The sequence below is a fragment of the Cucumis melo genome, chromosome 4 (genome assembly GCF_025177605.1).
Source record: "Cucumis melo cultivar AY chromosome 4, USDA_Cmelo_AY_1.0, whole genome shotgun sequence".
NCBI classification, from domain to species: domain Eukaryota; kingdom Viridiplantae; phylum Streptophyta; class Magnoliopsida; order Cucurbitales; family Cucurbitaceae; genus Cucumis; species Cucumis melo.
In genome coordinates this window covers 15,975,497-16,047,585 of record NC_066860.1, presented here as the reverse complement: position 1 = coordinate 16,047,585, position 72,089 = coordinate 15,975,497, and the positions used below count along the sequence as shown (strand labels likewise).

At 32.5% G+C, this 72,089-nt stretch overlaps 4 protein-coding genes and 1 long non-coding RNA gene across 6 annotated transcripts; 2 read left to right on the top strand and 3 right to left on the bottom strand.

Annotated features, from left to right (window-relative positions):
• The first annotated feature begins 48,089 nt into the window (after positions 1 to 48,089).
• LOC103489973 (lysM domain receptor-like kinase 3) lies at positions 48,090 to 53,416 on the top strand. The gene is made up of 11 exons (XM_008449336.3): positions 48,090 to 49,265; positions 49,362 to 49,445; positions 49,952 to 50,251; positions 50,886 to 51,031; positions 51,117 to 51,206; positions 51,306 to 51,411; positions 51,683 to 51,834; positions 51,926 to 52,023; positions 52,106 to 52,253; positions 52,455 to 52,562; positions 52,916 to 53,416. The coding sequence occupies exons 1-11, from the start codon at positions 48,650 to 48,652 to the stop codon at positions 53,078 to 53,080; spliced, it is 2,013 nt and encodes a 670-aa protein (XP_008447558.2). The 5' UTR covers positions 48,090 to 48,649; the 3' UTR covers positions 53,081 to 53,416.
• Positions 53,417 to 55,152: 1,736 nt separating this feature from the next.
• LOC103489972 (uncharacterized) lies at positions 55,153 to 58,747 on the top strand. 2 transcript variants are annotated; one of them, XM_008449335.2, is made up of 4 exons: positions 55,153 to 55,420; positions 56,014 to 56,124; positions 56,589 to 57,555; positions 57,711 to 58,747. In XM_008449335.2, the coding sequence occupies exons 1-4, from the start codon at positions 55,223 to 55,225 to the stop codon at positions 57,926 to 57,928; spliced, it is 1,494 nt and encodes a 497-aa protein (XP_008447557.2). In that variant the 5' UTR covers positions 55,153 to 55,222; the 3' UTR covers positions 57,929 to 58,747. The 2 variants fall into 2 exon arrangements, with proteins under 2 accessions (XP_008447557.2, XP_008447555.2); XM_008449333.2 differs by having other exon boundaries at positions 57,705 to 58,614.
• Positions 58,748 to 58,990: 243 nt separating this feature from the next.
• On the bottom strand, positions 58,991 to 61,171 carry LOC103489971 (uncharacterized). Its single transcript, XR_537777.3, has 2 exons — positions 60,790 to 61,171; positions 58,991 to 60,684 (listed from the first exon to the last, which is right to left on the bottom strand). It is a non-coding gene; the product is annotated as an uncharacterized LOC103489971 (long non-coding RNA).
• Positions 61,172 to 61,587: 416 nt separating this feature from the next.
• Positions 61,588 to 63,663, bottom strand: LOC103489970 (histidine-containing phosphotransfer protein 4-like). Its single transcript, XM_008449331.3, has 6 exons — positions 63,013 to 63,663; positions 62,546 to 62,676; positions 62,396 to 62,464; positions 62,188 to 62,259; positions 61,998 to 62,070; positions 61,588 to 61,905 (listed from the first exon to the last, which is right to left on the bottom strand). Exons 1-6 carry the CDS (start codon positions 63,070 to 63,072, stop codon positions 61,858 to 61,860), a joined length of 453 nt encoding a protein of 150 aa, XP_008447553.2. The 5' UTR covers positions 63,073 to 63,663; the 3' UTR covers positions 61,588 to 61,857.
• A 2,716-nt stretch (positions 63,664 to 66,379) lies between these two features.
• On the bottom strand, positions 66,380 to 71,814 carry LOC103489969 (NADP-dependent malic enzyme). The gene is made up of 20 exons (XM_008449329.3): positions 71,490 to 71,814; positions 71,091 to 71,380; positions 70,213 to 70,333; positions 70,046 to 70,120; positions 69,633 to 69,784; positions 69,441 to 69,546; positions 69,217 to 69,282; positions 68,930 to 69,025; positions 68,740 to 68,811; positions 68,548 to 68,631; positions 68,371 to 68,469; positions 68,235 to 68,282; positions 68,079 to 68,132; positions 67,885 to 67,983; positions 67,701 to 67,790; positions 67,537 to 67,614; positions 67,328 to 67,402; positions 67,145 to 67,235; positions 66,874 to 67,002; positions 66,380 to 66,776 (listed from the first exon to the last, which is right to left on the bottom strand). Exons 1-20 carry the CDS (start codon positions 71,517 to 71,519, stop codon positions 66,688 to 66,690), a joined length of 1,944 nt encoding a protein of 647 aa, XP_008447551.1. The 5' UTR covers positions 71,520 to 71,814; the 3' UTR covers positions 66,380 to 66,687.
• Between the last annotated feature and the right edge of the window lie 275 nt (positions 71,815 to 72,089).

The window sequence follows — 72,089 nt, the reverse complement described above, 5'->3', positions numbered from 1 at the left end:
ATTTTCTTTAAGCAACACTTACCAAACAATTAAGTCTTCTATTGTCTATTTACTTCGAATCTAATCATGAGTTTAGTTTCCTTTACACTAAAATATTTATCTTATCTTTTTCTTTCTCTTATTCTTTAGTTCGATACGAATATTTTTTCTCTTGCTTATTTTAAAAATAAATACATTTCGACGAAATGTATATATTATGTATATATAGATCTAATAAGGAATAATATAGGCTTTTGTGTTTTTCTTATTCTCATTTCATAGATGGTAAATATAGCATTCTTAAGCATCTAAATACAATATTAAATAAATAAATAAAAGAAAGGTTAAAGAAAAAAGGAATGGAAATGGGTTGATGGGTTTGGCATATGATGGTATGTTGTTTTGTGTCCTTCATTCTTCTTTATGAAAAGGGAAAACTAAAAAGCCCTTATGCTCGGAATTGGAAGTGATAGGTAGCATTATTGTTTATTCTTACTTCAAATTAAATTTGTAATATAATATATATATATAGCATAATTTCATGATTTTTGTGGATCCAAAGAAGCTAAGGCAGCCCCAATCCCAACTACCAACTTTTCTTTTCTTTTTTTTTATCCAACAATAATTATATATGGGAAACATTTTCCTTTTTTCTATTTAGTTAATGGAACTCTCAATCTTTTGGAATCATTGTTTGTTTGTTTTTTTTTTATTATTATTATTATAATAAAATATTTGTATTAGATATGTTATAATCACATTAAATTTATTATGAGTGAATGAGTTTGTTGCTCGTATTGTTTATAGTCATAAGCGTGATTGATATGTTTACCAAATTTTGTTGGATACTTTTAAGAAAATGTCAAATTCAAAAAACCAAAGAAATAATATATACACGTAATGTTTATTTAATTTATATTTGAACTCTAATGAATCAAATGTAGGTTTAATTACTATTTTATCTTTAAAACTTTAATTTTGGTTCATTTGGGTCTTCGTGGTTTTTGAAAGTTAAAAAGATCAAAATGAACTAAAGTTAAAAGTATGAGAACGAAAATAAAAAAAAAATAAATTTGAAATAATAATTTTAAGATTTTACATTGAACGTTAAAAAATTATAAACGGAAAAGAATAAGTTGTTAAGATTATTATTTTAGATAGAAAATGTAAATAGGAATGATAATGAAGAAAAGTAAGTTAAAGAAAAAAAGAAAGATTGAAATTGTGAAGAATGAAGGTATTTAGTATTTAGAATAGAATAAAAATAGGATGGAAGAGGCAGAGAGGTTCTCTCATTTTGGGGACGCCTGCCATAAAGGCAAAGGGGCACATGCCTTTCAAACCAAGCATTTCACTAAACAATATTATTATAAACTTTTCAAAATTATTACATCCCTCGATTATATTATTTTTATTTCTATTTTTGCAATGATGAAATTATATATATATATATATATAATAAAAAAAAGTAGAAGTTAAAAAAAAAAAAAGAAGAAAAAAAAAAAAAAAAGGGAATGAGTTTCATTTGATATGAAGAGTAGGCCAAAATCCAAAAAGGTGTGTTATGGGTGTTTGGGTCAGGACATTGGGATTAATAATTATCATCAATGTAACGACCCAACTCTTTATACTAAGCTGAGGTCGTTACTAAAAAGAAACAATGACAAGAGACACTTTTTTTGAAACGAGGGAAGAATAAATTTTCATTAAAAATGGAATATTAAAACACTGAATCATAAACGCGGAAGCAAAACTGAGTCCCCATATGGCATGTCACGGTTCCTTCTCTGTCGCTCGCCAGCTTTCCTCTACCTTTACCTTCGCCTGAAATGTTAAACATAGAAAGAGTGAGTATAAACATATACTCAGTAAGGGACCTACTACTAGTCCCGCTAGGTGTCTGTTAACTTCCCATTAGAGTCCTGAAAATGGTACCCAATCTCTGGCACGTTCCCGAACACGTGCAACATGCGTTCCCGTAGGAACGAAAATCTGGTCTTCGGTGTCCCGGGGGAGCACCTAGGACATGCTGGTCTGTAGTGAACCCGAGGGTAACACTAAGACAATCGGGATGCGAGGACCCCGTCGAATCACTCGAATCATATCTATATCCATGCTAGACTGGCGTCCCGTCGGACCACACAGTCCTAAATAGGTGGTGATCCCGAAGGACACCCATGCAGGTACGACTCTAATAGACAAAGTTAACAGAACACCCTATCCATAGCATGTAGCATAACATAACATCATAATATGGCATGAGTATTAATCTTAACGTCCTTAATCATGTGATTAATATATCATGCATTAACAATCATCAACAGTCATCAACAACATACTACCGGTCATTAACATAACATCAGTCATCATCATCAATCATCAACATAATAATCTCAGTCATCATCATCAACATCAACTATCATCATAATCTCAGTATAATCATTATCATCAAATTATGCATTTTAGCTACCATCAATGCATAATCATAATTACATGCGGTCTCTTGAATTCAGTTCGAAGGTCTAGTAGGAGAATCTCTTACCTGGAGATTTTAGCCAAACAAAGGTAGTTCCTAGTTGACAGTAAAAATTCTCCAATTAACTTGATCCTAATCATAAAAGGAAAACTTAGTATCTTAATTAATGAAATTAGCAATTGGCTAACATCCAAAAATTCTCCCAAATTAATTAACTTTCTAAAAAAAAGGGTTGAAACCAATTCAACCTTCATTGGGAAAAATCCAAGATTTAAATCTTAAAAAGTTTAGCCAATTGAACCTTTAAAGAAACCTCAAATAGATCCAAAATTAAATTAATAAAATATTAATTTAATTTTATTTGCTTACCAAGGTTACTCAAATGGAGGTTGAAAAATCCTCTTATCCTTGATGAAAAATTCATCACTTTAAATCCTCAAGCTTCCAAAGAGACCAATCTTAACTTCAACTGAGGCGGCGACAGCAGAGGGTTATCTTAGAGAAGAAGATGAAGAACCTTTTTCTTTTTCCTTTATTTTCCAACTTAAGCATTCCAATCTATTTATAGACCCAAATAATAACAATAATAATAATAATTATTATTTCCTTTTCCTTTTCCTTTTAGGATATATATAATAACAATAACATTTATTATTATTATTTTCTTTTCCTTTTCCTTTTAGGATATATATATAATACCAAAAAATATACATATATCTTTATTCCCATTATCTTTCCTAAATCAATGCCTTAATCTTAGACATTTATAACTATTAGTAATAATAATAATACTTCTCTATTATTATTATTTTTCTCTCACCAAAATCTACAATAAATATATATTTATTTAAACCATTATTCTCTCTTGCAAATAAATATATATCTTTTTTGTCCAATCAAATCAATCTATCTCTTTCCTCATGGATTATCTTCTTTTCCAAATAAATATAATTATATTTCATCATAGAATTAACTTCACTTTTCCAAATTATTAATTAAATATATATATCCATATATATATATACTCAATTAATTACAATTCCACCAAAACTAACTTTTCCCTCCAAAATCTCAAATTAACTTAAGTCCTCAATTAATTTAACCAATCAAATCTTTTCCAATAAATCACTTATAACTTCCAACATGAATTATCTTAACCCAACCATAACAACTTCACTCCAGAATCAAGATTTATCTTTCTACATAATAATTAATTATCTTCCACAATAACTAATTATTGTTTATCTTTCTTCAAAATAATTAATTATCTTCTACAATAATTAATTATTATTTATCTTTCTCCAAAGTAATTAATTATCTTCCACAATAATTAACTATTATTTATCTTTCTCCAAAATAATTAATTATCTCCCACAATAATTAATTATTGTTTATCTTTCTCCAAAGTAATTATCCTTTTACAAATAATTGTATTTTTCCAAAATATAATTATTTTACTTTTTCTCCTTACTAAATATTCTTTCTCCAAAATAACTATCTTTTCCTTAAATAATTATATTTCAACAAATATAATTATCTTTTCCTTTAACATAATAATTATATATATATTTCCACATATACATATAATTATTAAATCTCCAACAAACTTTTCACCCCACAATTTAATTAAATAACATCCATAATTATTTAATTAAATTCAACTTCTACAACACTAAAAATCCACAACTTTACTTAATTCTCTTAACCTACCATTTAATAAAAACTCAACAAACACCACGTGTCAAAACCTCTAATTAATTAAATATTCATCCAAGAAATATTTAATTAATTTTAATTCCCACATAAATCAAATAATTTTCATTAAATGGATTCAAAATAACGCCCAATAAATTATCTTAATTAAACAAAATTAAGATAACTAACTCCAAAATTTTCTTAATTTTTGGGGCGTTACAATCTTCCCTCCTTTTTGAAACTTTCGTCCTCGAAAGTTCTAATCTTTGAACAACTTGGGATACTTGGCTCTCACGTCTTAATTAATAACAAATTCTACCGAATTCCAAAATCTTTAATTAAATATACACACCCATGTATATATATTTAATTAATCCAACACAAAACAACCGAATACATTCCTTAACTTCTAATTCCACTTAATGTAACACCCATAATAAGTTCCTTAAATTTATGGGGTGTTACAATCTTCCCTCGCTAAGAAACTTTCGTCCTCGAAAGTTTTAGTCCTTGAACAATTTCGAGTATCGAGCTCCCTTGTCATACTCTTGTTCCTAAGTAGCCTTCTCAACTTGGTAACTCTGCCATAAACTTTTTCCTAAGTGCAACTCTCATGTTGCGCAAAGCTTCGCTTCTCTTGACAAAATATTACTTTTCTCAAACACTTTTCTTTCCTTTACACTTATCCAAGTGAAACTTAATTCATAACTCTTCAAAAACTACGTTCTATTTTCCAACTTCGGACTTCCACCCTTAATAAGGCATTCTCCACCATTTAGCAATCTTTAGAACTCACTAATTTCTCTTTTCTTGTTTGATAAAGTTCAAACTCATGTCCAACTATTGGCTTTCTTTAATGACATCAACTTAGCTAGTTTATTCTAAAGAAGTTCGTTATTTCATCACTTGTACTTTAAACTAGCTATAACTTATCCTTCATGGTAAACTCAAAACAATTTCTTGAAATCTCACCAAAATAACTATGCACTAAAGTTTACTTTGTTCCTTCTCCAGCAACTCAATTCTAAACACCGTCAAATGTGTTTGATATACTTGAACTTAACCATGCCTTTAGTTTCCTTTAAAACCACCAACATAACTAATGTCTTAGATATCCAGCCACAAAGCAGTTCATCACGCTGAACACGTCCAACTCTTTTGCCTACTTAATCACCCCTTTGAGCACCTCTACGTGGCAACATTTTTCTTAAAACTTTACCACCAAAGCCATCACCATTTAAATCATAACATCCATGCAGTTCTAGTTTAATACAGGCAAGGTCACGTGCATATTCATAATCATGTATCATAAAATACATACCTGGCGAGTGACGAAGGACCGTAATAGCCATAGGGACAAAAATCAAAGACTCACATCGTAAGTTAGTCTACAGAACCTAAAAGCTGACGCTCTGATACCAACTGTAACGACCCAACTCTTTATACTAAGCTGAGGTCGTTACTAAAACGGAACGATGACAAGAGACACTTTTTTTGAAACGAGGGAAGAATAAATTTTCATTAAAAATGGAATATTAAAACACTGAATCATAAACGCGGAAGCAAAACTGAGTCCCCATATGGCATGTCACGGTTCCTTCTCTGTCGCTCGCCAGCTTTCCTCTACCTTTACCTTCGCCTGAAATGTTAAACATAGAAAGAGTGAGTATAAACATATACTCAGTAAGGGACCTACTACTAGTCCCGCTAGGTGTCTGTTAACTTCCCATTAGAGTCCTGAAAATGGTACCCAATCTCTGGCACGTTCCCGAACACGTGCAACATGCGTTCCCGTAGGAACGAAAATCTGGTCTTCGGTGTCCCGGGGGAGCACCTAGGACATGCTGGTCTGTAGTGAACCCGAGGGTAACACTAAGACAATCGGGATGCGAGGACCCCGTCGAATCACTCGAATCATATCTATATCCATGCTAGACTGGCGTCCCGTCGGACCACACAGTCCTAAATAGGTGGTGATCCCGAAGGACACCCATGCAGGTACGACTCTAATAGACAAAGTTAACAGAACACCCTATCCATAGCATGTAGCATAACATAACATCATAATATGGCATGAGTATTAATCTTAACGTCCTTAATCATGTGATTAATATATCATGCATTAACAATCATCAACAGTCATCAACAACATACTACCGGTCATTAACATAACATCAGTCATCATCATCAATCATCAACATAATAATCTCAGTCATCATCATCAACATCAACTATCATCATAATCTCAGTATAATCATTATCATCAAATTATGCATTTTAGCTACCATCAATGCATAATCATAATTACATGCGGTCTCTTGAATTCAGTTCGAAGGTCTAGTAGGAGAATCTCTTACCTGGAGATTTTAGCCAAACAAAGGTAGTTCCTAGTTGACAGTAAAAATTCTCCAATTAACTTGATCCTAATCATAAAAGGAAAACTTAGTATCTTAATTAATGAAATTAGCAATTGGCTAACATCCAAAAATTCTCCCAAATTAATTAACTTTCTAAAAAAAAGGGTTGAAACCAATTCAACCTTCATTGGGAAAAATCCAAGATTTAAATCTTAAAAAGTTTAGCCAATTGAACCTTTAAAGAAACCTCAAATAGATCCAAAATTAAATTAATAAAATATTAATTTAATTTTATTTGCTTACCAAGGTTACTCAAATGGAGGTTGAAAAATCCTCTTATCCTTGATGAAAAATTCATCACTTTAAATCCTCAAGCTTCCAAAGAGACCAATCTTAACTTCAACTGAGGCGGCGACAGCAGAGGGTTATCTTAGAGAAGAAGATGAAGAACCTTTTTCTTTTTCCTTTATTTTCCAACTTAAGCATTCCAATCTATTTATAGACCCAAATAATAACAATAATAATAATAATTATTATTTCCTTTTCCTTTTCCTTTTAGGATATATATAATAACAATAACATTTATTATTATTATTTTCTTTTCCTTTTCCTTTTAGGATATATATATAATACCAAAAAATATACATATATCTTTATTCCCATTATCTTTCCTAAATCAATGCCTTAATCTTAGACATTTATAACTATTAGTAATAATAATAATACTTCTCTATTATTATTATTTTTCTCTCACCAAAATCTACAATAAATATATATTTATTTAAACCATTATTCTCTCTTGCAAATAAATATATATCTTTTTTGTCCAATCAAATCAATCTATCTCTTTCCTCATGGATTATCTTCTTTTCCAAATAAATATAATTATATTTCATCATAGAATTAACTTCACTTTTCCAAATTATTAATTAAATATATATATCCATATATATATATACTCAATTAATTACAATTCCACCAAAACTAACTTTTCCCTCCAAAATCTCAAATTAACTTAAGTCCTCAATTAATTTAACCAATCAAATCTTTTCCAATAAATCACTTATAACTTCCAACATGAATTATCTTAACCCAACCATAACAACTTCACTCCAGAATCAAGATTTATCTTTCTACATAATAATTAATTATCTTCCACAATAACTAATTATTGTTTATCTTTCTTCAAAATAATTAATTATCTTCTACAATAATTAATTATTATTTATCTTTCTCCAAAGTAATTAATTATCTTCCACAATAATTAACTATTATTTATCTTTCTCCAAAATAATTAATTATCTCCCACAATAATTAATTATTGTTTATCTTTCTCCAAAGTAATTATCCTTTTACAAATAATTGTATTTTTCCAAAATATAATTATTTTACTTTTTCTCCTTACTAAATATTCTTTCTCCAAAATAACTATCTTTTCCTTAAATAATTATATTTCAACAAATATAATTATCTTTTCCTTTAACATAATAATTATATATATATTTCCACATATACATATAATTATTAAATCTCCAACAAACTTTTCACCCCACAATTTAATTAAATAACATCCATAATTATTTAATTAAATTCAACTTCTACAACACTAAAAATCCACAACTTTACTTAATTCTCTTAACCTACCATTTAATAAAAACTCAACAAACACCACGTGTCAAAACCTCTAATTAATTAAATATTCATCCAAGAAATATTTAATTAATTTTAATTCCCACATAAATCAAATAATTTTCATTAAATGGATTCAAAATAACGCCCAATAAATTATCTTAATTAAACAAAATTAAGATAACTAACTCCAAAATTTTCTTAATTTTTGGGGCGTTACAATCAAACACCAAACATTTTAACTTTATAGGGCCAATCAGCTCAATAATACCCATTTCCAAACAAACTCTTCTTTTTTCAAAATTAATAATTCTAACTCAAAAACTAAAAGGAAAAAAAAAACAAAAAAAAAACCTACTTTGCTTGATTGTATATATATAATTATTATATTAAAATGTTTGTACTTTCTACAAATAATGAAAGAGAGAGACTTTTATAAATATATGAAAGAAAACAAAAACAGAAGTATTTTTCCAATATAGCAAAAATAAACTAAAATATGTTTTATATTTTATTAATAATAAACGGTGATTGATTAAAGTCTATCATTTATAAAATATATAAAATTCTATAACATCTTGTAAATATTTTTAGCAATTTTATCATTTAACGTAATTTTTTAAGATTTTATTTATTTTTTTTGGGATTAAAAACTTTTATAGAAATTCTCGTGAAAATAATAAGAAAAAACATTAGCTAATATTGTTAGGTTGTAATATTAGTTAATTTAGAGTTATCCAAGGTTAGTAATTATATTTTCGATTTGAAAAATAATTTTTTAATTAAATAGTTATGGTAAAGATGTATTTTTATTTATTTTATTGTTAAATTCTTATATACACTTTTCGATTTATGTTTATATATAAATATTGAAAGAAAATTCAAAATATATATAGTTGTTTGTTTCATGTAACAATTTAATTTCATCTTTTGTTCTAATATTTAGAATTTTAAAAAAATTATAAACGACTAACCAACAACGAAACTTAATTAAATAATCATTTTGGAGTTATTGACGGGAAGTTACTATCACCTAATCCTTTCGAAATCAATTTAAAACAATTTTATATTTTTCTAAAATAAACTTTAATTCATGTCTAAACACCACCTTTTAAAAGAAAATTGATTTTAACAAGAGAAGTCTCTAAATCACTCTCAAACACACGTAAAATCTCATTTGAAAATTACTTTTTTGGAGAGCGAAAACTAATTTTAACCAAAGTTTGATGATTATTAATTAGTCTATTATTTTTTTTAAAAAAAATATATAACTGTTTAGTTTGTTGTAGGTTAAAAATGAATTAAAAACCAGCTTTTAAAACACAACTTTCTTAAGACTCTTAACTCATTATTTGTTTTATATTAAAATCTGATGTTCTTGATAAATCTATTTTTGTTTCACGTCTATTTCATCATATATCAATAAAATCTTTGCTTCATTATTCAGCATTTTTACAACAATTCTTTTATCTAAACTTTGTATCAAATAATTTCAATTGATTTTTTTTTTCTCTCTCTCATTTTTTAATAATATAAAATTGAGTACTCAACAACACTCAAAATCTGTAGAAACATATCCAAGATGAAGAGCCATGGATTATGGGCCTTATGTCATCTCCATTTATTTGGGTCTTTACATGTCTGAAATGGTCCATAATAAAATAATGAGATTGTTGCAAATGTAGAATTATATTCGAAATAATTAAGTATATAGCAACATTTTAAAAAAATTGCAAATATAGCAAAATCTGTCAAAATCTATCAATGATAGGTGTACGAATCTCGAAAAGGGGACATTTGTTGAGCAATAAATTTTGGCCAATTAAATTCCGCCACGTCATTACAAAAAACATTGTGATAATCATAATTTGATTGGGTTTGGATAATTAAGTTTTCTTGTACCCGATCTAATTAAGCCCTAAATATAAATTAGAGCAAGAAATAATGGAACAAGCCCGTCAAACAAGTGGGTCCGGACACGAACCCAACAAGCAAATGGGCCCAAGCCCAGAGTGCCAGGTGGGCTCCAAGCCCAAGCCCAACAAGCAAATGGGCCAAGCCTAAGTCCAACAGACAGATAAGCCCAAGCCCAAGCCCAACAAACAAACGGGCCCAAGCCCACAAAATTTCTCTATAAATAGAGACATTTACCATTCATTTGTGGGACCTTTGGTTGAAAAGAAGAATCGAAGCTCTGAAGAATTGAAGACAAAAACTTCTGAAGACTCTCAAGACGTGCAAGTTATCATCAGCCTCGAAACCATCATTCTGAAAGATCGAAGACTTGGAAGATCGAAGACTTGTTCTATACCATGAAATCATCATTCTGAAATCATCATTTCGAAATCATCATTGTTCTATACCATGAAATCATCATTCTGAAAGATCGAAGACTTGGAAGATCAAACTTTCCTTGAATTCCAGAAGATTGAAGCTCGAATTGACTTGTAATTACAACTTCTTGAAGATCGAAGACCACGAAGTTTTAAATTTTACTTTTTGTATTCGATTGAAAGAATCAAAGGAGTAAATATTAGAGATTGTATCCACAATACATAAATCAATACAAAGTTTGATTTCACGAATTAAATTTCTTCTGAAATCTCGTGTGAACAATTACTTCTTATTTTTGATATTCCCACTTCTTGTTTGCGATTTCTTCATCTTCTTTGCCGTAATTTCTTCTTTGTTCCTCATTTCTCATCTTCTTTTTTTCTTCTGCTTTCACTACACGATCGTGTACTAAAACCTAAACGATCAATCGGCTATTCCAGATAGACCACTATCACTGTCTATCCCAGATAGATAAGTGATAGATCTAAATGATCATTTAACGATCATTTACCAAAATTTGATCATGTACCGATATCTAAATGATATATTGTACCAAGATCATTTAGATTTGACAGAGATAGAGACCACTATTACGGTTTATTCTAGATAGATAAGTGATAAATTCAAACAATTGTTCAATTTACTAAGATATAAACGATTGTGTACCAATATATAAATGATATTTTAGACTATATCATACAATCATTTAAATTGGAAGACTTTTTCGCGTGCGTGCGTGATTGATTAATCGCGAGGTATTTTTTGTTATTTTATGTTGTGGGTTCATGAATTTTTTCCTTTTTCAAAATTGTTCTATACCGTGAAAATAGTTTTGCATTTTGTTCTATTTTTGGAAAGGAATGAAGGGAAAAAGGAATAAGGAATAAGGAAAATGAGGGATTATGAAAAGGAAAAGATTATAATAATTCTTGTTTGGGGAAAGGAATAAGTGAAAGGATTATTTATAATCCTTGTTTGGAAGAAGGAATAAGTGGAAGGATTATGAGAGATTATTTATAATTCTTGTTTGGGGGAAAAAATAAGTGGCGAAGAATATGACAATTTTTTTTGTTATTTCTTTTTTTAATTAGTACAAATATAATTTTTTAAAGATTCATATTGTAAATCATGTACACAAATATTCGTATAACCAAAATTTGAAATTTTTATCAAAAAACATGTTCCATTAGTTTTCGTAAATACGATGTCAATTTTGAACATTTTGTATGTAAGTTTTCTGTGCCAAAAAAATTAATTGATTTGTTACATGTGAAAGAAAGTACATGCATTTTCTTTAAAATTGATGTTGTAATTGCAATATCAAAAAATTGCATGTCATTAACAATCAATTTAAAAAATTTTATTATTATTTTTTAATTCGTACAAATGTATTTTTTTAAATTCGTATTATAAATCTAATATACAAATATTTATACTTTATTTACCGAAATTTGGAATTTTTATTGGAAAACATGTTTCATTAGCTTTTATAAATATGATGTTAATTTTGAACGTTTCGTTCGCAAGCTTTTCGTGTCAAAAAATTAATTGATGCATTACTTGCGAAAGAAATTACATGTATTTTCTTTAAATTGATGTTGTAAGTACAACGAAAAATTACGTATCGTTGACAATCGATTTAAAAAAATGACAACCAACGTAATAGAATTGAAGCGAAATGAAATATGAGAAACAAATGTTTTTTTCCGAATGCAGTTAAAAGATGAACATCAATTATATCATACAACTCTATTTTGAAATATAATATTAAAATAAATAATAATAATAATAATAATAATAATAATAATAATAAATTTCTTAATTTAAAATAATAAAAATAATAACTTCACATCTTTTAAGGAAGAAAGAGAAGAAATAAGAAAGAATAAGAGGGGATTGAGAGAAGAAAAAGAAGGATTAAGAAGGAATAAGGGAGATTAAATATATTCCTTTCACTCCCCTTATTCCTTGCCCCAAACATGGAAAGGATTATATAGTCCTTAGCTTTCCTTCCACCAAACATACTTAATATTTTGGTATTTTTTAAAATGTTATATTATTTAAACTTTTATATATTAAAAAAAACACTTATATCGCATGTGGTAAAAACACCAATAATAAAAGAAATGTAGTCTAGTTTTCTTTAATGCTTAAATTTAAAGAAATCATATATAAAAGTTAAAAACTATGGATCTCAACATAAACTAGTTTGTAGGTTAAATTGACACATAACATTCAACTGGTAAAAACAGGTAGAGAAAATATGATAAGTCTTTCAAGTTTATGAATTGTGCTCTTCTTTCAATACAATATAGTATCCTCCCGATCACCTTCTTCATTGTACTACGTGTACCACTCCTCCTCACTCGCTCCTGCTTATGCTAAGCAAAATCTAACAACATTGATTTGAAAAAACGTAGCCAACTGTGATGCATTCCTCAACCAATACTTATATATCATGAGTTTAGTCTATGGGGTTGAAAATGTTTGGGTTGATTTTCAATTTTTTGTCAACCCTACTATTTGGCACCCACTCTAACTTACATTCTAACTTTTTTTCATATGCTTTATATGTTTTTCAAAATTCTTGAGCCTCAGTTTGTGTGATTTGTGAGATTTTATTAGTTTGTTGGTGGGTATCGCAACTCCCAAACTTTAAATCTTCAATTTTAAATTTAAATAATCTAATTTTTCATTATTGGCTAATATTTTTAGTGATTTAAGGTGAATTTATACATGCTCTTGATCTCAAGTTGGAAGTTGTTAGATGTTAAGGAGATGAAAATAGTAGCTAAAATTTAGTTAAAACATGTGAAAAAAAAAAACACTTTAAGTCACCTCAAGCAAGTATATAATTGATTGGAGATTGAGTATTTGAAGTTTGAGAGTTGCAAGACGTTTACGAGATGATGAGAGATAAAAAAAAAAGACTATAAAACTTGTTAAAACATCTTAATAACAACTCTAAATCACAAAAAATAAGTATATAATTGATTTGAAATTAACTATTTAAAGTTGATTCAATTACAAAAACTCCCTCTAAACTTTATAGTTTGTGCAGAAAATATCTCTCAACCGTTAATTGTCCAGTAAAAAAATATATTTGTCAATAAATACATTTTTGTTTGACTAATTATTGTTTTATTATGTTTTAAGGAGAAATTTTTATTATGAAACTTTGCGACATTTTGTGTTTTAACGAAGGTCTAAAATATTGATGTTGATGAATATATTTTAGTTTTACAAAGAATTTGATTTCGATTGATATTTCTAGAAGCATTGTTAAAAAAAGTTAAAAAAAATATAAATTAGTAAATAACTATTTAATTATTTTCAAATAAGTAAACATGTATGCTATTTATATTACATTTTGATATTTATTTTTTGTGATTTGTTGATTTTTTAAGATGTAATGAAAATATTGATTCATTCCTTTTATTGACATCGAACCCATAAAAATGTGAAAATATCGACACATTGATGACAATTTAAAACTATGGTTTTAACTTAAAATTTTGTTTTGTTTTGTTTTTTTTTTGTTTTTTTTTTTCTAAGAAATTTTGTGTAAGAATTGGAATAATGAGAGTATTTTTTAATTTTTTTTTTTAAGTTTAAGATTATTTATAAAACTTTCCAATAGTTTAAAAGTATTTTTGAAATAAAACTTTAACAATTTCCGTTCAAAACTAACGAATATTTTTTTAACTCTTTTTGAAGTTTATGATTTTTTATGCAAACCACAATTTTCTTTATAATTTAGCCTTTAAACTTAACTTTTTAAAAAGAAACCCCAAAAAATCTTTATCTCTCGCTAAAAGAGCTTATTTTTGGCAATTTTTTTTTCTCCGGTTCGGAGTTTTTCCACGTTAATTTTTGTATATTTCGTTTTATTGCTTTTATCTACCGTATCTTTATGTATTGTTTAGAGAGAATTGGGAGAGAGAGAATGAGAGGAAGAAGAAAAGGAGGAGAGATTGTTTTATTTGAGTTTAGTGGTAATGTGTTAAATTTCACTCAATGTTGGTGCTAACACAACCAAAATAATATATACTCGTGTAGAAATCCTTATAAGGAAAAGCACATCCAACCTTCACATGACAACATTGGTAAATTTATTTGACGAAAGAAGAATATGACCTACAAAACAAAAATAATACTTGTGTATCTCGTTGTTCTTGCAACACACACTTTGATACTTAATTTAGAGGGCAAATCAAGTGCAACAAGTTAAGAGTTTGTGAGTGGAGAACAAACTTACTTTCCCTAGAACTTCAATGATATATTTATTGGAATGCACGACCTAAGTTATTATCCTCCAAAGTATTTCGGAAACACATTGTGATAACCTTCTATCTTCTTGGTTCAGGAAATGTGAGTGACATACCAAATTGGTCGTTTTGTCGGTCTTTGTCTTATAGCTAACTTCAAGTTTGAGAATCATCTGTTAGACCCCATTTCAGTATTAAGTTGATGTTCTTGGGTTGAAGAATGCATGAGCATACCCTGTTGGAATTTTGGTTAGACTCGGTTAGTGCCTTTCACGTCGACCATGTTGGGATCTTGTTATTTTATTGGGCCATCACTAATTTCATGTTTTTTACGTCCATTAAAATCACTACTAATTACAATATATGTTGTTAATTTGACCCCATAAGTTTGGATTTAAAAAGTTTAAAATCAAAATGAAGATGATCCAAGTTTTGAAAGGTAAATTAGAAGTTTGGCGGTCATATTACACTGCAGGCCCATGTCCATTCAAATGAGCCACTCTCACATTCCCAACCTTCTCTTATCAAACAATGCTAACGTTTTGAATTAAAATCAAATGTAACTATACAAATTTAATACATATTTTTAATATATGTGTGCTCCTGGGTGTTGCACTTTTATAGTTACACTACAGTTTGATCAAAATTTTAAAATTCATATAGTTTTATTTCCAAAATGGGTTTTCATATATTTAAAAATAAAGTCACCTTGATGCTTTTCTTCACTATAAAAATGATGTTCTTCTTTTAAATAAAGAAAACTGTAATGTATATTACTTAGAGGTGTTTTGGTTTACTAATATGAGTTGAACTCGTTGCTTGACCCACTAACTTTTGTTGATGGAGTTGAAGTTGATATATTTTACCAACTTATCCAAACTCTCCTTTTCTTCTAATGTTTTCAACGCTCTTTTCATTGGTTACCATCAATAAATATCATTGATGCACTCCAAGAACCAACTCTGATAACTACTGGCAATCAACTTTGACGACCAACTCCAGGTTCTAAAGTATTTTGTCTACTTTAATTGCAATATAATTCCTTATCAAACGAGTATTAAGAATTTGAAAAGGTATTTGTAGTAGAATGGTGAAAAAAACAATAACTCAAAACAAAAACAACAATGAAAAAATCATAAAATGAAGATTTGTCTCCTACAGAATTTTTCGATAAGAAATGATGAAAAGTGGAGATTTGTTCATCAATAATCCTCCTCTTCTCAAGGAATCGAAAGTGAAATTCTTTAAAGAAGTAGTGATATTGCATTGGCATCTGATGGGAGGAGATTCTACTTAAAAAAAGTTAATGATAAATGAAAAATACAGATCAACAACAAGAAAAAGAGAAATAAGAAAGAATATGATTGAGAAAATTCATGGAGAAAAATTGAGAATCAAAAGTTTTTATTTCTCTTTGATTCCTTACTTTATTTAACTATATTTCTGCAAAAAAAAAAAAATGTAAGTTTGGTTAATTGTTGATTTTGTTCATTCCAAAAAGAAAATAAAAAAAAAGTAAAAAAAAAAAACATTTTAAAAATTATGATCCATATTTTATTCACACAAACATAAGTTGAATTATTGAAAAAAATTTCAAAACAAAAATAGTAACATAAAAACACATATTATAAAGAGTTAAAAAAAAAAAATCATTAGTTTTTTCTCAACATTTAAACTCAATCATGCATCCCAACACACAAACATATGAATACAAACAAAACAACTTTATATTTTCGAACAAATAAAAAAACTTCAAACATTATGTATCAACTCAATACCCTAAACAATTATTTAATATGTTTAAATATAAGAGTATGAAATATATTTAAATTCTACCTTATTTTGAAATGGTTACAAACTAAAATCTAAATGGTTTAAAAGTAATTTAAACAAAATATATTTTAATAAAGATCCTAATTTATTTTTTTCTTAATCAGCTTATTTTGTATTGAACTTTAAATTCTTGGTCTTATTTTAATGAAAAAGGGAGAGAGAAAAAAGCATATCAGTAGGATTAATAATAATGTGAGGAAATTACTATTTCCATATGTATTGTTTGTTATACAAGCAGTGAAGCAGTTCTTTAAAATGATATAAAATACATGTAATAAATAAATATAAAGCATTTGGTACAAAGTTACGATTTGATTCCCATGCTTTTAAAAGTAATAATTTAGTTTTTGTACCTTTAAATTGATTATGATTTAGTTTCTATACTTAAAGTTGATGTAATATTAAATATAATCTAACATATTTACCCCTTTTTACGTTGGTTCAATTGGTTGGTTCAAAATTAAACTATTCAAATCAAGAAAATAAAAACAAATTAGGATGAAATAGGAGATAAGTTTCAAAGTGTAAACGTAGAGTTAGTAAGAAATGGATTCTCGTGAGATGACTTTCAAGTTTTTTTTCGCCAAATAGGTTTAAGTTTTCAAATCTATATCACTTGATATCTTAATTTTTTTGCTTTTAATCAATGAAATCAATTTTCATCCCATAAAAGAAGATGGTCAATGAATACTTTTACATGGGTTTGTTAACTAGAATAGCTAAAGTTGTTAATCCAAGTTTGAGGATGGGAAGCCAAAGTTACATACTGTCGATACCATTCTTAAATCAAAATGATTTATTCGTAAGAACCAACATTACTCTTAAAAATATATACGAACATGAAAAAGATGAATATAAACATAAAAATCTAACGACAATGATTTTGAGTTAAGAGTTAAGTTAAATCTCCTTCCACCTTTGATACCAATATAGGAAACAAATCCACTCTCGAAAATATTAGATCACAATATAAATTGAGAAACCTAAAAAGTATGATTTTTAATATGCCTTTTTTTCAATTAGTTTATTAATTGAAACATGTGGATAGTAGATGCTACTTCAAACTTTGGTTAAATCTTAATTACAACGGGACTAATTAAAGTATATGGCTAAAAAAGTTAACTTTCTTTTTTTTTTTTTTTTTTTGTTTACCCTAAATAAATCAGTTATTGAATTTATAAACAATAGGAATAGGGATAGGAATGAGAATGTATGGAATAGGAATGGGAATGGCACCGTCAAAGAGTGGGGAGGTGATGAGGGGAATGAAACGACCCCTTCTCTATCAATGCATCGTGAAGGAGAGACAGAGACAAGATCCCATGTCTGCGGGTCCCACGTTACGCATATTTTTCTATTTATGAACTTTTAATAATAATTCTGTGTTTAGGGTTTTCATTTATTTATTTATTCATTCATTGAGAGAGAACCAAAAGATTAAAAAAGAAAAAAATAAATAAAAAAAATGATAATGTCAGGTTGGGCATTTGGTCATTGTGTACGATAAGGAAGTGTGGTGCTTCACGCCCTCCAAAAATATATCCATAACAAATTACCTTTATTCCTTTTCACCTTTTTTTTTGTTTTTCTTTTTAATTTATTTATTTATTACTATTTGTTCTAATTTTGAAAACGAAACAACCACCTCACCATCCTCCTAACATTCATATCCATAAGTATAATATAAAAACAAAATAATCTACCAAATTAATTTGAAACTTTTCTTTTTATTTTTCACCCATATGCATACCTCTTCCACATCCGTAAATTTTGAATAAATATTGTAGTTTTATAAAATAATTATTGATATATCGTAGTTTTGAAAATATTCTAAAAAATGTAGTAGCTTTAGTTTCTCTTTCCGATGTATTGGGTTGAACCCAAGACATTCTCTCTCAAATGTTACTAATACTTTTTTAATTTAAATTCCTTGTCTCCCTTTATATTCGTTTTAATAGTTTTGTCAAACAAATTTAAGTTTTGTTATTGCTCTTCAGTATTAAAATTTATATGAATATTTCTAAATAATTAATGTTTAACATAACTAATAAAATTTAATAAAACTTAATTAATTAAATATAAATCTAAACCTTTTTAATTTAACAAAATCTAACAACAATTAAAATAGTAATAACAAAATTATCTTTAATTATTTAACAACAAAATCTAACAAAATTATGTTTAATAAAACTAATAAAATTTAACAAAATTATGTTTAATTAATTAATCATAAATCTACCCATTAGATTTAACAAAATCTAACAATAATTAAAATAATAACGATAATAAAATTAAAGAAAAACATACTCGGTCACCGATGAAGGAGATCTCATTATTCGTTGGAAAGAAAAAGAAGAATAATTTTTGTGAGAAAAGAAGAAGATAAGTAGTGGTTAATTCACTAGAAGAAAGAAAATAAAATATGTGGGAAAGAAGAAGATTGGAAATAGATGAGAAATCGTTTATACCCAATTTTGAAAAAAAAAAATCGTTTAGATCTAAATGATCGTACCAAATTTTGAATTTTTTTTAGAAATAGTCTTTCTTATTTTCATTTTTACGGAATGGTGTATAAAAAATCTTGAAAAAATTGGTTAGACATTATAATAACAAAAATTAAAATATCGTGTATAAAGAATATTGAAAAAAAATTGTTTATACCAAGTTTTGAAAAAAAAAAATCGTTTAGATTTGGCTAAACGATCGTATACCAAATTTTGAATAAATAAATAAATTTGGAACCCCAAATCTAAACGATGGTGTAGCGAAATGTGAACGATTGTATACCAAATTTTGATTTTTTTTTTAGATTTGGAACCTCAAATCTAAATCTAAATGATTATATACCAAATTTTGAAAAAAAAAAAAAGTTTAGATTTAGGGTAGACAAATTGATCGTGTAGATAAATCTAAACGACCGTGTACCAAATTGCATTATTAATCGGACATTTTTTGTATTTTACAGAGTGTTCTTTCCCTTTGAATATTGTAGATTCGGTCTTGAAAACCGGACGTGTTTTCCTTTTTTCTTTCTTTTTTTAAAATAAAGGTAGGTTTGGTCTTTAAGACCAGACCTTTGTTTGTTTTTTAGATATAGGTAGGATGTTTATTAAAAATCACAATATAATAAGAAATATTTTCAAAACAACCATATATATTTAAATAATTTTTTTATTTACTATATTTAAATAAAAGGTCCTTCCACGTCCACCAATTATCATTATTTATACGTAAATTGATAAATAGGTGGTGAGCTTAGTAAACAGTTGGACAATAATATTTTGTAAGAACCAAACAATAGGTATAGCATGTAAAGTGACACATGGGGCTTAAGGAGATTCATATTTTTTTTTGTAGGACACTAAACTTGGACATCTATCTTATAGTATTTGACATATATTATAATATTTTTAAACATTATGAATGTAACGTTGTATGTTAAAATTTATTAATAGAAGTCTATCACTAATAAAAGTCTTTTCATCACTAATAGATCATATTGTAAATATAGGTCTATCATTGATAAATCCTTAGTTATTTGTAATTTATTTAAAATATTGCTATACACTAAATTATTATATCCATAACATTGCTACCGGTAGTTATAAATATAACAATTAGATTAGAAATATTTGTATATATTTTAACATTATTAAAAAATTGTAAATAGAGCAGCATCTATCAAAGTTTATCAATGATAGAACTTTATCATTAATAGAAATGTTGAAAATATTGGTCTATCACTGATACACCATAAGAGTCTATCATTAATAGAAGTCTATCACCGATAGATTTTACCATATTTGTAAAATTTTTAAATGTTACTATATATTTAATTATTATTCATAAAATTGCTATCTATTAAAATTGTCGTTATAACCATCCTTTAGAATATTACCATTGTTAGATAAAATAGTTATAATATTGTTATTATTATATCATCAGTGCACATATATTTTCAATGACTTCTTGCATGTATGGTAAAATAAGTTTAAAAAATTACGTCCAAAGTACAAACTTATTTACTTTTGAAAAACTGGTATATAAAAAAAAAAAAAAGACAAGCACAATCCACGTGATACACCTGATATTTACTCGATACATATTAGATATACTTGATAACACCTAATACACTACTAATATACACTTGATACGCTATTGATTATTGATGTCTAGTTTAATACACGATACATTTGAGGTATACATTTGATTCACTTGATACCCTTCTAATAGGTACTTGATATACACTGCAAACACTTGATATACTACATATTTGGATTTTTGTGTTAAAAGATTTTGAATTTTTGTTAAATTATTGAAAAAATAAAAGTATATATCTATTGTAAAAATATAATCCACAAATACATACTATTATAATCAAAAGTAAAATAATTTACATTCAAAACACAAACTTTTATAACCCAAATATAATATGTAGAAATATAACAACTTATTCATTGTCCCAAATGCTCCATAAAAAGTTTTCAATATTTTTTAGTTTTAAAGTTGATAAAGATCAACTTATATTACAAAAATGTCAAATTGTTTTATTTACTCAAATGTCATTGTTGAGCAATAAATTTTGGCCAATTAAATTCTGCCACGTCATCACAATAAATATTGTGATAATCATAATTTGATTGGGTTTGGATAATTAAGCTTTCTTGTACCTGATCTAATTAAGCCCTAAATATAAATTAGTCCAAGAAATAATGGACCAAGCCCATCAAACAATTGGGCCCGGACACGAACCCAACAAGCAAATGGGCCCAAGCCCAGAGTGTCAGGTGGGCTCAAGCCCAAGCCCATAAGCAAATGGGCCAAGCCTAAGTCCAACAGACAGATAGGCCCAAGCCTAACAAACAAACAGGCCCAAGCCCACTTAAAGCCCATAAAATTTCTCTATAAATAAAGACATCTACCATTCATTTGGGGGACCTTTGGTTGAAAAGAAGAATCGAAGCTCTGAGGAATTGAAGACAAAAACTTCTAAACACTCTCAAGACGTGCAAGTTATCATCAACCTCGAAATCATCCTTCTGAAAGATCGAAGACTTGGAAGATCAAACTTTCCTTGAATTCCAAAAGATTGAAGCTCGAATTGACTTGTAATTACAACATCTTGAAGATCGAAGACCACGAAGTTCTAAATTTTATTTTTTTGTATTCGCGAGAAAGAATCAAAGGAGTAAATATTAGAGATTGTATCCACAATACATAAATTAATACAAAGTTCGATTCCACGAATTAAATTTCTCCTGAAATCTCGTGTGAACAATTTGGCACGCCCAGTGGGACCATCTCTACCTTTCATCTCTTTCTCTTTTCGAAGAACATTCAAAGAAAATCATGACATCTCAAGGCAACACTTCCAAAGCTCTTAGTGACATCGGCAAACGGCCAAACACCCGTAGCCGCTCAAGGGAGATTCAGTCATCTGAAGATATGCCTCCTTTTGAAGTTGCAAAGAATATTTGGGAGCAAATCTCTAAGCCACCAAAAGGTGGAATTGTAATCAAAGAGAATCCTGCGATTGATGAACACAACTCGTTGTCTGAGTGCTCAAACAAGGAGGTTCCACAGCCAAATATAATGTCAGTTATGGTAACTGATGTGGATACAAGCGAAGACAGAATGGCAGAGCTCGAAAAAAAGGTTAATATGCTCATGAAGGCTGTTGAAGAAAGGGATTTTGAGATCGCATTGTTGAAGAATCACATTGAAAGTCGTGACGCTGCTGAATCAAGTCACACACACACTATAAAAAATGCTAACAAAGGGAAAGCGATTATGCAAGAAAGTCAACCACAAAATTCCACCTCGATCGCATCATTGTCTGTCCAACAGCTGCAAGAGATGATTGCAAACTCCATCAAAACTCAATACGGTGGACCTGCTCAAACATTCTCTTTATATTCTAAGCCATATACAAAAAGGATTGACAATATGAGAATGCCACATGGATACCAGCCACCCAAGTTTCAACAGTTCGATGGAAAGGGCAATCCAAAACAACATGTTGCTCATTTCATCGAAACTTGTGAAACTGCTGGTACACGAGGAGATTTGTTAGTCAAGCAGTTTGTTCGAACCCTCAAAGGAAACGCCTTCGACTGGTACACCGACTTGGAGCCTGAATCCATTGATAGTTGGGAGAAGCTTGAAAGAGACTTTCTCAACCGTTTCTACAGTACCCGACGTATTGTTAGCATGATAGAGTTAACTGCAACCAAGCAGCGAAAAGGTGAGCCAGTCATTGACTATATTAATCGCTGGAGAGCATTAAGCCTCGACTGCAAAGATAGATTAACCGAACTATCAGCTGTTGAAATGTGCACTCAAGGAATGCATTGGGGACTCCTGTACATCTTGCAGGGAATAAAACCCCGTACCTTTGAAGAGTTAGCAACCAGAGCTCATGATATGGAGCTAAGTATTGCTAATAGAGGAAACAATGATCTTTTAGTCCCAGAAGTTAGAAAAGAAAAGAAAGAAGTGAAGAGCACCCAGAAGGTATTGAAGGGTGCTACCAAGGAGGCTATGGTCGTCAGTACGACCCCTTTGAAGCTTGTCTCAAAGGAAAACAAAATGGAAAAACGCCAAGACGAAGGTGAAAAAAGACGTCCAACATTAAAAGAAAGGCAAGAAAAAGTTTATCCTTTTCCAGACTCTGACTTACCTGACATGTTAGACCAACTACTGGAAAAACAACTCATTCAACTCCCCGAATGTAAACGACCTGCAGAAATGGGGAGAGTAAACGATCTCAATTACTGCAGATATCATCGGGTCATCGGCCATCCCGTTGAAAAATGTTTTGTGTTGAAGGAGTTGATTCTAAAGTTAGCTCTAGACAAAAAGATCGAGCTAGAACTTGATGATGTGGCACAAACAAATCACGCCGCAGTAATCATACAGTCAGATAGTAGATTGTCTGCTATAGGGAGTCTAATCCAATTTGGATCGTTGGAGCCTGTTGTTATATATTCTTCACCGGAGGATTTACAAAATAATAACTTCCGGGCTGATGGTCCTAAGGAAGAAGAAAAACAAGTAGATAATATTGAGGAGGGATGGACGCTGGTAACGCGTCGAAAGAAGCGCAAGCAAAGTTTTTTCCAAAAAGAATCTAGCTCGTACCGAACATACAGGAGCAAGGATAAGTCTCAGAGAAGAAACACAAGAAAGAACCTGAGAAAGTTTCTACCGATTATTGAAGAAAGTGAGGGGCTTTCTCGACCACGACGACCGATAATTCTAAAGGACTTCTTCCCTAAAAACTTTTCGATGGAAATAGTCTCGTGTCATACTACCAGCACGACGGAGGAGGACGCTTTCCCCTTAAATGCAATGAAGGAGACACCCAGACCAGAGGATGTGCTTCCTTTAGGCATAAATGATTTGTTGTCACTATCACGAGAAGTTAAGGATACAATCATCGAGATATTAACAAATGATGATGTCTCGACTACTGTTACATCACCAACGAAGGCGTGTGATTTCTGTTGTATGTCGATATCATTCAGTGATGAAGATTTGCTACTTGGGTCAAAGCTCCATAATAGACCTTTATATGTGTCAGGGTACGTTCGGGAGCAAAAGCTCAATCAAATTCTCATAGATAACGGTTCCGCCGTCAACATTCTACCCAAGTCAACAATGAATCAATTAGGTATCTCAGTAGAAGAGTTATCAAATAGTAAACTGGTGATTCAAGGCTTTAATCAAGGAGCACAACGGGCAATAGGCACTGTTCGTTTGGAGGTCGTCATAGGGGATTTGCAGGCAAGCACAAGATTCCATGTGATCGATTCGAGGACTACTTATAAAATGTTATTAGGACGTCCATGGATACATGAAAATGGAATAGTAACCTCCACGCTTCATCAATGCTTCAAATTTTATAAATAGGAAATTAAGAAGGTTGATGCTGACTCTAGGCCATTTACAAAAGCTGAGTCTCACTTTGCTGACGCAAAATTTTACACAAAAAGTGAAGACGTGAGTGAAATCATATCAACTGAAGTTCCAGTGACTAAGGGCACTTTTAAGAACGAGCAAGAAATGATCACAAGCAAGAAATCAAGTAAAGGGGATGCACTTAATAGTCAACAAAATGGTGAATTGACTACCGAAACTAAGTTAAGGGCCCCAGAGGCTGAAAAGATAGCAACCTTACAAAAGGAAGTCTCAAATCCCCCTGTTTTACGTTATATTCCTTTGTCCCGACGTAAGAAGGGAGAATCACCATTTACAGAATGTTCGAAAAACCTGACGGTCAAAAATACCGAGATATTAAAGGAAAATTTCACCGCGCCGCTTACCAAGATAGAGAAAGGAGAAGCGAAAAAAATTGAAAAAATGGACTTAGAAGCATACCTTCCAGAAAGACGAACAGTTGAGGGATTCGACCCAAAGGCATATAAGTTGATGGCAAAGGCGGGTTATGACTTTACAACTCGTACTGAGCTTAAAAGCGTGAAAATACTTGATGAAAGGCCTGAGCTTTCCCCTACTCAAAAGAAGCTTCAGAAACAAGGATATTCTATACCTAATTCCAGAGCTGGAATTGGATATCAGTCTTCTGAACCAGTCCGAATAACTGGTAAAGGAAAAGCAAAATTTGCTAATACATGCCCCATTACGGTTGAAGAAAGCAAAGATTCTGAAGAGGGTAAAAAAGATAGAAGTCAAAGAAGTTCAGTTTTCGATCGCATTGCTTTTTCTGCTATACGTCCTTCAGTCTTCCAGAGGGTGAGTACATCGATAGCGAAAGACAGTAATCAAGTTTCAACCTGTAGCTCCACTCGACTTTCTGCCTTTCAAAGGCTAAACACAAGTGCAAAGAAAGTACGATCTATCAGCCCAACTCCGACCACAAGAAAATCTGCCTTCAAAAGGTTAAGCGTATCAGTAACAAGAGACCAAAAGAAAGCCTCCATGTCCGTCTCAAACAAATCTAGCCTAGTGACAGGAGACGAGGAAATTCGTAGTGCATTTCCATCAAGAATGAAAAGAAAGATGTTCGTCTCAGTAAATACAGAGGGTTCATTGAAAGTAAAGCGACATGATGTTGTTTTTACTCGACCTGAAGATAATGAACCAGAAGATGAAGTAGATGTGGCAGGTTGTTACCATGTTACAATAGAAGAGACATCTGATCATGATATATTTGAAGAGGATGCCGAAGCAGCTCCGTTATCACTTGAGGATGGGGGTCAATCAACGATTGACGAGTTAAAAGAAGTCAATCTTGGTACGAAAGAAGAACCTCGTCCAACCTTCATAAGCACCCAACTTTCTGACAATGATGAAAATGAGTATGTAAACTTACTCAAAGCATATAAAGATGTCTTTGCATGGTCATACAAGGAAATGCCTGGGCTCGATCCAAAGGTGGCCGTTCATCGCTTAGCGATCAAACCAGAGCATCGGCCAGTCAAGCAAGCCCGACGACGATTTCGACCAGAACTCATTTCTCAAATCGAGGAAGAGGTAAATAAGCTCATTGAGGCTGGATTTATTCGTGAAGTCAAGTACCCAACATGGATAGCTAATATTGTTCCCGTAAGGAAGAAGAATGGCCAACTACGTGTTTGTGTCGATTTTCGCGACCTAAATAACGCATGCCCAAAAGATGACTTTCCTTTGCCTATCATGGAAATCATGATAGATGCAACTGCAGGGCATGAAGCTTTATCTTTCATGGATGGATCGTCAGGATATAATCAGATTAGAATGACTCTAGAGGACGAGGAGAAAACAACATTTCGAACTCCAAAAGGTATATACTGTTATAAGGTAATGCCTTTCGGATTGAAAAATGCAGGTGCTACATACCAGCGCGCTATGCAAAGGATCTTTGATGATATGCTGCATAAACACATTGAATGTTATGTTGACGATCTCGTAGTCAAGTCCAAGAAGAAATGCGATCACTTGAAAGACCTAAAGCTGGTACTTGATCGCCTCAGAAAATATCAACTAAGAATGAACCCTCTCAAGTGTGCATTTGGTGTAACTTCAGGGAAGTTTTTGGGATTTATAGTGAGACATCGCGGCATCGAAGTTGATCACTCAAAAATTGATGCTATCCAGAAGATGCCAAGTCCGAAGAACCTGCACGAATTGAGACGATTGCAAGGTCGCTTGGCTTACATTAGAAGGTTTATATCTAATCTTGCAGGTCGATGTCAACCATTCCAGAGACTAATGAGGAAGGATGCAGTCTTTGATTGGGACCAGTCATGCCAAAATGCATTTGATAGCATAAAGAAGTATCTGCTCAACCCTCCGGTCTTAAGTGCGCCTGCAACTGGAAAACCATTAATATTGTATATTGCGGCTCAAGAGACTTCGCTCGGGGCATTACTTGCACAAGAAAATGATAAGGGTAAGGAATGTGCACTCTACTATCTAAGTAGAACTCTGACAGGAGCTGAATTAAATTATTCTCCAATTGAAAAAACGTGTCTCGCCCTCTTCTTTGCAATAGATAAACTGAGACATTATATGCATGCCTTCACTATACACTTGGTGGCAAAAGCTGATCTTGTCAAATATATATTATCAAGGCCAGTCATCTCGGGACGCCTCGCGAAGTGGGCTATTATACTCCAACAATATGACATTGTATATATCCCCCAAAAAGCAGTAAAGGACCAAGCATTGGCAGATTTCCTGGCTGATCATCCAGTTCCATCAAATTGGAAGTTATGTGACGACTTACCTGATGAGGAAGTATTGTTTGTTGAAAGCATGGATCCTTGGATCATGTTCTTTGATGGTGCGGCACGAAGAAGTGGAGCTGGTGTTGGCATTGTCTTCATTTCTCCTGAGAAACATATGTTGCCATATAGCTTCACACTCGGTGAATTGTGTTCAAATAATGTTGCTGAGTACCAAGCCTTCATTATCGGCCTCCAAATGGCTTCAGAATTTGGGATAAAGTGCATAGAAATATTCGGCGATTCGAAGTTAATCATAAATCAGCTCTCTTATCAGTATGAGGTAAAGCATCAAGACTTGAAGCCTTACTTTAGTTATGCTAGAAGATTGATGGACAAATTCGACAGCATAATATTGGAGCATATACCGAGATCAGAAAACAAGAAAGCTGATGCACTTGCAAATTTGGCCACTGCTTTAACAGTCTCGGAAGATATACCAATAAACATTTCCCTTTGCCAAAAATGGATTGTGCCGTCAATTGAAAGTCAATACGAAGAAGCTGATGTGATATCTGTATATGCAATTGATGAAGAAGATTGGCGCCAACCCATTATAGACTATTTGGAGCATGGAAAACTTCCCACCGATCCTCGACATAGAGCTGAAATACGTAGAAGAGCTGCGCGATTTATTTATTACAAAGACACACTTTACAGACGCTCATATGAGGGACTTCTACTGCGATGCCTAGGAAAAGAGGAATCGACAAAGGCCTTAGAGGAAGCTCATTCAGGTATTTGTGGTGCCCACCAGTCTGGTCCAAAGCTCCAATATCAGTTGAAAAGAATGGGTTACTATTGGCCTACCATGATCCACGATTCGATGCATTTTGCGAAGCATTGTGAGGCTTGTCAATTCCATGCAAATTTTATACATCAGCCACCAGAGCCGCTCCATCCCACAATAGCTTCATGGCCTTTTGAAGCTTGGGGACTCGACCTGGTTGGACCTATCACGCCTAAATCAACGGCTGGTCATTCTTACATCCTTGCAGGAACTGATTATTTTTCTAAATGGGCTGAAGCTGTGCCATTAAGAGAAACAAAGAAGGAAAACATTGTAAATTTCGTTCAGACACACATCATTTATAGATATGGTATTCCTCATCGCATCGTAACTGATAATGGAAGACAATTCGCTAACACTTTGATGGACAAGCTATGCGAAAAATTTAACTTCAAACAGTTCAAGTCTTCTATGTACAATGCTGCAGCAAATGGATTGGCAGAAGCATTCAACAAAACTTTGTGCAGTCTGCTTAAAAAGGTGGTCTCTAAGACAAAAAGAGATTGACAAGAAAAGATTGGGGAAGCATTGTGGGCCTACAGAACTACCCATCGTACTCCTACGGGTGTTACACCTTATTCCTTAGTTTATGGCGTTGAAGCAGTACTCCCACTAGAAAGAGAAATTCCTTCCTTAAGAATGGCTATTCAAGAAGGGCTAACTACTGAAGACAATGCTAGATTACGCCTTCAAGAGTTGGAAGCACTTGACGAAAAAAGACTGGAAGCTCAACAAGCACTCGAACGTTATCAAGCACGAATGTCAAAAGCCTTTGACAAACAGGTAAGGCCCCGATCATTTCAAGTTGGTGACTTAGTGCTCGCGGTAAGAAGACCTATTATCACGACAAGGCATACGGGAAATAAGTTCACACCTAAATGGGACAGACCCTACATTGTCAAAGAAGTTTTCACGAATGGAGCATACAAAATCATTGATCAAGACGGATTACGAATTGGCCCAATCAATGTCAGATTTCTCAAGAAGTTTTATGCCTAATCCAGTTATGTAAACAAAAAAAAATTATAATAATAAGTAAATAAATAAATTTTGAACTACGTCATGACTTGATCCCTATAAAAAGGGTACGTAGGCAGCTTAAAGTTCACTTTAAGTTCAGTCACATGTATTAAAAAAAAAAAGAATCATGTTTCATTGTCTGCTCATATGAAAACATGGCAAAACAAATGTAAATGTATATATATAAAAATTCCTTCTGCATTATAATTCAAAAAAAAATCACATCTACAAGGTTTGCAGCAAAAGAAAAAGGGGGCAAAGGGGGCATAAATCAAAGCCTCCACTTGAAGTTCTTGAATTCTTCTCGTGCAGCTTCCATGCTCTGGCGAACAGTAGCTAGTGCCTCAATCGCTTCCTCAGTAATAGCAAGGGTGCTTTCAAGCGTATTAACTTCATCCTGGAGCTTGGAAACTTCTAGTTCTTGTTGGCCTATGGCCTCATTTTTTTCACAAGATAAGATCGACAGTTGTTCAGACTCAGCATTTATGCTCTGAAGTCTCTTCTCCAGTTCCTTCCTTTCTAAAGATAACTCTACGGTTCTTTTTTGAATAACTTTGGCATCTCCTCGTAATTATTTCACCAAAGTCAAAGCTTCCTTGATGGCAGATGTCTTCTCATTTAATTGACGAGCTTTGTCCGTCGACGACAACTGTGCAGAATATGAAGATTGCACATCGTTAAAATTGTCTACCCTCTTAAGGTAACTATTTAGATACTCTTCAAGAGAAGTCAGGCCATCCGCATGAATCTTCTCAATCCCGGAGAGAACCGTCGCTATTTCTGGTCTAAGTCTAGGGATATATTCAAAAGGAGTTCGCATGATCTTATCTTGGATATCCTCCCACATACATAAGGCTGTTTTCTGAAAGAAATTTGAAACCACCTTTTCACCAACCCACTGAGAAGGTTCAGGGTTTCTCATAGTCTGTTTATTAGAAACGCCTAATGGTAATTCAGAAAACTTAAGGGGAGCATGTGCTGAGCTAACTTTTTGTAAAGATGCTTTAGGACAGGCACCTTCTTTGGATGAAGGGCTCTCAAGGTCTTTTCCCCCCACTGTCATCTTGCCTCGACGAATCTCCTCGAGAAGAGCAGATGGGCGTAAGGATTGTTCAGCCGGTTTATTGACGGGAGTTCTCGAGGTACCAACTTCCTCAAAGGCTGAATCAACTGCGTGAGGTCCCGTCAAAGATTCATCACTGTCTGGCTCTATAAGTCCTTCAAGATGATCGTTTAATGGTGACTGCAAAAGTAAACAATTAATAAGTCACTTAGGAAGAATATGAACAAAACGAAAAAAAACTTTAGAAGGGAAAACGTGCAAACCAGTGGTGGAACATCAGGAACTTCCAAAGCACTTAAACCCCTTCCGTCGGGATGATCACCTGATACCTTCGCTTTCTTCAAAGGCCTCTTCCAATGACGATCACTTTTATTGCTATCGCTCTCATGCTCGTTTACCTCATCCTCAAGATTAGGAGCCATTGCCTCAACCAATCGAATTTCTTTACCACCCAGGTTGCTCCCTCGGTTCTTCGGTAGTCTAGGCTGTGAAGGGGGAGGAATGGCACTACTCACCAAATGGTGTCTGCTATCCTCAAAATAGGTCCCGTGCTTCGTGGTCCACCAGTCTGTAAATCGCTGATTCACATGCTTGCAAGGCTCTAACGAACGGGCGGGCAAGTATAGCTCGGATAAAGTTGTACGTCTCATACATATTCTCCAGTGATATAATATATTATCCAGCGTGATCGCAGGTGGCATGCCCCCTATATCATTAGGGAGGTCCTGGTAAAAGCCAAATTGTCGTCCAAATCGATATGGACTGTATGATATTATGATCCAGGTATTTTCGCAACGAGAGGACAAGTAGCAAGAACGCATGCTTACGAAATATGACATTTGCAGAAACGATGAATCATGGGTATCAACCATGCGTTCATGTTTATTCCTGTTATGGAGATTAGCGTGCCACTGAATTCTCGCACCATTATGGATCAATTCGCGTGCCTCATATTCGCCAAAATAAATAGACCCGCCTTCGCCTGAAAAGTTAGTCATCTTGGGCCCTCGAACTTCCGTGGGAAGTGGATAATGTGTGCCAAAATAATGAGCTAACCAGCCATGGACGTAATGCATTGGAAAGTGAAAGTCCATGCGTCCTATCGGATTGGAGGCTTTGGTTATCAAACCTAGCCCATGGTATATGTTCGCCAAAACTGGAACTGCAAGACTATAAATAGTGCCAGCGGCCATTAGGCTTGCAACTCTAAACACTTCAGGACGAAGAAACGATCCTTTCTGAGGAAATACGAAAAGGCACAACCAGCAAGATAAGAAGGCAGGTAAATACGTTTCATCCTTCAAATCATCCCTGATTCCAAGTTCTGCAAATAACATGCTCTCCCTAGAAGACCACTCACGAGCTTGGATCTTCGTTAATAATAAACAAAAAAAATGGAACCAACCTTTGATAGAGCTTCTGGTTGGTGCAAACCTGAAAAAAAATATAGGTAAGTTAGGGATAAAAAAAAAGAAAAAGAAAAAGAAGGGATTAACAAACAAATAAATAAATAAATTAAAAAGTCTTTCTTTTAGAAAAGGGTAAATATATATATATATATATATATATATATATATATATATATATATATATATATATATATATATATATATATAGAAAACAAAGAAAAAAAAGAAAGAAAAGAAAAGAAAAAGAATTATAAATAAATAAATAATAGACTACAAAAAAAATGGCGAACAAAGTGGAAAGTTAACAAAAAGGGAAGAAACTAATTTTAAGACAATAATGATAATAATAGCAATAAACATTTATGAAAAAAAATAAAAAGTAAAAAAAAAAAAAGAGAGAAGAAAGAGATTAAAAAAAAAGGTTGAAAAAAATAAGGGGAAAAAATTTCTTTTAGAAATTATAAAAAAAAATACGTAAAAAAAAAAGAAAAAAAATTATAAATAGATATTTATTAAAAAAAAAAAAAAAACTAAAGTGTGCCGCCGCCCCCCTCTTCTCTCTTTCTTTTCTCCCTTCTCTTTTCTCTGCTTCTTCTTCCTTTTTCTTCTTTTTTTTTTCTCTTTTTTTCTTTCTTTCTTTCTCCTTTTCCATTTTCTTTTTTTCTTCCTTCTCCTCTACATCTCTGCACCTCTTCTTCTTCTTCTTTTTTCTCTCTTTTTTTTTCTTCTTTCCTTCGCCGCGGACTAACAGAGGCGTGCAGCCGGCGGAATAAAAAAAAACCAAAAAAAAAACAAAAAAAAATCAACAATAAAAAAAAAAGAAACAAAGAAAAACCTTTTTCTTCTTCCTCCCTCTTTGACAATAATGTGAATGTTGTGCCTCTTTGCACCATAGCCTCACGTATTTATAGGGACTAAAAATAAATCATATCTAGGATTGTTGAGATTTAACATTTAAATTTTTGAGATTTAACATTTAAATTGGTGAGATTTAACATTTAATTGGTTGAGATCTTCATCTAAAACATTTAAATTGTTGAGATCTTTATCTAAATCTTAAAAAAAAAGTTTATTTATTTATTTATTTATTTATCTTTTTCTTTTTTTTTCTTCCGTTTTCTGGAAAATATGTATCTATATATTCTATACAAATAATAATAATTCGAAAGAGGAAGATATATACATATATATATTAAATTAAAAAAAAAAAAAGAATGATCGTCATTCATATACACATTTTTATCTTTCTTATTTTTATTTTTATTATTATTATTATTTTTATTTTTCTTTCTTCTCTTTTCTTCTAAATATGTAGAAAATATAATAAAATAAATAAATAAATAAGTACTAATTTTACCATCCCATTTCTCTTTTACACAAAAAAAAATAACATTAGAGTCAATAATAATAATAAACAACTTACATCCATGAATGGGCAATATTCCAATTTTATTACTTTTAAGCGTCAATCTTCCAATTACTATTTAAAAATAATAATAATAAATTAATTAATTAAATTTCACGTAGTGTTTTAATCACTCATATCCAAATGCATAGTGATTAATTTGACATTTTTTATGGGAGCCAAAATCAAGAACAAATCGCTTGTATTTTTTATCTCAGATTATTGTTTTCGAAATTCATCCACTCATGCAGGTGTACGAATCTCGAAAAGGGGGCATTTGTTGAGCAATAAATTTTGGCCAATTAAATTCTGCCACGTCATCACAATAAATATTGTGATAATCATAATTTGATTGGGTTTGGATAATTAAGCTTTCTTGTACCTGATCTAATTAAGCCCTAAATATAAATTAGGGCAAGAAATAATGGACCAAGCCCGTCAAACAATTGGGCCCGGACATGAACCCAACAAGCAAATGGGCCCAAGTCCGTCAAACAATTGGGCCCGGACATGAACCCAACAAGCAAATGGGCCCAAGCCCAGAGTGTCAGGTGGGCTCAAGCCCAAGCCCATAAGCAAATGGGCCAAGCCTAAGTCCAACAGACAGATAGGCCCAAGCCTAACAGACAAACAGGCCCAAGTCCACTTAAAGCCCATAAAATTTCTCTATAAATAAAGACATCTACCATTCATTTGGGGGACCTTTGGTTGAAAAGAAGAATCGAAGCTCTGAAGAATTGAAGACAAAAACTTCTAAACACTCTCGAGACGTGCAAGTTATCATCAACCTCGAAATCATCCTTCTGAAAGATCGAAGACTTGGAAGATCAAACTTTCCTTGAATTCCAGAAGATTGAAGCTCGAATTGACTTGTAATTACAACATCTTGAAGATCGAAGACCACGAAGTTCTAAATTTTATTTTTTTGTATTCGAGAGAAAGAATCAAAGGAGTAAATATTAGAGATTGTATCCACAATACATAAATCAATACAAAGTTCGATTCCACGAATTAAATTTCTCCTGAAATCTCGTGTGAACAGTCATTGACACTACAAGAAATCGGGCTTTTTCCGACGCCGAAAAAGACGTCAGCATAAAAGACGTCAGAAATAAGAGGTTCTCCCGACGCATAAAGTAAGACGTCCGGAATAAGAGATTTTCTTGACGCACAATTCGGTTGGGCACAAGATGTCGGGTAATAAGGGATATTCCCGACACCGACCTAACGCGTCGGGAAAGACCGTCGGAAAATAAAAGGTATTCCCGACGCATTAGGCCGACATCGAAAAAAGCAAGTAGTGCGTCGGGAAAGGTCTAGGTTTTCCTGACGCCGTAAGTAGTGCGTCGAAAGATCCCCTGAATATTTATTTCATATAGTATATTATGATATTTCTAAATTTATTATTCATTTTTCACTCATTCCTGTGTAAATATAAAAAGTATATAAATATGAAAATATTGAAATGATTATTCTAATTTTATAAAATTAAGTTAAAATTATAATTTTTTTTGTTATTGATTATCACGTGCATGTCACAAGTTGTTTACTAGTGTATATAAATGTGTGTATTAAGTGTATTAAGTGTATCAAGCGTATTAGGTGTATCAAATGTATATCGGGTTGAATTTATTGTTTTTCTTTATATATTTGCAAAATAGAAAAAGTATAGGACTAGTTTGCAAATTACTAAACTGAAATGTTGACCCACTAAAATTTCCCTTTTTTTTTCAAAGCTTCTCGCTAAATCATCACAACAGTCAGTTTATTGTTGATTTATTGTTTTTTTTTTCAAAAAAAAAATTAGTATATATTAGCATTTACTTAATTTATAGAAATTGTACGGTAACTAAGATCTGAAGATTAAAATGATTTTATTCTCAAATAGCACAAAATTGCATAGACAAAAAACTTGGATTTGATATACATTTGGTTTTATTTTTCTTCTCACACCTGTTAATTGTGTTTCCCCTACTTCACATCGTGGTTACAATTGTTGTCGTTCACTACTATATATTGTCCCATTGGTTTTTCTTTTTTCTCATTTCAGAAAGGATGTTTTGAATGAATGAATGAAGTGTTGGCATTTGTAATATGCATTTGTGTGTAAATATTAGCTGTCTCAATAGTTACTCCTTGGTCGTCTTTATTGGATTTCCTTAAGTTGTTTGTGATCTTTCTCCTATAATAACACAAGAAGCCCTATTATATCTACTTCCTCTATAGTAGTTTTGTTTAAAGAGGAAAAGTCCAGTACTACTCAACTAATGAGAGTTAAATTAATATGTAATAAGAAGGTTGAGTGGCCGTAATATCATCTGTTGGTATAGGACATTAAATTTTGTTGTGACTTTGTTCATGAAAATTGTTGACCTACTGTCTCAAACTCTTATCATTAATATTTAAAAACAACTTCCACTCCCTCAGTTAGTTGACATGCCTACAAAATATTTTCTCTACTTTGTTTTACAATCTATTCTAATCAATCTAACCAAACTTCAAACTTAAAAATCTGTTTGCTAGTTGAAGTTAATCAACTTTGACAAACATAGTTGTTTCGAGGGATGCTTTCTATTCCGAGCTACATTCATCTATCCTTGAACAATGTTAATTTCTTTTTCTTATTCATGAGTTATTATTTTTTATCTATCCTTGAACAATGTTTTTCCTCAATTTGTGTTTTTCCTCAATTTGTGTCTTCTTTTCTTAGACATTTAAGTGTTGATACTTCAATATAACTTGAAAGCAAAGAGCTAATTAAGACCATATATTCCATGGTTTTAATTAGATCTAGTTTAACTACGAAATCAAACAAACAAATTCGTTTAAGGTTAAATGATGAATTATATCGAATAATTTAATGGATACATTAATGTTAACATTTATATAATTTAAGATTTAGAATTATTTGTACATGAATTAAAAACCTCAAATATAAATTTAATATTTGTTGGAAATATATGAAATTAAAGACGAAGATCATATGAACACCGAAAATTGTTTAACGTTGAACTAGAAAACAAGAGTGTAAATTTTAAATGTTTGGAAACCAACATTAATTTGTAGAAAAGAAAGGGAGGGTAAAAGTGTGACATTAATGATTGAAATAATTAATGTTGAACATTGGAATATTTTCTTATGATTCTTAAATGCAAGACATTGAAGAGGGGCTTCAATTAAGTGGTGTTAGTTAGTTGAAACAATTAATTATAAAAATAAATGGTGTGTTTGGTCTAATTTATACATACACACACACACACACACATATATATATAATTAATGATTAGGATTTTGGTTTTTGATGTGGCAAAAGAAAAAGGAAAGAAAAAGGAAAACAAAAGTTAAATGTAGAGAGGTGAATCCAGGTTTTGTGTCTCCCTCTCTTAGGTTGGCTGAGTAAGTATGTGCATGGGCTTGTCCCTTATTTTATAGGCAATTTCATTGGTTGGTGTACCAAATCAACTATATTATATTCAAATGAAATCTATATCATAAAAATATGTTAAATCTTTTCTTTTCTTTTTTTTTTTTAAAAAAAAGATTATGTTTGAACTTTGCAACCAAAAGGTATACCATTGTCTAAGGCATTTAAATAACACATTTAGTTAAAATGATTACCTATGGAAATTAAACGAATCTTTTACAAATCTTTCATTATACTTGTCTAAGGCATATACACTAAAAAAAATGCATCAAATGTCTTTTTCTACACATCACTCCTCTGTGTCTCTGTTAAGTACTTCTCCTTTTGATGTTCTTTATCTCCATCTTGATGATCTACAACTCTATCTTTATGACATTAAGACTATTAGTGGAAAAGTGTGTTTGTGGAGAGATTGATTGTTTGGTGGTGGTACCAATTAATCAATTGTATTGGAGTGAATTTTATTGTGAATGAGATTTTAATAACTTTGAGAAGGTCTCTTCATTCTTTTCCATTGAAATCGAAATGTCTTCGTTCACTTCTTACCTTGAATGATTTCAAATTTTGGAGGACAACAACTTTATTTCATAGTTATGTTTTTGTTATGTTCCTAAAAGAATATTATTCAAAGTATTACAACAAATCTAAGTGATATATGAAAATAAAAATCCGAATCATACAGTTATCTTATGATTAAATGCAACTAAAATATTGAAGCCAACTTTATGTTTAAAAACTATATTGCATGCATTGTCAAGTAAATCTAAGTGATATTTGAAAAAAATCATAATGTTATTAATTATTATCTCAGGAATATAAAGATATTCTATGTTTGTGTATATTATAAAGTTGTTTTTTCATAATTTCCATAAGGTTAGGTTTAAGTTGGTTGGGTTTATGTCTAGTCCAAAAAATTGTTTTAATTTGCTTCAACTCATCAACCTAACCGCTCATACTTCATTGGAAAAAGACAAACAAAACAAATAAAAATAATATTTATGTTAAATTTTGAAACTATAATATGTATTGTATTTTCAAATTTTAAGAAACATAAATATTTTGTAAGAATACAAAATCAAAGAGGTAATTATCAAAGTGAATTTGGATGCTCGGTAGGAGGAGGTTTGAACTTTCAATTATCGTACTAAAAAATATCAAACAAAACCGACGACAAGCTTCACTAAATCTTTAAAGAAAATCCTTTGACAACTAATTTGTCCAAACAAACAAGAAAAGACAACTTTCCCTTGTCTACATTATCTCAGTGTGATTACAAATCTTTTTACCCTTTTACATCTTTTACACTATTTTGGTTACTATATTTTTATTTGGTTTGTTTGGTTTTATACTTTTATAATGTCTGCTTTCCTCTGTATTTTCAATTATAATTCATTTAGTCTATTAATTTTATTAAAATCTCATTCTCAATTTCTTTCTGTTTTTTCAAAGTATTCATTTTGATAACTTAAAAATGAAAACGTGGAAACCAAAATGTTTTGTTTATTAGTATATAGATCAAAATGAATTATTTTAAAGTACAAGTATCAAAATGAAATAAAAGTTAAAAGTAAAAATTAAGTATGGCAAGAATTATAATAATATTTAAACTCCATTTTTCATATAGATATAGCAATGGATTCTTTTTCTTATTAAAAAAGTGCTGTATGAATAAATAATGTGTTTAAATTTGGTTGTGTTCAAAACTTTCATATATATTTCAATTGTGTGTTTAGTTGTTTGTTTACTAATAAATTAGAAATATGAAGCTCAAACCAAAAGTAAATTTAGTGTGGAAGTTTAATGTGAATTCCCAAAGTGAAACTAATAGTGTGGAAAGTTAATGTTAGTATCCTCCCCACTCTAAATAACATTATTCAGAAAGGAATTTCTTCTCTATAAGATCATTCAGTTGCACACTCAATAGTTTAGTTTTTGAATCCTAGTGAGGCGGCCCCTCGTTTAGGTTAGAGAGTCATTTGGGTCGAGGTTCGTGAATTTGATCTGAGGCCAAACTTCTAGAAATTAAATATTGATGCTTCGTGGTTTGTTTATGAGTGTGTAAGAGATAAGATTAGTTGGTTGCTTTTATTTCATTCCCATTTGTAATTCTAATATATTTTTTAAAAAATTATGTAATAAGTTCTTCAAACATGGAATTCTTTAAACACAACAGTTGCAACATCATGCTTTGACAGTAAGCGTATACCTTTACTTGTGTAAATGTCCAAAATCTTGAAAAAAATATGGAAAATGGCAAAGATGTGGAAATTTGATTTTGGATTTTTGGATTTTAAGATAAATTTAATTTCAACATTTTCCAAATTAAGAACGAGCTTTGATTCTATGTATATAACATACAGCTTTGGCCTTTGCTTCTATGGAGAATTTTGCAAAAAACATGGTTTTACAGAGAGAGAGAGAGAGTAGGAGAGAAAAGGAAAGAGAAAAGAAATAGAAAATTTCACCTCATTGAAAGAAAAAAAAAACAGTAAAAATATTACCTCATTCAAAACGTGTCAACTCAATGTCTCTGGTCATTTTTTCTCTTATAAACTTTGGATCAAATTAAGTCAATGACCATTTAGAAACATTCTTTTGGTTTCAGAAACTAAAATATTTATTTTAAAACTTTGAAGAACCAAATAGAGACACTGACCCCAAAACTTTGGGATCAAAAATGCATTTTTCGAAAACAAAATTGACTTTGTTTTCTAAAATTGAATATCTGAAAAGAAAACAATTGAAAATTGAGACTTTATGTCATTTGGAAATGGAAATGCTTTTTTAAACTATTGACAAACAAGTAGATAACAAATTAAGAAATTTGAAGGTAAAAATAATGTCTATACGGCTAAATATAAAAAACAAAATCGTTACAGAATTGGAGTCTTAGTTGTTGAACAATGAAAACTTAGGACATGTTTGTAGGTAATTCAAAATTTGTTTTGTGTTTTCTTTGGATCCACAGAGTTCGGTGAATATGTGTTTGACAAACAATAAGAATTTCGTTTTTGAAAAACTATTTTCAGATTGAGTAATCAAAATAATTTTTTAGAACAACATTTTTATGTTTTCCTTGTATTCATAGTCTGAACCTTAAAATTTAAAATAAAAAATTATTTTAAATAAAGATAAAAAGATTTAAAATTATGGTATGTCAATTTCAATTTATCTTATAAATTTATATTATATCAAGATATAACCTCTATATACTTTTTAAACATAAATTACATGGATGATATTTAGTGGATAACTACAACTAATTTACATTTGGTTAAATTATAATATAATCTCTAAATTTTGCTACCTAACATACAGTGAACAAGCAAACGATTGAACTCTGTTTTCATCAAATCTTTTGTTTTTCAAATTTTAGTTTTCAAATTGAATATCGAATAATTCCTAACAATTTTATTACATATAAAATTCAAATTTAGCACTAATAAGTTAATTAATTGTTAAAACTTTTGAATTAGTTAAACATGTAAAAAAACACAGATTTGAAAGTGGACATAATAGTTAAAAACATTTTAAAAATTAAATAACCAAAGAACACAAACATTAAAATTACTAACATAACATGTAGTAATTATTAATTGTTATATGAAAAAAGAAAAATGGGAATTAATATATTATAAGGTTTGGAGTATTAACAAAAAGGTGATTAGCGATTAGTGATTAGTGATTAGATTAGATTAGAAAGAAGTCAACCACATCCGCATGGAGAACGTAATTTTACCGTTGTGTGTAGGTCACGTGCGGGGCAGCAAGTCAATTCTCCCAATGCGCTTTTTACTTTTATTTTTCTTCTTCTATTAATTATTTATTTGCTTTTGTCAGACTCTCTCTATCTTTCTCTCTCTCTCTTTTTTTTTTTTTTCCTTTTTGGGGAATATAATTTTGGTACTACTTGGCCACGTATATACCAAACCCTTTTTTTCCCTTTTTTTTTTTTTTTTTTTTTTTTTTTTTTTTTTTTTTTTTTGCTTTTAATATTTGAAGTTAGTTTTATTTAAATAAACTACAATGCTAATTCCTTGATAATTAGTCAACCTTGGAGGACAATAAATAAAATCCAATTTACTTTTAATATTTGAAGTTAATTTTCCCTTGGTATATATATATACAGTAGGATAGAAACCAATAAGTCAATGGTTCGTATATATTATTTTATTTTCTAAATATTTGTTTTGATTTTTATGTTCTTCTCGTTTTCATTCTATTTTAAAATGATCAAAATTAGTATTTGTTAGAAGTTCAACGATCAAAATAATTATAGTTAAACGTGCAAAGAGTAAAATGAAGATTTTTGACCCTTTCTAACTTTGTCGTTTATTTTTAAAATGTCGTATATACATTTAGAACTTTATAATATATATTTTTTTTATCGTCATATATATATCAAACCTATTATTGGAGTTTTTTCTCCTAAAACAAAAGTTAAAATTGGAATGGAAACAATGTGTTGGTATAATTTAAAATGAGTACATCCGCATTTTCCCAAGTCTCAACTTTCATTCAAAATTTTAAGAATTTTTAATCAAACAATAATTTAAAACTAACTTAAACAAAATCGTAAGAATTTTTATTCAAATAATAGTTTTGAAATATTTATAAAATGTATATATATATATATATATATATATATATATATATATATATATATAAAAGATAACAATGTCATTCTCTCATGAAGAATATAAATATTTTTTTTAACAAGTGACAAATTTCTAAGGGCTTTTTTTGTGTTTATTATTATTTTTTTGTTGTATAATACAATTAACCTTTCTTGAATAATGTTCGATTTGATCTCTTAACTGTAAAAGATGTTTGGAATAAGTTTTTGAATTTTCAATTTTGTCTCGATAAACCATTGAACTTTAAAAGTATTTAATAACTTCTTATACTTATATTAAACTAAGAGTAATAATTGCTATGACCTATCGTCAACTCTTAATTTTTATTCTAAAAAATATTGTTATTTTAAATAACATGTTGAATTAAGTTACTAATTTCTTTTTCTACTTTAACACATACAATTTTTTAACCTATTCACAACTTTTGTATATAATTTCTTTTTTAAATAGTCCTACTAAATGTAAACTTGAAAGTTGATGTTTTTTATAAACATAAAATTGTAACTTTTTTATCTAATATTTTGATATATGTTTTCTTTAAAATAATCAAATATATCATAGTCCCTTCACCACGGATGGAGAGTGCCCAAAAATTCATTAAACGTTGGGCATATCTTAAAAGAAAAAAACAGAAATAATTAAAAGATAAAATTTATTATCTATCTTTTTATTTATAAAAGACAATATTTTATCAAATTTTCTATTTATGTATTTAAAGTTAGGTATAAATTAACATACTTAGAAGATTATTTTCCTTTTTTTTTTTTTTAATTTCTTTTTGCAAAAAGAATTTGTGGCAATCTAAAATTCTTTAGTATTTAATTTTCTATAAATTATGGTTTAATTAATCTATTGCGTGTGTATGGATATTAATTAAGATTATAAATAGCTTATCTTAAAGAAAAGGAAAAATTTAATTGAATTCTTACTTAAAGTTTTTAAATCTTTCCTGTCGGGAGTTTATTTAAGGCATGCATTTTCTTTCAAAACGTCAATTTATTAAATTCGATCAAACAAATCAGCAACTGAAAATGAAGATTTTAAGAAGGTATTGATTTAAAATAAAAGGATTGTTATTCTTATTCTTTACAGAAGAGTATATATCTATTTATAATTGGCTTGTACAATTAGCCGTTAATCTATTCCTATAATTACGCTGGATGTTAAATATGGTATAATTGCAGCCTAATGCTTAATTGTAGCTAAATCCTATATATGTATACTGTATTAGCCGTTGACATGTTTCCATGTACAGCCTATGATGATTCTATGAATCTGAGGCCATTAATTCTGATCTTAATCCTTCAATACTCCCCCTCAAGTTTGGTTCGAACAGGTTGTGAGCGCCTAACTTGCTGAGAATTTGTTGAGAGGTTTTCTTGTCCAAAGCTTTAGTGAAGATATCCGCTAGTTGTTCTTGGCTTCGGATGAAAGGAATCTCAATTTCCTTTGACTGCACTTTATCTCGTATAAAATGACAATCTACTTCTATGTGCTTTGTTCTCTCATGGAATACGGGGTTTGAAGCAATATGACGTGCCGCTTGGTTGTCACAGAACATTTGTATAGGTTCTGAACATTCAATTTGCATGTCGTGTAGCAGATGCTTGATCCAAATGAGTTCGCTTGCCGTTGATGCCATCGCTCTGTACTCAGCTTCTGCACTTGAACGAGCCACCACGTTCTGTTTCTTGCTCTTCCATGTTACTAGATTGCCACCTACGAAAGTGCAAAAACCAGTGGTTGATTTTCTGTCACAACTTCCGGCCCAATCTGCATCAGAAAATCCAACCACAGTGTTAGTCGAGTTTTGTTTCATTAATATTCCTTGTCCAGGAGTGCCTTTGAGATATCTTAATATTCGGTTAATGGCTTCCATGTGACAAGTTCGAGGTGCGTGCATGAATTGGCTTACTATGCTAACTGCAAATGTAATATCAGGTCTAGTAACGGTTAGGTAGATTAATTTTCCAACTATCCTTTGATATTGGCTTATGCCTGATAGTGGTTTACCATCCTCAGTGTTTAATTTGATGTTGGTTTCCATTGGACTAGTGGCTGGTTTGGTACCTAATTTACCAGTTTCTTTTAGTAGATCTAGTGTATACTTTCTTTGGGATAAAAACAGTCCTTTTGTCGAGTGTGCTATTTCTATTCCTAGAAAGTATGAGAGTTTACCTAGATCTTTTATGTCAAATTTTCTTTTTAACATTTCTTTGACTTCTTTTAATTTTTGGTTGTTATTACCGGAAATGATAATATCATCCACATAAACTAAAATAATAGTAATTGAGTCACCATTCTTTCTTATGAACACAGAGCAGTCTGCAGTGCTTTTCTTGAAATTATTTTCTGTGAGAAAAGTACTAAGTTTGGCATACCAAGCTCTTGGTGACTGTTTAAGGCCATAAATAGCCTTTCGAAGTTTGCATACCTTGGAGGTTTCGAAATACCCTGGTGGGGGTGTCATGTAAACTTCCTCCTCTAGATCTCCTTGTAAGAAAGCATTTTTTACATCCATTTGGAACAGATCCCACCCATGATTGGTTGCTACTGACATTAATATCCTAAAAGTGTTCATTTTTGCTACAGGGGCAAATGTTTCTTGATAGTCAATGCCGTATGTTTGGGTGAAACCTTTGGCAACTAATCTGGCTTTATACCTTTCAACTGTGCCATCACTGTTATATTTTATTTTATAGACCCATTTGCATCCTACTGGTTTCTTACCTTTGGGTAGTTCTACCATATCCCACGTGTTGTTTTGTTCTAAGGCTTTTAATTCTTCATTCATGGCTTGAATCCATATGGTCTGTTGTTTGGCCTCGTCATACGTGTTTGGTTCATTGTTACCGTCAAGTTTGCTTAAATAAATCTGGTAGGTTGGTGATACCTTGTTGTAATTAATAAAATTTTGGATAGGATACAAAACCTGATGGGATACAAAATCCCTTAACCTTGTTGAAGGTTGCCTTGTTCGTGTTGATCGTCGTCTGATTGTATCTTCTCCTTCTTCTTCTTGTCTGTCTTCTGTATTGTTCCGTTCATCCTCATAATCTCCCCCTGAAGAAGATGCGGAAGGATTTTCTTCATCGTCAAGGGAAGGAAAGAGGAATTGCAGAGTGCTTGGTGTTGCAGCGGTGGTGTCTTGTGTAGGCGTGAAGAATGGTTCATGCTCTCTGAAAACTACATCCCTGGAAATATACAGTTTATTTTGTTCGGGATCAAAGCACTTGTATCCCTTTTGGGTTGAGGAGTAGCCAAGAAAAATAGTTTTCACAGAGTTTTTATCTAGTTTGTCCTTTCGTTTTATATATACAAAGCAGGTGCATCCAAATACTCTAATATGATCTAAGTCGATTTTTCTTCCTTTGAGAATTTCAAGAGGACTTAAATTATTGAGATTTGGGCTTGGTAATCTATTTATGATATAAGTAGCAGTTAGAATTGCATCTGACCAGAATTTTTTTGGAACATTATTCTGAAGTAGTAAAGCTCTTGTTTTTTCAAGAAGATGTCTGTTTTTTCTTTCAGAAACTCCATTTTGTTGTGGTGTATGAGTACATGTTGTTTGATGAAGAATACCATGTTGTTTGAAAAAATTGGTGAATTCCTTATTCACATACTCAGTACCATTGTCAGATCGAAAAATTTTGACTTGAGCATTGTATTGGTTGGTAATAAAATTAAAAAATTCTTGAAAGCATGAGAAGACTTCATTTTTGGTTTTTAAAAGATATACCCAAGTAGTTTTTGAAAAATCATCAATGAATGTAACATAGTATTTATAATGATTGTATGATTCTTCGGGAGAAGGTCCCCAAACATCAGAATGAATTAAATCAAAACATTTTTCTACTTTAGTTATGGAAGTAGGAAAAGGTAAACGAGTTTGTTTTGCAAATCTACAAGTATCACAACTAAAGGAATCATAATTATAATGAAAAAGTCTATTCAAAACCTGATCAGATGGATGGCCAAATCTTAAATGCAATAAATGTCCACGATCAGTGTTTTTACTTGATACAAAGCATTTATTATTTTGTTGAAGATAATATAGCCCGTTCCTAAGAATTCCTTCACCAATCATCTCCCCTGAGACTATGTCCTGAAAAATCACTTTTTCTGGTAAGAATATTACAGCACAATTAAGATCTTTGACAATCTTATTAACAGATAATAAATTAGAGTGAAAATCAGGTAGATACAAAACCTCATTGACTGGTTTGTTAAAAACAGAAATGGTTCCGGTACCGAAAATTTTGGTCTGACCACCATTAGCAGTTGTGACAAATTGTGGTTCATTGGAGGTTATCAAGTTTAAAAAATTGTTTGGACTACATGACATGTGATGCGTTGCTCCCGAATCAATAATCCAATTTGAGTCATGCTTATTCAAGTATATTGAATTATTTGAAAGTTTGAGTTCAGATAAACCTGAGTTCTGTTGCCTCGGCTGAAGTAGTTGATTTAATTGGTTAACCAGCTGCATGAGTTGATCCGAATTAGGTCCGGAAGGCCCAGCAGGCGTGACAAAGGAGATTGGGTCTTGCACTGGCCCAGCAGCAGTCGTTCCATAGAAGCCTGGTGGCCCGTGATCAGCTGGCCCTTGAGAGGGATTAGGGTTCATCCCATTCATCCCGAAGTCAGCCTTCGTATTTGTCCCGCTGTTGAGTTCTCCTATGGCGGAATGTGCCTCTCGGCGCCACCCGCCGTTGTTGGTACTTCCGCCACCTTTGCGTTGGGGCTTGAGATGCGGATGAAGAACCCAGCAACTCTCCTTGTTGTGACTCGATCGTTTGCAATGATCACACCACAAGTTCCCCTTTCCTCTGTCCTTGTTGTAGGTTGCGCGAAATGCTTGGTTGTCTGTTGATGGAGCTGGCGACGGATTCATGAGCCGTCTTCTTGATTCCTCCTGCTCAATCTTGAGAACTACATCATCAAACTGTGGCATTTCTGCCGATGAGAGAATTTGAGCCCGAATGGGTTCAAAACTGGAATCTAAAGCCCCGAGATAAGTATAAATTAATTCATGTTCGTTTCTTTTGTAAATTTCCTCTGGATTTATTGTTTCTGGGAGATACATCTGTAACTCTTCCCATTTGGTCAGTATTTCGGCCACTAGGTCTGAGTTATTGAGGTTGCCTTGTTTGATGTTGGAAAGTTCTTGTTTTAATGAAAAAATATGTGCGAAGTTTTTTCCTTGACCATATCGGGTTTTGGCTTTTGTCCAGATTTCCTTTGAGGTTTTACAGTACATAAGAGCACTAGAGATTTTAGTGTCCATTGTGCTTAAGAGCCACGACATGATCATCTGATCTGTGGTCTCCCAATTTTCTATGGCTGTTAGTTCATCATCAGTAGGGTTGGCTTGGTCTTTTGGTTTTGGTTTTCCTTTGGATCCATTAATGAATGACCTTTTACCCTTACCCCCTAAGCCTATTTCCACAGATCTGGCCCATGGTACGTAGTTATTGTTACCAGTGAGGATATATGTGGTGATTTTGTTGTTTTCGATCATGTTAAGTTGCTGGTAGCAGAAATGTAATCCAGAGAGAAAAATAACAAAGAAAAGAACAGTTTTAAATTGATACTGATTTTGCTGATTTTTGCTGAGAAGAACAGATGCTTTCCTTGTTCCTTTCCACTGGTTGTCTCCCTCGGTTATGTTTTGCTCGATGAGGACAAATTTGAATTGATGCAGCAGAAGTTTCGTCACCTTTGTGGCGTTGAGTACTGCTTGCTAATGGCACCTTTGTGCTTGGTCTGAGAGCTTGAAATTGGGATCAAATTGCTCTGATACCATGAAGATTTTAAGAAGGTATTGATTTAAAATAAAAGGATTGTTATTCTTATTCTTTACAGAAGAGTATATATCTATTTATAATTGGCTTGTACAATTAGCCGTTAATCTATTCCTATAATTACGCTGGATGTTAAATATGGTATAATTGCAGCCTAATGCTTAATTGTAGCTAAATCCTATATATGTATACTGTATTAGCCGTTGACATGTTTCCATGTACAGCCTATGATGATTCTATGAATCTGAGGCCATTAATTCTGATCTTAATCCTTCAATAGAAAACTATTTCATATTGAGAAGGAGAGATAAAACTTAAGAACAAATTACAACTTTCATAAATTTAGAAATCCTGGCAAAAACAAGTTAATCATTAGCCTAAAGTAAAAATTAAATGTAAGTAGCTCAGATTTTAATAATGACTCCAATACCGCAAAGACTTAGGATTAATGGTCCCGAAAAAAAGAAGAAAATAAAGGAGGGGAAGTAAAGAATTGCAATAATTATAGGTCTCAAATTTATTTGAGTGATTCTCAAGCAACCTACCATCTTCTTCTCTTACTATACCTGAGAACCTATTTTTACAAATTTCCCAACCCAACATCCATGAATATTTAGAAATATGGTCTTTTAAAACTTGTTAAAAATGACAAATTTTATTTGGTGTACATGCATCATATATATTATTTGAGATTTAAAATCTCATAAACTTTTGTAAAATGAAAAAAATAATAAAATAAATTATATATGTATAGATTTTAATGGTTGATCAAAAGAAAGGAGAAAACAATAAATTTAATTCATTTACTTGAAAAAATTTAAAAAATAAAAGAGAAAATAATAAATATGTATCTAATAAATGTACAAATCTATATCATGAACACAAATCAATTATTGAAAACACACCTTTTTAGAAGTTGCAAGTTTAATCTTAATACTTGGGTTAACGATTCATAATGTATATTGCTATCTATATTCAATGGTATATTACTGACATGATACTATTTTGAGATTAATGGAGATATTTTAAAAGATAGTATTAAAATATAACCACAAAAATGCATTGTAAAATGGATTTATTGATATTTTTGTGAAACATGAACAAAGATATTTGATTAAAAGCAAAAAAAGAAAAAGAGGAAGGAAGGGTATTTTAGGGATAGAAGAAAAAAGGGGGGAGTTGGTTGTCAAAAATCTCCATGTGTATGGATGTGGAAAACCCTTGTCATCACTTTCTTTTGCCTTTACTCCCAACAGTGTAATAAGGTTGAGGGGAAGAGAGGGTTTTACCAGAGACTCTCACTATTATGATCACTCATCACTTTTACCCAAAAACAGATGCCTCTGTTTACACTTTTTTCACTTCTCTCCTTCAACCCACCTTAAGCTCTTCTCTGTTTCCAGCTCATTTTCTTCTTCTTCCTTCCCCCATTATTCTTTTCCCAATTTTAGCATACTCTTCATTTTCCTTCGTTTTCTGCTCTAAATCTTCCTCTTTCCTACAAATCTTCACTTTATTCATTCATTCATCTTCTGGGTCTTTGCCTTTTTTCATATACTACTTCCCCATCTCTCTAGTTTTTAGTCTTTTTGTATACAGATTATGATCTTCTTGTTTGGTTTCTTATTGGGTTTTATTTTCTGACTTACCCACATAGACTTCTTCTATTTTTTTTTTTTTTTTCTCTTTTTGATTTCTGTATGTTGAATTTTGATCGAGTTTTGTCTGCCACTAGTTTCTGTTACTGACTGTTTGAACTCACTATCTTTATCCGGTAACTTTGGAGCTTGAGTTCTATGTTTTGGTCAATGAATCCTGTACGAATTCCTACTTTGTTCTTCCTTCTATACTTTGCTGTTCTTCTTCAAGATCATTCCCTCTGTTCTTCTTACCCCACGCCCTTGAATTGTACGGACACAACTCGTTTATGCACTTCGTTTTTGGCCTTTAAGGCTCAGCCAAATCAGACCCTTTCTGTGATCCAGAGTATGTTCGACGTATTGCCTGAAGATGTAACCGTTGAAGGGAATGGTCAGGACTATGTGTTCATCAGGAAGAACTGCTCCTGTGCCTCTGGGTTGAAGAAATACATAACCAACACCACTTTTACTATCAAATCCAATCACGGCCGTGTATATGACATAGTCATGGAAGCGTATGATGGGCTTGCGTTGTTACCCAACACAACTCGAATGGCAAGGAACGGCGCTGTCGTGTCTTTGAGATTGTTTTGTGCTTGTTCAAGCGGGTTGTGGAACTATTTGATGAGCTATGTGATGAGAGATGGTGATACCATAGAGTCTTTGGCTAGCCGATTTGGGGTTAGTATGGATAGCATTGAGTCGGTGAATGGAATTGAAAATCCCGGTAATGTTACTGTGGGCGCTTTGTATTACATTCCCTTGAATTCGGGTTAGTGTTTCTACTCCGTTGAGCAAATTTGTTGAGTTATGATTCTGCAGATGTTCGCCTTTGTTCTTTTAATCATTCAACTTGTGGACTTTGTAGTTCCTGGAGATCCTTATCCGTTGAAAACAGACATTTCTCCTGCTCCTACTCCAGCTCCTTCTTATACTCTGAGCAATTTCTCAGGTGGGTATCAATATCTTTGACATTTCTCATTCAGACAATATGTACTTTCTTGTTGCACACTCTTAGGAAGACATTCATAAAGTCAACAAGTAGTTGATGTAATTGTGTCTGGTAACAATATTGAAATAGGTGGTTGTTTGTTTTTGAGTCAAGTCAAATCTACTGACATGTATGGCAACCAATATTAAAAACTGAAGATCGTATCTAGTGATCCTTCAGAAGTGAATTTGTACTTGGGAAATTTAAATAAAAGAGCATTGACAATGACTCTCGTTTTAAACTTCACAATATTTGGTAGGAGGATTTGCAGTTCTTCTAGATCCTTTAAGTTGTCTGTTTCCAGCTTTACTTTGTTTGCTGCTGCTTATTTTTATTTTTCATCACTACTGTGGAAGACTTCCTCTCCGGGATTAACCTTACGGTTCTTACATTCTGAGTTCTAATTAGTGCCTACTTCTGTTATGAACTTGAGAAAAATCGTAACTCTAATGGGTTATGAATTGCAGATAATGCTGAGAGCCCCAAACGTCATCCTCCATATATATGGATCGTTGGAAGTTTGGGAATTATTCTTGTTCTGATTTTGGTAGGCATAGTAGGTTATGCTTGCTTCAGGTGGTTGAAATGCTTTTCTAGATCAAGGAGTAGCCACTCCAAAGATCCCAGTGGAAAGGTTTCCCACAAGTTCCATATTCTTGGGAAGTCGAGTTTCTGCTGTGCTTCAGGAAGGTATATTTGCTGCAGTTCTGCAGATTGGAAGCAAGCCAACAGGGAATCCAGCGACAACCAGAGTGCAATTCCAAAAGGTAGTTTCAGTTCTTGGTCTTATTTTTCCTGGCCTCAGTTGCAAAAAATTGATGAGCATTATTGGCTTGGTTTATCCACCTGGGTTCATTGGAGGAGCCCATTGACTTCTACTGGGACAATAATGTTTAACTTAATTTCAGAGAACATCGTGATAGTTGCCAATTTCTTCCTCTGGCTCATCTCCTTTCATTATGTGATTTTGGATGCCATTTACCCCTCCGAAATTCATGTTCTACCTAGGTTGTAGAATTTTCTATTGAGTTATTGCTCCCAGATTCATGCTATACTAATTGCTCCCTAGTCCCTACAAACTTTGATGCTAGAGCAGATGACTTATGAATCGTAGACTATGGTACAAATGGGGCTAACTAAGATCCGAACAGAATAAAATCATTATTTTTGTTAGTTTTGAGCTTCCAACTCTTAGTGTTGACTTGCTCACATACTTTTGGGTTATCTTCCTGCTTATTCAACTAAAGCAGCACACTAGCTCTTTTGAAGATTGAAATTCTTCAATATCTAGCGCATTTGATTGCATAAGCAGCAATTCCTTATAATTTAGATGTCATCAACTTCAGTTTGCTAAATTATTTGAGACATGTCTAATTGCTATTTGGATTTTCTTTCATGTAGCTATTGAGAACAATGTATTTGATGTGGACAAACCTGTGGTTTTTTCATGCGAAGAAATTGTTTCCTCAACCGATAGTTTCTCTGATTCAAGTCTACTTGGCCATGGAACTTATGGTTCAGTGTACTATGGCGTCCTGCGTGATCAGGTTTTTGATCATCTACCTCATGTCATACTGAATTAAGGATATTAGTTTTGTTGACTGCCCTAACTCAATGAATCTAATGTTTTAGGAAGTTGCCATAAAAAGAATGACTGCAACAAAAACTAAAGAGTTTATGGCAGAGATGAAAGTCCTCTGCAAGGTTCATCATGCTAACCTGGTAATCCACTATTTTTTCATATGTACTGATGTATTTATTTCCACAAGCAAAAGCATACAACTTGAAAGCTTTACTTCTGTTTGGTTTACTTTTTTCAAGGTAGAATTGATTGGTTATGCCGCCAGTGAGGATGAGTTGTTTCTTATTTATGAATATGCTCAAAAAGGTCCCCTCAAAAGCCATTTACATGATCCTCTGAACAAGGGTAAGATCACATTCATACCCATTAATCAAATCATTTTCCGAAGCTTGTATTTTATTTTATTCTTTGTTAACTTTGCTAATTCTTAAAATCCTGCAAGACAATCTGTCTACTTAAAGTGAAAAGTTTGGAAGTTTGTCTTGTATAAACTACCTGGCTATCTAAGATTATAGATTAACACTGTAAGCTTAGGAAGTCAGATATTTAGCTTTAGATAAAAAAAAATGTTGCTTATTGAACTACGCTGCTTTCTATTCATGCCTCCTGATTACAGGTCATACGCCACTATCTTGGATTATGAGACTCCAAATTGCTTTGGATGCTGCGAGAGGTCTTGAGTACATTCATGAGCATACTAAAACTCATTACGTCCATAGAGATATTAAGACGAGCAACATCTTACTTGATGGTTCTTTTAGAGCAAAGGTGATATTTAAGCATCCTACGAGTTCTGTCTGTCTCTGTTTAATCAGGCAAAGTACTTTCAACTGAAATCCTCCTCCCCTTCCATGTTTAGATTTCTGACTTTGGGTTGGCCAAGCTTGTTGGAAAAACAAATGAGGGTGAAGCTACAGTAACCAAAGTTGTTGGTACATACGGTTATTTGGCTCCCGAGTAAGTAATCAGAATTTGATGGCTGAATATTTCTCGATAATTTCTTTTAAACTGATTTTTCTTTAACCCTCACTCATTCTAGATATTTGAGTAATGGTCTTGCCACAACCAAAAGTGATGTGTATGCTTATGGTGTCGTTCTTTTTGAGCTTATAACTGGAAAGGAGGCAATTATACGAACTGAGGGGACAACTATGAAGAATCCTGAAAGACGGTCACTAGCATCTATTGTAAGTTATATCATGCTGGATATGTACTACTTTGGAGAATTTATGTTATTTCTCTAATAAAAATACACATTTCTTGCCTTAAGTTGAGCTTTTTGAGCTAATTATTGTTATGGGTTATTCTTGTATATCTAAGTTTTCACAAGAACTATGGCCATTTGATGCTAACTTTTTGAAGCTTAAAATGTATCTGGCATAATGCAGATGTTAACTGTTCTTCGGAATGCACCTGATCCCATGAATATGGCAAGTCTGAAAGATCAAGTTGATCCGAGTATGATGGATTTGTATCCTCATGACTGTCTATTTAAGGTACATACTTTACCTTTTCCATTTCATTCTAGGTTTAGGATGGCTTCTTGAAAAGCTTTTCAGAAAGTGTTTCGACACCTTCAAGTAGGATGCGTAAGTACATTCAAGGGAGTATAGCATATGATGGTTACTGAGTGCTACTGTTAGTGGGAGTCGATGAAATTTTAACATTTGGAAATGTTTCTCAACATTTGTCCTAGGAAATGTTTTTGAAAATGGTCTACAATACATATTCAAAAGTATAACAATCATGTCCAGTCTCTTTTCTTGTAGCAATGTCAGATTTACACAAGATCTTTCATGACTGCTGTTGATTTTAAATTTTGTGATGTTTTGTACTTGTTTCCCGATAGGTGGCCATGTTGGCAAAGCAATGTGTAGATGAAGATTCAATTCTACGTCCCGACATGAAGCAAGTTGTGATATCCTTGTCACAAATCCTACTCTCTTCGATCGAGTGGGAAGCCACTCTAGCTGGTAACAGCCAAGTTTTTAGTGGTCTTGTCCAAGGAAGATAGTTGTGAAACTCCATCACCTCAACCCATCAATCTGCCATATGGCCATCTACTCTTTTGCCCATTGAACCTCTCCTGATTCATCTTCTCTAATTGTATAGCATCAGCAGCCACCCTTCGTATGCCTTCAGAAAGTCGATGTCTATTAATCAGTAACCATTTCATATTCTTGCATTGTCAATTTTTGCCTACAATCTTCGCATCCTCCCTTGGCTGCCTAAGTAAAGCTTTTTGAGGTTTCCTAGTACAAGTAAAGAGCACACTTATGTTGAATAATCTCCTTCTGGCTTTGTGAAGGGCCACAAATGCACCCCATGCACATAATTGCATTTATTATCATTGCGATTATTTATTTATTTGAATGTTTGTCATGAGGAGTCAATGCAGAAAGGCTGCAATATAATTTGAAGTGGTAGAGAAAATATTCAATGTACATTACTTCTCATATTTTGGATGAACACTAAATAAAAAAGAAAAAGCCAGGTTGGAAGGTAAGGAAAGAATAATGTATTAACATGGTTTCCAACTCATATATAAAGGCCAAGGAATTATTCTTCATCTCCATGCCCCACTTTCGACATGTCTTTTTCTACTCACGTTGTCCTTTTATGAGAGAAAGAGTGGAAGTGATGGCAAAATTTTTAAGATTATGTTAATGGAATCTGTTGATAATTCAATTTAGAATTGTAGTTAATTATGTTTGTAGATTGCAATCAAATAGTTTTCTGTTCTTATATTTCAATTTTTGTTATATTAAGGAGAAAAGATGGGAGTAAATTGAAACTAAATGGGTATTTAAATGAAAAAAAAAAATTATATAATATAAAATTTAAAAGTAAAATAGAAAAAAAATTTATTGCATGTGTAGCACAATTCATATAAAATAAGTTATCAACAAAGTAATTAAAGTAAAAGGCAAGGATTGACCAAATTAATATTCAGGATTCTTAAGACAATCACCAGACAACAAAGCTATACAATCTGTTCGTTAGTCAACACTTTTTTGTATTACACCTAATCAACGAAGCTCTGACTTGTTTATAGTTGATTATCATAAACAAATTGTTTATTCAAGAATGAGGAGATAAAAGGTTAATGTGGGAGTAAAATGGACTTTTGGACGTTCCGGTATTTACGAACAATCTGTGAAAAATCAACTTACTTGTAATGATTATATCTATAGGCACAAATTGTCCTGTATTTATATTTGTATATTTGTAAGTTATTGATAGAAGATTAACGAATTAAAAGGTTAAGGTTTAGTTAATTAATTTTATATTATTGGAGTTTATAATTTTATGTCTAAAAGTATGAAATAAATTTTTAAACGTTCAAAGGAAAAATGTATTTATGGTATTTGATATAATTAATATTAGTGTATTACAATACATTATTATAAAATTAATTTGGATGAGATTCAAATTTAAAACTTTATTATATGAAAATTAATGTATTTAAATACGATTCAAATAAATAATCAAAACTATATAATATAGGATAATTAAATTAAAGAAATTGTTCAAACTGGAAAAGGTGTTGAAAATATTTACAAACATAATAAAATTTTACTTTCTATCAAAGCTAGACCCTACCGATGTCTATCCATAAAGTGATCAATGTCTATTTAAGTCTACTGTCATCTATCATTGATAAAAAGAAACTTTTAGTTACATTTATAGATAATTTAGCTTATTTTTCTATTTTTAAAAATATAAAATAAAATTATATGAATATACTAAAACGAACTTTTTGAATATTTTTATAGGTTATTATATTATATTATATTATATTATATTATGTTTGTTATGCACTGAAAATTGTTTGAATTTAGTTGCGAAATTGATTAAATAATAATAAAGAGAAGGATTATTGAAACTATAGTAATTAAAATGAGAGAATTAAAAGTAAATAAAGTTTAAACAAATGAAACCAAGAGTATAGTATATAAATGGAAATAGTTAAAATTTGGTTTAGTTGATGGGCCAATAGGGTGAGTGTGTTGGCCCATTCCATTGTCTGATTTGTAGAACATTTGATTTTACAACAAAAAGCCACTTCAAAATCCCGCCAACGGACACAATTTCAAAAAGTAATCAGGCCATCCTTTGCAGGTTGAACAAGGGCATCATACCGGCGCCGATCGACATGCCGGTCATGGGAAAATCATCTGTGAAGAAGCCATTGAGGGACGTATCCAACCACAGATACCCTCGAACTTCCTCTAAATCTCTCACTACAGCCACCAGAAGGGAAGATTTCAACCCGTCTAAGGTTGAAGACCTAGACGATTCTCTCGATCGCCTCCTTCTAGTTCAGTCCGATCTCTCCGCCCTCACTCACCAGGTTCACCTCTCCATTTCCCCTCCGTTTCGAATCTTCTAGAATTAGTGTTCGTATACGTACAATCGATCTTGATTTTCATTTTTAAAATTGGTGAGAGCGGAAGGGAATTACAAGGACGGTTCATACAGAGCAACTCTCGTTTCACTCTTTGCTTGGTTCTTAACAAATGTAGTTAGTTGTATTCCATAGTGTGTTTTTGAGAATAAAAAATTTTGTTTTCTTTGTTTCTTCAAGTGCTTTGAATGCATACAGCTTGAGATGAAAATTTGTTATCAAAACCTTGCACTGTTAATTCCTTGTAGTGTAGAAATCATTGTTTGTAAGTGTTATCTCCATTTATTTCTAAACAGAAAAACACTTAATCTGCCCAAACCAAGAAGTTGTTTCTTTAAAATGTTTAACATATATTAGTTGCCCTTGTCCATTAAGAAGGGTAGATTATGTACATATGAATTCTAATATGAGTTCTTGAACCAGGTGGTACACATCTCTTCACCAATGTTAAGTTCTCTATCATTTGTATAGTAGTTGGTTGGCTATCTTTTTGTTTTTTGTTATGTTGCATAGCTCACATCAGCCTACTGGATTGGCAGATCGATGAACTCGTTGTGAAAGCACTGGAATTGAAGGAAATAGACAAACAGGGGAGGAAAGAGATCGAATCTTTCACTCATGTCTTATCCGATATGCAATCTTCTTTGAAGGTAATTTTTTTGGGTAGAAAGAAACATTTCATTGATGCAATAGAATGAGGGTTACTCCAAACTCCAAAGCCCCAGGATACAATAGAAGGAGCACCACTCATTAAAGTCCCAAAACCTATTTAGTAATCATTTCGTTGTTTGTTTTTGCTTTTTGAAAATTGCTTTTATTTTTTCGTCGTTTTTCACAATGATTTACATCTTTCTCAAGTCTAATGGTTAGACTGAATTTTTAATTATCGATAATGAAAGAAATTTGATAGTAACAGTAGTATTAATAGGCTTAATTATCAAAATAAAAAACAGAAAACAAAAGGTACTAACCGTATTTTAAATGAAAAAAAAATGCTAAAATGAGCAAAAGGTGCTTTGTTTTACCCTCAGGAAAAGCAGTCTTTTGTAAATTTTCAGTAATTTATCAAGTTGCAAACCATTTATTCTGATAACTCGTGTGGGATAATTTGCAGCCCTGGGTTCCTAGGTTTCAGAAGATGTTCTCTCACCCATCAAAAGATTCTGATGATGGTATAGGACAATCATTGGCTAATGAAGGCAATGCATTGGTTAACGTTAAGGAAAATAACGTTGCTGACAGCCCAGACCATACTGAAGCTCAAGATTTGGTCTCTCCTTCACCTCTCGTATCATGGCGTGCTGGTTGCAATATTGAGAGAGGAAGACAATTGTTTTTACTCACTCCTCTTCCTATTTCTAAATCACTTTCATCGAAACATGTGGCTAAATCTGTTCTCAACGGAATGAAGTCGGGTATACTTAAGAGTACACAACCATGTTTTATTGCATGTGGAGATTTAAATGAAAATCCACTTGAATGTAATGTAATTGAGCCTAGTGTTGGCAAGCCTTCTGGGTCTGATTTATCAACACTTGGTGAGAATCTGCTTGAATGCAATGGAACGGAGGGTAGTGTTGTAGAGAATAGTTTGCTAGAAGGTAATGCACTTGAGCCTAGCGGTGCTGAGCCTTCTGGGTCTGATTTAACACAGGCAGAGATAATTCATCAGCGTGGATTTGCTTCCCCGCCATTGTTATCAAAGAAGAATTGCTCTATGTTAGTTATGACACCGTGCTTTAAAATGTCTCCTCCAAAATCTTGTGTGCTGCTTGAACCCATTTCAGAGTCATCACATAAAGATAAAAAAAGGTTTTACAAGGCCACGCCTTTTCCTGTTGGAGTTCATGATTGCTCTTCTGGAAGTGACGCTTCTGATGGGTTGGCTTTAAAGTATCCAGAACTCTTAGGTATTCAACAAGCTCACAAAACAGGAATCAGAAAGAAAGTTGAAGCCTCACCAGACTGGTATATGTCACCTCCAAAAACATGCGTTTTACTGGAACCATCTGATTCTCATTCCATTGAAAGTGCTACTTCCAGTGGATGTCACGAAGCCACTAAATCTTTCAGCCACCAAGGTATTTATTGTTTTCCAATTACCACACATTTCTGACCCTGTTCATGAATTAGTTTAGATTCTGTTTAACATAGATAATTTGATATAATCATTATAGTGTTTAGCTTTATGATTTCTGTGGCGCTTCTGACTAAAAAAATTTACGTAAAGATCCAGTTGGGTTGAGCTTGCCGCACATAGATAACACTCCCATGTTGAAGGAATGTGAAAGTGTATTCCGGGTTGGGAAATGTGCTGGGGAGGAGACTCTTAAGAAAGAACTATGGATGAAATTTGAAGCAGCCTCAACCAATCCATTTCCTTGTGATCAAGCTCTTCAAAAGACATCGAAGAAAGGCTTCTTGGATTTGTTGGATGAGGTTTCATGTGATTAGATGTGGAACTGATACACCTTTGAAATGCATACCCCGAAAGGCATTGCAGCATATGTTGTGGTAGTGCAGAAAGAATCTATGAAGCTGTACTTCTCATAATGATGGTGGAAGCAGATTTGATGTAAAGAATGCCTGTGTTGTACTATTAGGCTACATTTTGTCCTGTAAGCTTGCAAAAGTTGTATATTCTCAATGATGCATACAACTTTCCACAGATATTTTGAGCCTTCAGTGATAAATTGGTTATCCAATTTAATTAAATTTTCTTTGAAGGATATTCATGAGTGAACTCCAGCAAGCCAAAGTCCATTGTACATCTGATCATCTGGCCGATGAAGGCGAAGCACAACATTTGCCGGCATGAATCCGTTGGTGCCATTCATTAAATATTTCGACTTCTTCAATACAGTAACATGGATAAGCAGAGATGGTGTAATTGATTTGTTTCGAAGAGTTTTATTGTTGAATTTAGACGTCTGTAGTATGAATTGAAAATTTTATAAGTTTTGAAGGAAAAAAAGGAAGAGTAGGTTGCTTCTAAAACACCTTAGCCTCTTGTTTAAGTTAGCAATTGTGAAGAAATTAGAGATAAATCACTCATCTAATGTACAAAATGCAACTCAAGGACCAAAAGTTGTTGAAACCTTCAATCTATCAAATACAATTGGGTAGTATTAGTAACAAAACTGAGTCAATCCACAGCGAGCTATGTGTTTTCTTCTAATCAATGTTCAAATTTCTTACCATGACCAAAGGGAGTTTTGTGATTGCTTGTTTGTGTAAATTGCAGAAAAGTAAATAATATGACTTGAGCCAGATGAATCAAATGAGAAAAGCACAGCTTAGGTTTTTGAGGTATCTCAATTGTTACTTGATACATGCAAACATAATTGTAATATTACCCATGCTTAGCCAACATATTAAGTAATGGTTTAGTTGTAGTGCTACTAAACATGTCAATCACCCGCATTAAGTTCTAATTAAGGATATCCTAAAACATATGACAAGCAAGTAATGCCTCAATCAAATAGACTTGTCTCATCAAAGTTAAATAATCAATGGTAATCAAACACTTTACGAGTCTATCTAACCATTCATTCAAATTTGTTTAGGTTGTGAGCCATTCAGAACAAAACTCTTACACCTTACAAATTTTCTGATAGAACACTGATATAATATTTCTACTTTATTGATATTTAAAAAGAAACTACAATATGAAATAATAACTAGAACAAAAGCACTTGGCCTTCTGCTTCCCCTCTCTCTCTCTCAAGGAATATAATAGTCCCTTGCCTTCACTAAAATCTTCATGTCCTCTCTTCTCTCCCCAACTTCCTATTTATAATCATCTAACTGCCACATATCTAATTACCTTTATATCCTTGTCCTATAATCTAGGTATCTAACATTACCCAACCCTTCAAAAACACCTTGTCCTCGAGATGTGCTTACAAAAATAATCACAAAATTAACTCTCTTTTTTTTGCCTTTTTTTTTTATAAAAAATTTATTTACACAACCATTCCCAATGATTTGTTCTGAAATTTTCCTTTCAACTTAAAAAAAAAATTATTGACTCCAATTAGACCCAATGACTTCAGCCCCCAGAATAATCTTCCTTCGACCCACAACAAAGCTCAATATTTCTGAATCTTCCTTTTTCCATACACGTTATTATACTTAACCGGTGTTTAGTTTTCAAACTTTTCTTCTCCAATAGGTTGGGCCCATAATCAATTAAGCCCATAATGAAGATCAGAATCATTCCATCGCTTCGTTTCAATTTTGGAACCTCCTTCTCTGCACGTTTTTCTTCTCTTCCATTTTTGGGACTCACCACCCACTTCATTTACATAACAATAGGCATCCACTCTTTTATTTAAAATGAATTGAAACCCTTTAAAATACATTGAAGCCCACTTGAACAAGATTTTAGGGTTTAGTTTTTTTCCTCTAACCTCCTTTTCTACCACTTTCCGCACGTTTGCTGCCATCCTCTTTTTCCATCTGAACCAGTCAACTTCCGGCATCTTCCTTCTCCGTCGCAACCAATCAATTTCAACTTCTTCGAACAACAACTTTTTCTTCACTTAGATCTTCGTTTCGGGTCTTGCTGGTAATTCTCATCGATCTTCCACGATTTCCGGCTTGCTTGCTAAGAATTGTTCGTAGTTAAGTTCTTCCTTACTCGTCAGAAACTAAATATCAGCCTCTGTTTTAATTCATTCCAACCAGTTCTTGGTGGATCGATAACAACCTAAAGTGGTTCCAACAGAAATACTTACGATAAACACTGACCATTCGAACTTGTTTCGATCGACCACCTTCTCTTCAATTTCTATTTTCTCCAATCGTCCTTCATTCTTGATTCTTTTCATTGATGTCCTTCCTCCAGTCACCTTCTCTTCAATTTCTATTTCCTCCTTTCATTCTTCATTCTCGGTTCTTTTCGTCGATGTACTTTCTCCTTCAATTATACTTTTCATCACTGGTATTTGATTCGTCGATGTTGTGATTCTTCCACTCACTGTGGATTTTTCCTTCACTAGGGTTTCAATGCAGTTTAAAAACAGTTGTTTTCCTCGCTTGAATTCTTAACCGCTCAATGCTCTTTGTTAAGGATCTCAGATTTTCTTCAATTTTCGGAATTTTGCTTAATTCTTTCTTCATCCCGATCACTTCTTTTACAAAGGCTTCCAGTTTTTCTTCAATCCATGTTTGCACCATTGTTGATTTCCTTTCCAAGATTTATGGGTCTGATACCAATTTGATAGAACACTGGTATAATATTTCTACTTTATAGAGGATATCTAAACAGAAACTACAATAAGAAATAACTAGAACAAAAGCAATAAAAGCACCTGGCCTTTTGTTGCTTCCCCTCTTCCTTCAGGAGTATAGCAGACCCTTGCCTTCCTTAAAATCTTCATGCCCTCTCTTCTCTTTCCAACTTCCTATTTATAACCATGCCACATATGTAATTACCTTTATACCCCTACCCCGTATTATCTAACATCTTATCTTAAATGGATACAAAATTATGGGGCAAAGATTCATCATAAAGATGGAAAATTATAGAGAAAAGAGAGGAAGGAATGTGGAAGTCGGTCCCGAGGCTGGAGGGATTAGTGGATCTCTAAACTAAGACACAAAGGTGGTATTTATAGAGTGGTGAGGGCGTTGTAACTGCCGCTGTGGTTTGATGGTCAGGTTTCCAAATCTGTCTGGGGCTGCGATGCTACAGAATGATATACAGAATAATGTACAAAATCGGAAAAGAAAGTGTCATTCTCATTCCAATTTTGAGACAACGCCCTCACCACTCTATTCCAATTTTGATATTTTGAGACAAAAATATCATATTATGCTACAGAATAAGACAAATATTCTCATTCCAATTTTGATATTTTTGTCCTTTTGCAACATATTTCTCATTAAATTTTGAATGATTAAAAATATTTTCTGAGTGGTTTTGAAAATGACAAAAGTGATTTCAACCATTTTAGAATCACTCCCAAACATAATTTTAAATTCAGTTATTCAAAATGACAGAAATTATTTTGAACATTTCAGAATCAATCTTAAACATTTCGACGTTTAAGAAGTTTACTTTTGGCCAGACGTAATTTCATAGAACTACTCTACTATACTACACAGGATTACACTATAATCAAAATTAAACACTTCGATTCTATGCAATTGATCACATCAAGGACCATTTTTCAGTCTATTGGACAGCCATTTACAAGAAGGCAAACACCTGCTTACTTCCCATTTGACCAAGAAAGTTAAGACAGCTTTGAAATTGAGATGTATATACATCCCAAGGTCTCAATTCCCACTGAATCTGCTTGATTTTCATAAACATTCTACCCAACTTAATTAACAGCTAAACTTTGAAGTCTCAGCCTTTGATTCTCTATCATTTCTTACTTGGGACGACTCGCAATTTGACTTGGACCAGCTTGCCTTTTGATCTGTTCACAAAATAACACAAACATTATCATACTAAAGATCCAAACTTTGCTTTAACCCACAAGAGAAATAGAACTTTTAGTGAGATATGAACCTGAAAATAAGCTTCAAACTTCTTTTCCAGAGTTGTATGTTCTTTCTTCAGTTGATGAAAAGTCCTCAAGCATCTTTACATGTTTACAAAAGACATCAGAATTTAAAAACTAGAGCATATATACGCTTGTAGGTTAATTAATTTTAATAATAATATAGTGATCTCATTTAAGAAAAAATATTAATTATACCCTTCTCCACTTCCAGCCTTAATGTATTCCCTAAAAAGTGTACATTGAGCGTTCACCTTTTTTGCTCCAATGCTGCCATTCATTCATAATGAGATTATTGAGGACAAAAACATGTTTTAGTAAAGCTTGACAAAGAATATTTCTACACTTTATGAAACTTTATTATTATTATTATTATTATTGTTCCAATTCTTTCTAGTGATTTTACCTTGAACTACTTCCCATGAACTGCTGCATATAGCGATCTAATTGATTAAAGTCAAGAGGGCTCTTCTGTCTGCATTGAAATTAATTTGTTTCAACACTAACAGATAAGAAGGGAAAGAATAATTTGTTTTCTGGTTTGAAATTTACTTACAATGCTTGTTCTAAGTTGAGGATTAATCTATATGAATCACGGTAGCATAGAGTTACAACTTCCTCGACAAAATTTGGGTTAGCTTCATCTTGCAGCTCTTCCAACTGGACAAATTGTTCATCAAGGAACCCCTATAGAAACTAATAATGTCTAAACATTAGCTCAGGAAGATGAAAATCTTGCAACTCTTTTACTTCAAGCTAGAACTCTTCTGATGAATTTTGACTGAAGTGCATGGAATAGGAATCCATACACTTTGTTTTCAATGATAGATATCATAAGAGACGGTGCAAAAGGTTCAATAATATCAGTTAAACCGGTGCCAACCTGAGTGTAACTAGACTCTCGTGAATCTTCCAACCACTTAGAGCTAGTTTTGGTAAAGTTGTTATGAAGCCTTTCAAATCAAGAAACAAAAACAGGACAAGTTTTTAAGGAAAATGGATAATTAAGTAAGATAAAAAGACCTGATCAAAGAATGATTGTCTCATGCTGTTCATCTGCCTCAACAATTGATTTCTTTCCATCTTAAAGAACACAAGAGGGTAGGAAGATTATTATAGAGTAGTGATGAGTTTTACATATTGGTTAGGATCCAGAGGTTTATATAGAAGCGCAAGAAATTGAAAGCAATGCATATAGACTAGATTTTGAGCTTAAGAATCTGAGGCTTGAAGATAGAAGCATCCCGAGGTTTAGTGAAATTTTCATAAAAAATGGCCAGATTTCATTTCACAATCATTTGTAGTAATATTCCATGCACATACCATACATAGGTTGTAATAAGAATATAGCTCTCCATTTAGAGTCTTTGGGTTCTTTAGCACTTACCTTACAATTCTGTGCAAACACTAATGGAGAGTACAAGAATTTTAATGTTGAAAGGAAACAGAAGTGCTAACTACAGACGCAGTAAAATTGCATACCACAAGCAACAGTTGTTAAATTAGTCAGAAGTTAAAACAAAATCACTCAAGACAGGAAGCATCTTCTCAAGGATGGTGAAATATGTATAGCAAACATTCTCCTCTTTGTCATATATCTCTCATTTGAAGCTCTGAACACTGAACATGTAATTTCGGCCATGTTTGGAATGACTTTTGAACGAGTTTTTAAGCACTTGAAAAGTCATTCTAAATCTATCGTATTCCAATTCTGCCACCATTCCTATGGGAGAGAGATGAGCACAAAACAGAAAGAGATGTTTACAGTCACCATCTGCTGCCTTTTCTTGTTGAAGTGCTAAATTTTTAAAAGAGCAGAATATGAATTCTGTCGGGTACTCCATAAAATTGAAATTCCCCTTTCACATCATTTTCTCCTGTAGTTATTAGCTTAGAATCTCGCCCTTGACATTGATTGACATAACCATTAGAGAATTTGTTTTGCCCATATCCATACAAAAGTTGGCAATGACATATTATTTTGGTATCAGAATCTCTCATCGAAGTGGAGATTCAGATTCTTCTTTAGCTTATGCAGGCTAATCAATGAAAACAGTGTTAGAATGAGATTGGAATGCAAATAAATGCAAAAAACTAGTCAAGTTTAGTGATGAGAGGAAGATAAGCCTCCCTCATTCTTCTTACTTTGCTCACCGATTATCTAGAGTAAGTTATTTTAGTCGTAAGTTATTATAGTTTAATTATAATAGTTTATATTTATAGTGTAAACTATTTTAGCTTGAGTTATAATAATGCGTATTTGTGATGTAGGTTATTTTAGTTTGAGAAAGAAATAATAAACACTGTACTAAAGAATAAAAAAAATGACGAATGTTAAATAGTAAAAAATGTGGCAAATAGTAAATATGTAGTAATTGAGGATTTTAAAATAGTGTTTACAGTAGCTAGTTGTGTATTTTTAAATAGTACTTAATGTAGCTAAAAGTGGTTATTATAGTGTTTGCATTTTTATATGGGTTAGTAGTCTTTTACTTTTAATTTATTGCTTTTTTTGTTTGTCATTAATTTGAATCGGTGGTTTAGGTTAACATACCATGTTTAGCCTAATAATCATCGAAAGAGTCAGATAATATACGGTTGTCATAAAAGCAATATAAGGAGAAAAGGCCTAAACATAAGATTTCGTTTGAGCTCTAGAAATAGGATAATGCCAATAGAATTGCATGTTCTTTTTGTATTAACTAACTCTTGAAATATGTGTTTAATTGCAGAGTCTCCAAAAGGTGTTTGAACAAGAGATAAATAGGTATTGAATTATATTTATCTTGCCAAGGTGTTGTTTATGGTAGATTCTTGGCAAAATTTGATATCGTACAACTTAATCCCTCTAGGCTTGAAAGAGAAAAGATGGGAGTGCATCTGCATCTGGGTGTGTCTTAGCCTAAGATAAGCAGCAAAGTAAGTAATTTCCCCGGAGGTTGTAATAATTTGAATCCCTTTTCTCTTCATATCTATTTACGATATTTATTTCTCATACTAGTTCCCTAATTTTCTAGGATATTTTACTTAAAAACTACCAAAGCACCCATCAAAGGAGATCATTTCATCTATTACTTCATGGTCACAACCTTTGGTCTTCATTTGCTTAGTTGAATTATTGTTCTTCAATCCCTTGAGATTTGATACTTGGTCTTAATCTATTATAGTGCCATTGTACATTGTTACACCCTATGGTTGTTTGGTCTCACCACTCATAAAAGGTCGTATAAATTGCAAAGTCTATGATGTCTTATTAAGTGTATACTTTTTCTTATGAGCAACATTCTTGATGTTGAATACACGTTGAAGGTTCTTCAGCATCTTGTTGAATATTATTATGCTCCAATCATAGGTGTATAACACATCTCAATTGTCTATTATATCCAATGAAAAAAATTTCTAGTACTATGGTAGTATGAAAGTTTATATAACTCCGTTCATTTCTTGCAACGTAATAGAATATTTAAGAATTATGTAGAGTCCACGCAATAATTAATTAACAGTAAATGAAAGTAGTACGAAGTCCTCAAATGGCTTACATAAAAAAAAAAAAAATAGAATGTTAAAATCAAACCAACTTTTATATCACTTCTATCATTCAAATCTAGGTGCCCAAGTCTAAATTAGTTCAACAAGTCCAGCATATCATCATTGACCACATCTCCAAGCATGCCTTCATTACTAAATTAGGTCAAACACTTGGTAGCCAAATGCCACTTTCTACCTTAATAGATTAAACTCATTACACCAAATTACTCTCGTAGGTGGGGTGAGTAAGTTCATTACATCCAAATTACTCTTATAAGTGGTGAGCAATTGAATGGACAAAATGGTTACAAAACAAGTCTTAAGTTATCATATTGTTTTGGTTTTAGCATATTTTTGGATGAATCATGTAAAAATGAAAAGAAATTGTGTAAGCGTACTAAATGATCTTGATTATCCCAAAAAAAAAAGTTGCTCGACAATAAATAATAGTAACACCATTTGATGCAAGTCAAGAAGGCGATTGGAGATATGTTGTTTTCTTATCAAATTTGATACATTGCCAATTAAAACATGATTCTAAGCATATAGTACATGTTCTTGCTTAACATTATTCCTAAATTAAATTGCACAATTTTTATTATTGTAACTGTAAGTATGCTCTTTTAACTTAACAAATTCCAATAAAATCTGATTATTGCAACAATAATTCTCAATATAAACATTATTACATTAGATGCACACGTATAAGATATTAGTAACATTGAATAAAACAATTTGAATAAATTGCAAAACTTTTACCTAATTACCACTCCTAACCTCGACGATTTGATCCCACCATAGCGATTATTTGATTCAAGGAAAAAGGAATTTCGTAGTCCTTTAGTTATATTCAACAGAAAAATCCAACAATAATTCTTTTTTTTTTTTCTTTTTTTACAAGAAACCTGTGAATATACTTCAACAACAAGTCATGAATCCTTCAGATTTTGAGCACAAGTTTCCATTCAATTTCATGAAAAACTTGTATGAGTTCTTTTTTCTACTTTTTTTTTTTCTTTTCTCATTTTTTTCACACCTACTGCAAACTATAGCTCATTTCTAAATCACCAAATAACTTACATAACATAAAGAAAATAATACAATAGAAAAAACATTATTGGAAAATAAACGAACAATGCGATGTAGCTACAGCAGAGTAACAACACTAATCTACCGGTAATTTTGATAGCTAGGACTGTACATACAGCTCTCAGCATATTTCACCAGATCTTTAGGTTGAGGGAGGCGAGTGGCCAAACCTACAAGACAGAATTTGAAATGGGAGAATGATTAGCAAATTGGAACTGTTTAAAAGGGTTTGGGAATAGGGAAAGGGAAATAGAGTTGAAGGATCACCAAGTTCATAAGCTTTTGCAGCCACACTGGCAGCAATATGTGCTGAAATCTTTCTGATGTTGGTAAATGGAGGATAGATGAGTCCTTTGTCGAAATCTTCTTGGGACACTTGTGACGCCAAAGCTTCCGCTGATAGTAATAAACAAGTACATCAATATGATGGAAGGTTCAAAACCCAACACAATAAAGTCCATCTGAGCTTTGATAAGTATACTGTCTCTGATATGCTATACCCTCATGCATCAATCTTAATAGGCTTTTGAGTACTTACAGGCTGCTAGAAGCATGTCATCGTGAACGCGGATTGTGCCTGACATAATTAACCCCAAACCAAATCCAGGAAAGATGTATGCATTGTTTGCCTGAATTGTTAGTAAAATATCAAAGAATACTATTAGCACCCAAATCATGATTTTTGCTAAGCTTAAACTATATTGAATTGAAGTGTGCGGACCTGGCCAGGCACAAACATTTTCCCCTTGAATTTAACGGGGTCAAATGGGCTGCCGCTCGCGAAAATGGCACGACCCTGAATGCAACAAACAAACATTGTCATACAAAATGAGTGCATTTTCTACCCTTTTCATATTCAGATTTTTTTTTTTTTTTTTGGGGGGGGGGGGGGGGGGGGGGGGGTTGTTGGAATATGAACTATTGTATTACCTGACTCCATTTATACGCTTCTTCAGCAGTACATTCAGATTGGGAAGTAGGATTTGAAAGAGAGAGGATGATAGGTTGCTGCAACAAGTTACCCAAATCATGATCAGCCTACAATCTTCTAAAACTGAACAATATAGGAATAATCAGTCAGAATGATTAAATACCTCATTGATTGAAGCCATAGTCTCCACAACTTCTTTAGTGAACGTTCTTCCAACGCCTGATGTTCCAATCAAGACGGTTGGCTTGATTTCCTGATATGAAGGTGAAACAGGAAATAGAACAACTTAAAAACTTGGTTCAAATTATGAATATGCAATTGCAGAGATGCATAGAAAGATTTGACACCTTAACGGCATCAATGAGTTTCTTGATAGGTTTGTGTTCATGAGCCCAAGGTTTCTTGAAATGTTGGAGAGTATCCTTCCTAGAACTTACAATCAGCCCCTGAGGAAAGAAACAAAAAAATGAATTTGAAATAAACAATAAAAAAAAATATACGTGAATGATAAACTTCTCCTCAAGCTTGATGAATAAGTTACCTTGGAATCCACGAGCCAGACCTTTTTGCGTGTCTCTTCCAACGGAGCATTGGTCTACGGTAAACAAAGGACTGGCTTGTTAATTAAGATGAAGATTAAATAAATGAATTCAGAACAAATAAAATCTATAGTCTAAAAATGATTATTCATTTTAACCTGTTTTGATATCTCAAGGGCTATGAGCTCCGCAATTCCGGTACCGGCCTGTAACAACCAAGGCAACACCAAATGTTAATATACTAAATCAACATCAAAAGGAGTATTTTTAAGATGTTAGACAGTATCGACTTACTTCGCCAGCACCAAGGAATAAAAACCTATGGTCAGCTAAGGATCCGCCAACAACCTTTAAAGCTGAAATGAGCCCAGCAAGTACCACCGAAGCTGTCCCCTGAAATTCAACGATGATGATTATAGTAGAGTTGTTGAGATTACACAAGTAGTAAAACAAAAAGTCCAGGGTTCTAACCTGAATGTCATCATTAAAGACTAGATGTGTTGGGCCGTATTTTGCTAGCAAGTCAAATGCATTATGGTTTGCAAAGTCTTCGAACTTCAAAATGTGGAAATTGAATTAGAAACATATCAGAACGAGTAAGAAAGAAAAAAGGAATGCATTTGCTCAACTACACAGTAAGTATGCATAGTTATAGCAAAATACCTGAATGAGGAGCTTCTCACCATAACATTGTTTGACCGCAGTCATGAATTCATCCATAAGTTCAGCATATTCCTGTATTGAAGAAAATCATTCCACATAAGCTCGAATGCAATATGAGACATGAATTTTCACATTGAACTACAAATGATATGTCGAGTCGTCGACCAGAGAGAAGGAATGGGTCACAAACCTGCCCAGTAGCCCTCTTCTGCCTGAGCCCAATGTAAAACTCATCATTCAACAGCTCCTCATTGTTTGTACCAACATCAATGGTCACGGGCAAGCACTGAAAAAACGAAAAGTTTAACACTGAATCAACAAGAAAAAGAAATGAAGCAACAAGGTTAATTTTGGAAATCAAGAATGGAATAGGAAAAGATCATGTACGAACTCATTATCAGTAGTACTATTATTATTTTCTATAACAAGATAAATGGAGATTATATAGGAATAGGAAAAGATCATGTAAGAACTCACTGCAGAAGGACGAACACCCCCAAGTGCAGTATATAAAGAGAGTTTTCCAACCGGTATGCCCATCCCCTGAAATATTTACGTGGATTTTGCTATGTTAGAATCATTAGGTATAATAACAGATACGAAGAAAAAGTTTACTGCCTAATCTCAAGCTTCAGATAACGATCATCATTTGAAATACTTCTAAACAAGATCCCTTAAGGAAGAATTGCAAAGGGAATAACCTGACATCCAAGATCCCCTAGCCCCAAAATTCTCTCCCCATCAGTAACTACAATGACTTGAATGTTCTTCTCAGGCCAATTCCGCAAGACCTCAAGGATCCTCCCCCTGCAAAAGAAAACTCAAACTTTTCAACATAAAAAACCAAGAAGATGCATCACCAGCCGAGAAACCTCAATTGCAATGAGCCGTACTTTTCTCTCAAACTGATATATAAACCCTGTGGTTGCCTGAAGATGCTTCCATATTTCTGGCAAGCTTCACCTACGGTTGGTGTATAGACAACCGGGAGCAATTCTTCTACATGATCGATAAGGAGCTTGTAAAACAATTTCTCATTCCTCTCCTGAAAAAGGGTACAGCAAAATTCAATTGTAAGACACAATTCACTGAATCCCGTCATCAAAGTATTAATATTGAGATAGACTTGTAGAATTTATCGTAAAACAATTTTCACTCTGTATTTGCAAGGATGAAGCACAAATTATGAACACATGTTAGTTGAACAATGTTCACAATCTTGTATTCAAGATCATGAAATCCAAAACCCATAACCAAGAGTCATTCAGACGTTCTAGAACTTAAAGATGAGATCAACAGTGGCTACCTGAAGATCCATCATTGCCATGTACTTCTGCAATGGTACTTGATATTGACGGATATTGTGCAACATCTTCTTTACCTGGAAAGTAGATTCAAATAGTTTCCATAATAAAAAAACGGGGACAGTAAAACTTACACTCGGACTGAAGAGTATCTCAAGTGAAGGCAAACCTGAAGATTTTGAGCAACAATTGTTGGGGGTAGAAGACCGCGCAAGTAATGAGCGTCTCTTTCTTTTTCAGTAAATGCAAGGCCTTTGTTGTGCCGTGGGTCTCGCAATAAATTATATCCACTGAGGTTTCAGCAAAAACCAACAAAAAACTAAAATTAGCTATGACAGGTTAAGATGTAAGACAGCAGAAACGAGAAAGTAGTGACATGTTAACTGGACAAGAAATTTCTCAAAGTTTTACAGAGCTCAAATAAGTCAGAGCAGTCGATCACAAATCGGCAACTTTATGAAATGTAAATTCAACAAATAACACATCACTCTAGAAAATTACCAATAACAAAGGACTATGATCATGGAAAAGACATTATTCAATTCAGAAGTTAATAATCGATCGATCTAGATTGGAAAAGAGATAAAGGGAGGAAGTCATGCATCAAAGGAAACAACTCCAAAGCCGAACTAATGCCAATTCTTTTCCACAAAAGAATAGATTAAAATCGTTAGGTTGAACATAAAAAATGAAGAATGAACATATTACTCTAGAAGATTATGAAGAACAATGGACTATGATCATCAATACTCAGGTTGAAGCACACGAGATATAAAACTAAGATAAATATTTAAAAAGAGGATAATAAAATAAACCCCCCATAAGGAAAAAACCAATATATTAAGCATAGCACTCAAATATAATAATATGATGGAATTTGCAATCAGTTAATCTCCATAACGTTTAAACATAAATAAAGGCCACGATTAAGATGCCACAAGGTTATAAAAACATGAGGTCAACAAACAAACCACACAATCAAATCTAAAAAGAAAAAGAAAAAGAAAAATCCTTATGAATAGGAAAGATGGGGATCGTGATCTTCACCTCGCAACAGACACGCTCCAAGGTGTCATGATTTGTTCATCCATGGCAGCGGCAGAATCTTCAACATAGGCATCCTGAGCCCAAGAGCCGGCGGTGGATTTGGGTTCCACTTCAACCACCGGCGAGGGAGGTTTAGCAATTTCTTTCACAGTGCTGTTCTCCACCAGAACACTCCCGCTTCGCTCACCGGCTCGACCATTGGAATCCATGGACACCACCTTGAGAGCCATCGGGCGCCGGTTCCCAGTGCCGGAGGGAGTGGAGCAAGCTCCAGAAACACCCATCTGGGTCTGAGAAGAAAAAGTAAAAGAACAATGAAGAAATCAGAGATGAAAAAAAAAAAGAAAAAATGGAAGAAACCCAGATAGAAAAAGAGGAAATGGATTAGAATTGGAATACCAGGAAAGTGGTTCTGTTCAAAGAGATCATGGTGAAAAGTGATTGTTGTGAAAGAGGAGGAAACAGAGGGGTTGGGTTAAGTAAGGGGTAGGAAGAGAGAGGGAGAGAGAGGGAGAGAGAGAGAGAGAGAGAGAGAGAGAGAGAGAAACAGGAGGAGGAAGAACAATGGAATAAGAATGAGAATCTTAAGGAAGAGAGGTGTGCTCCGGTTTGTGCTGATAAATCAGTTCTCTCCGCTTCTCACTCTCCCCCCTGATCTGCCTCTCTCTCTACCTGGTGGTTTTTTTAAGTCTAAGCTGGAAAGAGGACCATGACTTCGGAATTTCGGAAACTTATGGGAAGGGAAGGGAAGGAAAGGAAGGCTCAAAAAATGTGTTCTTTTTTTTTATTATTATTTTTATTATTATTTATATTTTAATATTAAAAAAATTAAATTGGTCTTTAATTGAATTAAAAAAAAAAAAAAAAGAATGAGAGTGGTTGGTCGCCAACTGATTTTTTCAAATTAACAGATCAAATCTGTAATGAAAAGTAATATTAAAATATTGGTAAGAAAATGCTTGGAAACTTAATTCAACAATGTTTTCATTCTTTTCTTTT

Excerpts from the sequence above, each read along its gene's own strand:
- LOC103489972 (XM_008449333.2), top strand. The coding sequence starts at position 55,223 with ATGCCGGTCATGGGAAAATCATCTGTGAAGAAGCCATTGAGGGACGTA. Across the intron at positions 56,125-56,588 it reads ATATGCAATCTTCTTTGAAG|CCCTGGGTTCCTAGGTTTCA; the intron begins GTAATTTTTTTG and ends GATAATTTGCAG. Across the intron at positions 57,556-57,704 it reads TAAATCTTTCAGCCACCAAG|ATCCAGTTGGGTTGAGCTTG; the intron begins GTATTTATTGTT and ends ATTTACGTAAAG.
- LOC103489969 (XM_008449329.3), bottom strand. The coding sequence starts at position 71,519 with ATGATCTCTTTGAACAGAACCACTTTCCTG. Across the intron at positions 68,812-68,929 it reads AGAAGAGGGCTACTGGGCAG|GAATATGCTGAACTTATGGA; the intron begins GTTTGTGACCCA and ends TCTTCAATACAG. Across the intron at positions 67,003-67,144 it reads TGACATGCTTCTAGCAGCCT|CGGAAGCTTTGGCGTCACAA; the intron begins GTAAGTACTCAA and ends TATTACTATCAG.
- LOC103489970 (XM_008449331.3), bottom strand. The coding sequence starts at position 63,072 with ATGGAAAGAAATCAATTGTTGAGGCAGATGAACAGCATGAGACAATCA. Across the intron at positions 62,071-62,187 it reads AAGGCTGGAAGTGGAGAAGG|ATGCTTGAGGACTTTTCATC; the intron begins GTATAATTAATA and ends AAACATGTAAAG. Across the intron at positions 61,906-61,997 it reads AGTTTGAAGCTTATTTTCAG|ATCAAAAGGCAAGCTGGTCC; the intron begins GTTCATATCTCA and ends TTTTGTGAACAG.
- LOC103489973 (XM_008449336.3), top strand. The coding sequence starts at position 48,650 with ATGTTTTGGTCAATGAATCCTGTACGAATTCCTACTTTGTTCTTCCTT. Across the intron at positions 49,266-49,361 it reads TTACATTCCCTTGAATTCGG|TTCCTGGAGATCCTTATCCG; the intron begins GTTAGTGTTTCT and ends TGGACTTTGTAG. Across the intron at positions 49,446-49,951 it reads TACTCTGAGCAATTTCTCAG|ATAATGCTGAGAGCCCCAAA; the intron begins GTGGGTATCAAT and ends TATGAATTGCAG.